General features: G+C 43.1%; 2 protein-coding genes across 4 annotated transcripts; both read right to left on the bottom strand.

The window, feature by feature from the left end:
* Positions 1-254: 254 nt before the first annotated feature.
* Positions 255-35,849, bottom strand: CHRNA3 (cholinergic receptor nicotinic alpha 3 subunit). 2 transcript variants are annotated; one of them, XM_073212241.1, is made up of 7 exons: positions 35,205-35,849; positions 34,879-34,989; positions 33,474-33,613; positions 33,315-33,359; positions 32,084-32,193; positions 14,038-15,049; positions 255-1,743 (listed from the first exon to the last, which is right to left on the bottom strand). In XM_073212241.1, exons 1-7 carry the CDS (start codon positions 35,290-35,292, stop codon positions 1,615-1,617), a joined length of 1,635 nt encoding a protein of 544 aa, XP_073068342.1. In that variant the 5' UTR covers positions 35,293-35,849; the 3' UTR covers positions 255-1,614. The 2 variants fall into 2 exon arrangements, with proteins under 2 accessions (XP_073068342.1, XP_036866111.1); XM_037010216.2 differs by lacking the exon at positions 34,879-34,989 and having other exon boundaries at positions 35,205-35,836.
* A 2,615-nt stretch (positions 35,850-38,464) lies between these two features.
* CHRNB4 (cholinergic receptor nicotinic beta 4 subunit) lies at positions 38,465-53,968 on the bottom strand. 2 transcript variants are annotated; one of them, XM_073212242.1, is made up of 6 exons: positions 53,216-53,968; positions 48,661-48,809; positions 43,953-43,997; positions 43,741-43,850; positions 41,944-42,931; positions 38,465-39,365 (listed from the first exon to the last, which is right to left on the bottom strand). In XM_073212242.1, the coding sequence occupies exons 2-6, from the start codon at positions 48,772-48,774 to the stop codon at positions 39,225-39,227; spliced, it is 1,398 nt and encodes a 465-aa protein (XP_073068343.1). In that variant the 5' UTR covers positions 48,775-48,809; positions 53,216-53,968; the 3' UTR covers positions 38,465-39,224. The 2 variants fall into 2 exon arrangements, with proteins under 2 accessions (XP_073068343.1, XP_017516844.1); XM_017661355.3 differs by lacking the exon at positions 53,216-53,968 and adding an exon at positions 52,897-53,208.
* Between the last annotated feature and the right edge of the window lie 6,980 nt (positions 53,969-60,948).

The following is a 60,948-nucleotide window of genomic DNA, read 5'->3' as shown; positions in this document are numbered from 1 at the left end:
AGATAGATAGTTGAGACCCTTCACCACAATGGAGGTATGGCCCTTAGACTCTTGAAAAACAGTACAGAACAAGAAGTGTGTGGTAAGAAATGGTAATAATGGGGTATTGTTGAAATTGTGCGAAATCTCAAGGAGATATGGAATAAATAAGAATAACCTTGGAAATCTATTGTTATTGATACTGAACCAATATCAGTTGGTTATAGTTTTCAAATTTAGCCCATTTTTACATGTTTCATAGCACAGCACACTACTTATCACTGTAGAAGAATTATATTTTGACATGTTTTCACCTTAACAAAAAGGCTGGCTAAATGTTCATTTATCCATAATAAATACTTCGACATTTTTCTTGCATCCATCTTTTTTTGACAAAAATCAGTGTTTTAAAAATTTCTGACAGACAACTGGATAATAAGTAAACCTTGAAATACCAAATACAGTAGCTTGATGACAGAAAGTATGTTACTATTAAGAAAGAGCCTAAATAAACATAAGACCTAAAACAATAAAATTCTTAGAACAGAACAAATGCTTATGATACTGGGTTTGGCAATGATTTGATGCAAAAGACACAAGCAACAACAGCAAAAGAGAATAATTGGACTTCATAAAAATTTTGTGCATCAAAAGATACTACCAATAGCAAAAAGGCAACCCATAGAATGGAATAAACTATTTTGAAAATCATATATCTAATAAATTTCAGGAGTTTTGATTAATCCCTCAGCAATGAAAAAAATTCCAAAAATGGAGCAAGGGACTTGAATAGACATTTCTCTAAGAAGATATGAATGGTAAATAATCACATGAAAAGAAACAAAACATCACTAATCATTAGAGAAATGCAAATCAAAATGAGATACCACTTAATACCTATTAGAATGGCTACTATTAAAAAAAACAGTAAACAAGTGTTGAGGATGTGGAGAATTGGAACCCTTGTGGGAGTAAAATGGTACAGTCATGGTGGAAAATAGTAAGGCAGTTCCTCAAAAACTTATAAGTAGAATTAACATATGATCCAACAATTCCACTTTGGGGTAAATACCCAAAGAAATTGAAAGCAGGGTCTCAAAGAGAGATTGGTACCTCCATGTTCATAGCAGCACTGACTACAATAGCTAATATGGAGCAGCCCAGTGTCCACTGACGGGTGAATGGATAAACAAAAGGTGGTATATACATACAATGGAATATTCAGCTTTAAAAAGGAAGAAAATTATGACATATGCTACATGGATGAAACTTCAGGACATTATGGTAGGTGAAATAAACCAATGACAAAAAAATTCTGCATGATTCCACTCATGAGATGCTTAAAGTAAAAAAAAAATATAGACAGGAAATGGTGGTTATTGGACTGGGGAAAGGACAGAATAGGGAGCTATAGTTTATTATGTAATAGAGCATCACAGTTTCAGTTTTATAAGATCAAAAGAGTTACGGAAATGGATGGTGGTGTTGCTTGTACAACTGAACGTATTTAATACCACTAAACTGTACACTTAAAAATGGTTAAGATGGTAAGTTTTAAGTGTACTTTACCACAATAAAAAAAGCACCCCCTCCACCCCCCCTCCAAAACCAAGCCTCAAACACACATTTTAGTGCTTAGGCATCATCTCTTGCCATCAAGGGTTGCAGAAATAATCCTGCTGTCCCTAAAATGCACACCAGAATGAAAACCCACAGAAAAATACGATCGATCACCATGGCAACATACTTCCAGTCATCTTGAATCTGAAAAACATCATGAAAGAATAATGAAACACGAAGGAAAGGGCAGAGTGAACACATTTTCAACATTGAATATTTAATACTATGTTGCAGTGGCAGAAGCAGCAATTCTGTCACCAACATGCAAGAAAACCTTTCCTATTCATACAGTCTGAGGAAATGCACCATTCTTGTTTCTCTTCATGCACTAGAGAATTAAGTCTAAAATATCTGTCATGTTAAATCTGTTTTGCATCAGACACTACTTAACGTATACATAACCTATTTTTTTCTCAGCAGAATTCCAATTTATAGTTACTAAAGCCAGTTACTTATGCCTCTTGTGGGAGAACTCTGGGACTTTGTTAGAATAAATAATAGAATCCAACATAATTTACCAGAGTTTCAAAGTACTAATTATCAAGTTTTAGATAAATTGACTGTAGGAGCTGGATGCTTCCCACCTTCCTCACATCAATGGTGAACAACTTCAGTGAAGCAAAAAGAACTTGGAAGAAGTCAGAGCTAGGTGGGAGGTACAGAGAAGTACCCTGAGGGACGAGGTCATCTGGGAGAAAGAAAGCACCCTTGAAGGGTGCTGTAGCCTGTACTGTAGGCTCTTGGCCTTGTAGAGCCTGGCTTTGGGTCCCTCCTTCAAACATAATTCAGCAAGGGTGGCTGACACCCCCAGAAAAAGTGAGTTTACAGGCTCCAAATACACAACCTTCCCTATGTGAAAGAAAACTAATTTCCTGTTAACATCTGTTCCAGAAATGAAGTAAGCACATCAGGACAAACCTATTACCACTCTTCCACTGCCCCCTCCACAATGCCCAACTAACCAAGTATGTTCAATTGTAAGGTCAAAATATCAAGGAATTCTATACAATATAGAACAGGTTGAAAATGAGAAATAACTGCTGACAATAAATTAAAAGAAGAAAGAGCAATACTAATTGTATATAATATAGCTTCAAATTAGACTTGAAATAGGAAGGACACTTGCACGTTAATTGTACTCCTAGACAACTCAGAAAGCAAGGAAACCACAATTGAGAAAGAATGCATGACTCAACTGATTTTGAAAAAGTAATCACGTAAAAAAGCAGCATGTGATTTAGTAATTCAGTGCACTGAAATAGGATTCTATTTCATCATGAGCTGGAGCAAATGTGTCCTCTTGATGACACAAGTCACAGGTAAAATAGAATTATAATCCCATATTTGCCACAAGGTACTTTATTTGAATTCCCAAGACTTTGGTTTATAAGTGCTTCAAATACACAGTAGCCTCTGTGAGTCCTACCCACTGCCTACCAGGGAAACATCCTAAAGATCTAGGACACAGGGGAACACAGAGATCTGGAGACAGTCTTTGATTATAATCCCAGCTTCGCTGATATGTGACTTCATTTAGCTTGTGTCCTCATCTGTAAAATGGGCATAAGAACAGTACTACCCCAGAGGGTTGTTAGAAGGATTAAGTGAAATGATGCACCTGGCATGGTGCTTAATAATACCTACTGATGTCAATGCTAACTGAACAAATCAGCGTTATCCACGCATGACTCCTTCTGGCGGCAATTCACATGGGTCAGCCTAGGGGAAAAACATGGGATTTGGGTCTTACATATGAGTACAAATACTACCTCAAAATTGGGAGAAATTGACTTCATGTCTAAGGCTTAGTCTGTAAGGCACAATGGTATTGGCAATTGTCTGGAAACCTTAGACCCAATGATCAGTAACAGGTAGATTTGTATTAGGCAAAGTGGTGAACTAGCCCGAGCTTCTGGCTCCCTCTCCCAGTCCAACCCTTAAGAATGTCCGGGAATCAGGAGGAAAATGTGCTTAAGGACAGAACCTGGGAAGGTGTGGCCTGGTGAGTGTGAGTGTGCCATTGGCTTTTGGTATAGGGCAAGGAACTGGGGAGAGCTTTGAGGTTGTGCTTTGCCCTCCCTTAACACCTTGTCTCTTTTCAGCCTGCCCACTCCAGCCCAGAAATTCAAGTGGGGGTAACTTGTGAGTGAAGGAGAATGGAAGGTGCCCATTGACTGTAGGAGCTGGACGCTTCCCACCTTCCTCACATCAATGGTGAACAACTTCAGTGAAGCAAAAAGAACTTGGAAGAAGTCAGAGCTAGGTGGGAGGTACAGAGAAGTACCCTGAGGGACAAGGTCATCTGGGAGAAAGAAAGCACCCTTGAAGGGTGCTGTAGCCTGTACTGTAGGCTCTTGGCCTTGTAGAGCCTGGCTTTGGGTCCCTCCTTCAAACATAATTCAGCAAGGGTGGCTGACACCCCCAGAAAAAGTGAGTTTACAGGCTCCAAATACACAACCTTCCCTATGTGAAAGAAAATTTTTGGATCGGAGAGATTAAGGATTTAAACTAAACATGGTATCTTCAGATAAGAGTGAGTATTAGAAACATGAAGAAGGAATAAGCAGCACTATAGAACCAAGTAGAATACAATTGTGAAAAACAAGTTGTAGTAAAGAACACAAGAGATAAGATAACTAGCAAGAGTGGAGACAGCATAGGAAAGCAGCAATGAAGTGGCAGGTAAGAGTGAGGAATTCATCCAGCAGACAGTAGAAAGGAATGAAAAGGTGGGAAAGTAAAAGGAAAGCTCAGAGATGTAGAGGCTGGAAGTAGATGTGTCCAGGTCTGTACAACAGGAGTTCAGGGAAAGGGAAGTGCAAAGGGCGAGGAGAAAAACCTTTACAGAAATAACCTTGACTTCCCCAGAACTAAAGAAAGATGGAAAACCTCAGAATGAAATGGCTTATAAGAATGACAGATTAGGAGAGACACACAGTGACACATTGTGTTTGATGTCATTAGATTTCTCTACAAATACAATATTCTAATAGCTCTCAGGCAGAACTGATGACTCACAAAGGAACAACACTCAACTTAAAATTTTTCAGAAGTGACACTGAAGCAAAAGGCCCATGGAATATTATTATTTTATTTCATTTATATTTTGGTATCACTAATGTACAATTACATCAGCAAAATTATGGTTACTAGACTCCCCCTATTATCAAGTCCCTACCACATACCCCATTAGTCACTGTACATCAGCATAGTAACATGCTATAGAGTCACTGCTTCTCTGTGCTATACTGCCTTCCCTGTGTCCTTCCCTACACTATGTGTGCTAAGTGTAATGCCCCCTTTTCCCCATTATCCCTCCCTTCCCACCCATTCTCTCCAGTCCCTTTCCCTTTGGTAATTCTTATTTCATTCTTGGGTTTTGTGAGTCTGCAGCTGTTTTGTTCCTTCAGTTTTTTCATTCTTATACTCCACAGATGAATGAAATAATTTGATACTTGTCTTTCTCTGCCTGGCTTATTTCACTGAGCATAAGTACCCTCTAGCTCCATCCATGTGTTGCAAATGGTATGATTTCCTTTCTTCTTATGGCTGAATAATATTCCAATGTGTATATGTACCACATCTTTTTTATCCATTCATCTACTGATGGACACTTAAGTTGCTTCCATTTCTTGGCTATTGTAAATAGTGCAGCAATAAACATGGGAGTGCATATGTCTTTTTCAAATGTCTCCTACATTCTTAGGGTAAATTCCTAGGAGTGGAATTCCTGGGTCAAATGGTATTTCTATTTTTAGTTTTTTGAGGAATCTCCATACTGCTTTCCACAATGGTTGAACTGCATTCCCACCAGCAGTGAAGAAGGGTTCCCCTTTCTTCCATCCTTGCCAACATTTGTTCTTGTTTGTCTTTTGGATGGTGGCGATCCTTACTGGTGTGAGGTGATATCTCATTGTGGTTTTAATTTGCATTTCTCTGATGATAAGCGATGTGAAGCATCTTTTCATGTGCCTGATGGCCATCTGAATTTCTTCTTTGTATAAGTATCTGTTCAGCTCCTCTTCCCATTTTTTAATTGGATTATTTGCTTTTCATTTGTTGAGGTGCATGAGCTCCTTATATAATTTGGATGTCAACCCCTTATCACATATGTCATTTATGGATATATTCTCCCATACTGTAGGATGCCTTCTTGTTCTGCTGATGGTGTCCTTTGCTGTACAGAAGCTTTTTAGTTTGATAGTCCCACTTGTTCATTTTTGCTTTTGTTTCTCTTGCCGAGGGAGATATGTTTATGAAGAAGTCGCTCATGTTTATGTCCAAGAGATTTTTGCCAATGTTTTTTTCTAAGAGTTTTATGGTTTCATGCCTTACATTCAGGTCTTTGATCCATTTTGAGTTTAATTTTGTGTATGGGGTTAGACAATAATTCAATTTCTTTCTCTTGCATGTAGCTGTCCAGTTTTGCCGACACCAGGTGTTGAAGAGGCTGTCATTTCCCCATTGTATATCCATTGGCTCCTTTATTGTATATTAATTGACCATATATACATGGGTTTATATCTGGGTTCTCTAGTCTGGTCCATTGGTCTGTGGGTCTGTTTTTGTGCCAGTACCAAATTGTCTTGATTACTGTGGCTTGTAGTAGAGCTTGAAGTCAGGGATTATAATTCCCCCTGCTTTATTCTTCCTTCTCAGGATTGTTTTGGATATTTGAGGTCTTTTGTGGTTCCATATGAATTTTAGAATGTTTTGCTCTAGTTCATTGAAGAATGCTGTTGATATTTTGATAGGAATTGCATTGAGTCTGTAGATTTTGTTTTAGGCAGGATGGCCATTTTGACAATATTAATTCTTCCTATCCATGAACATGGTATGTGTTTCCATTTCTTGGTATATTCTTCAATTTCTCTCATGGGTGTCTTGGAGTTTTCAGAGTATAGGTCTTTCACTTCCTTAGTTAGGTTTATTCCTAGGTATTTTATTCTTTTTGATGTAATTGTGAATGGAATTGTTTTCCTGATTTCTCTTTCTGCTATTCATTTGAGTGTATAGGAATGCAACTGATTTCTGTGTATTAATTTTGTATCCCGCAACTTTGCTGAATTTAGATATTAGAGCTAGTCGTTTTGGAATGGATTCATTAGGGATTTTTATGTACAAAGCATGTCATCTGCAAACAGGGACAGTTTGACTTCTTCCTTGGCAATCTGGATGCCTTCTATTTCTTTGTGTTGTCTGGTTGCTGTGGCTAGGACCTGCAGGACTATGTTGAGTAACAGTGGGGAGAGCAGGCTTCCTTGTCTTGTTCCTGATCTTAAAGGAAAAGCTTTCAGCTTCTATCTGTTAAGTATAATGTTGGCTGTGGGTTTTTCATATCTGGCCTTTATTATGTTGAGGTACTTGCCCTCTGTACCCATTTTGTTGAGAGTTTTTATCATGAATGGATGTTGGATTTTGTCAAATGCTTCAGCATATATGGAGATAATCATGTAGTTTTTGTTCTTTTTGTTGATGTGGTGGATGATGGTGGATTTTCGAATGTTGTACTGTTCTTGCATCCCTGGGATGAATCCCACTTGATCATGATGGATGATCTTTTTGATGTATTTTTGAATTTGGTTTACTAATATTTGAGTATCTTTGCATCTATGTTCATCAGGGATATTGGTCTGTAATTTTCCTTTTTTGTGGTGTCTTTGCCTGGTTTTGGTGTAAGAGTGATGCTGGCCTCATAGAATGCATTTGGAAGTATTTCCTCCTACTCTTTGGAAAACTTTAAGGTAGATGGGTATTAAGTCTTCCCTAAATGTTTGATAAAATTCAGCAGTGAAACCATCTGGTACATGCTTTTTGTTCTTAGGTAGTTTTATGAGTACTAATTCAATTTCCTTGCTGGTAATTGGTCTGTTCAGATTTTCTATTTTATCCTGGGTCAGCCTTGGAAAGTTGTATTTTTCTAGAAACTTGTCCATTTCTTCTAAGTTATCCAATTTGTTACCATATAATTTTTCATAGTATTCTCTTGTAATTCTCTGTATTTCTGTGGTGTCCGTAGTGATTTTTCCTTTCTCATTTCTGATTCTGTTTATGTGTATAGACTCTCTTTTTTTCTTGATAAGCCTGGATAGGGGTTTATCTATTTTGTTTATTTCCTCAAAGAACCAGTTCCTGCTTTCATTGATTTTTTTCTATTGTTTTATTCTTCTCTATTTTATTTGTTTATGCTTTAATCTTTATTATGTCCCTCCTTCTACTGACTTTGGGCCTCATTTGTTCTTCCTTTTCCAGTTTGGTTAATTGTGAGTTTAGACTGTTCATTTGGGATTGTTCTTCTTTCTGGGGCAGGCCTGTATTGCAATGTACTCCCCTCTTAGCATGACCTTTGCTGCGGTCCACAGATTTTGCAGTGTTGAATTATTGTTGTCATTTGTCTCCATATATTGCTTGATCTGTTTTTATTTGGTCATTGATCCATTGATTGTTTAGGAGCATGTTATTAAGCCTCCATGTGTTTGTGGGCTTTTTCATTTTCTTTGTGGAATTTGTCTCTACTTTCCTACGTTTGTGATCTGAGAAGCTGGTTGGTACAATTTCAATCATTTTGAATTTACTGAGGCTCTTTTTGTGACCTAGTATATGAACTATTCTTGAAAATGTTCCCTGTGCTCTTGAGAAGAATGTGTATCCTGTTGCTTTTGGATGGAGTGTTCTGTAGATGTTCGTTAGGTCCATCTCTTTTAATGTGTTGTTCAGTGCCTCTGTCTCTTTACTTATTTTCTGTCTGGTTGATCTGTCCTTTTGAGTGAGTGGTGTGTTGAAGTCTCCTAAAATGAATGCATTGCATTCTATTTCCCCCTTTAATTCTGTTAGTATTTGTTTCTCATATGTAGGTGATCCTGTGTTGGGTGCATAGATATTTATAATAGTTATATCCTCTTGTTGGACTGACCCCTTTATCACTACTAATTTCCTTCTTTGTCTCTTGTTACTTTCTTTGTTTTGAAGTCTATATTGTCTGATACAAGTACTGCAACTCCTGCTGTTTTCTCCCTACTAGTTGTATGAAATACCTTTTTCCATCCCTTTACTTTCAGTCTTTGTATGTCTTTGGATTTGAAGTGAGTCTCTTGTAGGCAGCATATATTTGGGTCTTGTTTTTTCATCCATTCAGCGACTCTATGTCTTTTGAATGGTGCATTCAGACCATTTACATTTAGGGTGATTATTGATAGGTATGTACTTATTGCCATTGCTGGCTTTAGATTCATGGTTACCAAAGGTTCAAGGGTAATTCCCTTACTATGTAACAGTATAATTTAACTCACTTATTATGCTATTACAAACACAACCTAAAGGTTCTTTTTTTTCCCTTCCTCCTCCATTCTTTAGATGTTAGGTATCATATTCTGTACTCTTTATCTATCCCTTGGGTGACATCTATTTAGCCTTAGGAATACTTCCATCTATAGAAGTCCCTCCAAAATGCACTGTAGAGGTGGTTTGTGGGAGGTAAATTCTCTCAGCTTTTGCTTATTTGAAAATTGTTTAATCCGTCCTTCAAATTTAAATGATAACCTTGCCAGGTGGAGTATTCTTGGTTTGAGGCCCTTCTGCTTCACTTCATTAAATATATCATGCCACTTTGTTCTGGCCTGTAAGGTTTCTGTTGAGAAATCTGATGAGAGCCTGATGGGTTTTCCTTTGTATTTGAAGTTTTTTTCTCTAGCTGCTTTTAAAAGTCTGTCTTTGTCCTTGATCTTTGCCATTTTAATTATTATATGTATTGATGTTGTCTTCCTTGTGTTGGGAGATTTGTGCACCTCCATGGCTTCAGAGACTATCTCCTTCCCCAGATTGGGGAAGTTTTCAGCAATTACCTCCTCAATGACAGTTTCTATCCCTTTTTCTGTCTCTTCTTTTTCTGGTACCCCTATAATGTGAATATTGTTCTGTTTGGATTGGTCATACAGTTCTCTCAATATTCTTTCATTCTTAGGCATCCTTTTTTCTCTCTGTGACTCAGCATCTTTGTATTCCTCTTCTCTAATGATGTCTATTCCATTTACCATCTGTTCTACATCTAATCTGCTTTTAAATCTCTCCATGGTATGTTTCATTTCAGATATGGAATGTCTTAATGATTGAATCTGTGTCTTAATTTCATTCCTGAGTTCTTGAATATTTTTCTGTACTTTCATGAGCATGTTTATGATTTTATTTTGAACTCTCTTTCAGGAAGATTGGTGAGTTCAGTTTCATTTGGCCCTGTTTCTGGGGTTTTGTGGGATTTTGGTCTGGACTAGGTTCCTTTGACATTTCATATTTCTATGTTTCATTCTCTAGTGCCCAGAAGCTCTAGTCTCTGGAGCTGCTCAGCCCATAGGGTGTGGTTGGGGGTCATAGGGGAGCAGCGCTGGTGCCTGGTGGGAGGAAAGAGCTGTTTCCTGATTCCCGTCTGCAGTGCCGTCTCCGGTATCAGAGCCAGTGGGCCGAGCACACAGATGTAACCCTGTGCTTTGTGTCTCTAGCTGTTGTAGGCGGGGCCTACCTCTGGCTGGCCTGATGCCAGCATAGTGACTGCCTGTTTCTGAGCCCGTGCTGGCAGCCCAGAGGAAGGTGTAGCAGGCATGTGTCACAGTCGGTGGCCTCAGAGCTGAGCAGCCATCCAGGGGGATGGAGCACCTGAAGCTCCTCAAAATTCCCAACCTGCTGGGCAGAGCACACCCTGACAACCTTTTCCACCTATCCCTTCTCCCTTTCAGAAGCTCCCTGCAAACCCTGCCCCTTCAGTAGCCCTCTCACTGCTAGGAAGCCTCTCAGACCGCCTGCCTTTCCTTTGTCCCAGAGAAGCCAGATGTGGATCCCCATTCTTCACAAATGGCCAGAATCTGTCTCTCAAGCACTCCGCCTGTTCCAGCTCTCCAAGCTCACCAACTGCCAGAGTACCACACAGTGTAGCTTTGTGTTCCTAAGCAGCCCTCCAGGGCTGGGTGTTCAGCCTTTCTAGGCTTCCACCCCCCTCCCTGCTCCATTTCCCTTCCTCCCACCAGTGAGCTGGGGTTCAGGAAGGGCTTAGGTCCCACCAGATAAAGGCTTTGGTACATTACCCTGTTTCGTGAGGTCTGCTCTGTTTGTGAGGTCTGTATTTAGTCTGTTGCAGCCTTCTTTCCTGTTGCTATTTTAGAGTTAGTTATATTAACTATATTTTTGTACTATATACAGTTTTGGGAGAAACTTTCCTCTGTCTCACCTCTCATGCTGCCATCTTGAAACCCCTCCATGGAGTATTATTTTTAAGTATTTAAGGCAAGAACGTCAACCCTAGAATTTTGCATCCAGCTAAACTCTCAAAAGTTGAGGGCACAATACATTTTTAAGCCTATAAAGTTCAGAAGGTTTGCCAACAAGGACTCCTGATGAGGCATAGTAATATGAAGAGAAATGAATTAACGTGGACACCGTAAAATACATGTGAGGGGTGAGTAAATAATTTAGTGAAGTTGATGGAAGACAAAAAAGGAATGGTAAGAAAATCATAAAGTATATTAATAAAAATTCAGAACTAAAGCTCTAATAACACCTGGTGTATCCAGGGCTGCGAGGAAGACCAGAGGGGAAGGACAATGGGGTAAAGAGCAGGTACAGATACTGAGGAACATAAGAGATTGATAGACATGGAAATAACATGACTTTCAACAAGCAGAAAATGCACATTCAGAAGTAAGGCAAAAAGAATAGTAAATGGAAAACATGAGATAAGATGGCAGAAACTTAGCCCTGATGAAACAGTAATTACAACAAATGTAAATTTATAAATCAGTGATCAAAAGTCAGGTTCTGGAATGAATGAAATATATAGAGATATATGTACACACATACAGATATATACAGATACATATAGATCTAGCTATATATATCTATCTCAACCAAATAGAAAATAAGCTGCCTTAGAATTACCAGCTGAAAACATCATGGCTGTGATCTTGCACACTTACAAGATCTAGAGACCAACTCATCCAGTGGAACCAAGCACAGAATAATCAGCTGTCAAAACCACCAACAAAGATGGGACCCATTTCTATGGGACCATAGGTTCCCTAACTAGTTCCTAGTAGTTAACCCAATCCTATTCCTGTGAACTTATTAATACCAATCAAACTCCTTATTAATAAGACCAAGTATGAGCAAGTGGGTGTTACCAACATGAACAATTTGTAAAAGAGAGCAGCCAGTGCAGGCCGAACACTACAACATTGCTGTGCCTTTAGGACTTGGTGTGTCCTGGGACGGTCATTCACAGGTTCTCAACACCCTGAGGAGATGGCTCTAGGAAAACTCACTCTATTCAGTCTAGGATCCTAGGCACCAGAGACATTTAAAAACAGCCAAGTTGGACCAGAAATTTAGGAAGTTAAAATATCTCTGGAGAACTGTGTAACTGTGCCAGTCACATAATAAGAGGGAAAGCAGGAATCCTTCAGAACAGCCCAACTCTCTCCTCAGAGCACTGAGTAGGCATCTCTGTGCTGACGCTTGCCACACTTTCATAAACAGGTTGTAATCTTTTGGCGTGTGGGCCAGACTTCTGCTTTCTCCGGAAAACCTGGAGGACCTAACAATACTGGGCCCACATTCCTCCATGGTAACAGATGGCTAGAGGTAAGCAGTGGCTGCCCCTTGAGATGAACCATGTTTCATAGTTGGCCACTATGAAATAGCCTGATTCAGGCTATTTCACTAATTTACCTTCCTAGCATTTCAGTTGTGACTTCCCTTTCAGTAACAATTTTTAAAATGTCCCTCCATCACATGTCTTAGACCCTTGTGAAACTCTTAACAACTTGTTAAGTACCTAGTAAATAATTTTTGGAACCAAGATAATTTCTAATAGTCTGACAAAGGCTTGAGCATGGATATGTAGATCTCAAGCTTTAGTAAAATGAGGCATGCCAATAGCTGCTCAGGTGGGTGGGGATGATGAGATAGGACAGCTGTTACTGACTCCCTCCTGTTCCATCTATTTTAATATGCCACTCACAGCTGAATAAAACAGGCCCCAGACACTCCCTATCAACATGAATTATTTATAGGGCATCAGGAGCTGAAATTATCTGTTAATTAGCTCTTTGCTAATAAGCAACAAACCAGAGCTAATTAATTTTGAAGCAGAGCTTCCTATAAGATTACTGAACATGATTCTGGTAACCTTAGTAAATAGAGGGTCAGCGAGAAGCCAGACACTAATTTCTAGTGTTAAAACTTCCCTATTCTTAATACCTACCACTAGTTCTAGCACAAGATTTTTTGAGGAAATAGAAATTCACCCAATTAAAAAAAATGAGCAAAAGAGATTGCACAGATACATCACAAAAGAAGATATCCAAGTAGCAAATAAGCATATGAAAAAGAGCCCTAAATCATTACTCACAGGGAAATGCTAATTAGAGTAGCAATTATATACCACTTCACACATATTTGGGAGCATGAGCAGTAACCAGAACTCAAACATTTCCAGGTGGAGTGTCAACTGGTCCAAACACTTTGGTAGCCTTACAGTATCTACTAAAGTTCTAATGATTCAGTGATTCCATTCTTAGGTATATATCAAAGAGAAATGGTGCATATGTTCACCAAAAGACATATATAAGAATATTTATAGCAGCTTTATTCAGAATAGTCACAAACTAGAAACAACCAAATGTCCAAAGTCTGTAGAGTAAGCAGAAAGCAGATAGTCACATTGTGAAATATTACACACCAAAAAATTAAAAGAATAAACCTCAAAGACATTTTGTTGAAGCCTGTAAATCGGACATGAGAGTTTATACTATGAGATTCCATTTACATGATATTCAAGAATAAGTAAAACCAATCAATGGAAAAGTCAGGATTAGTGGTTACTGAGGAGGGAGGGAGATGCTGGCTGGGAAAGGGCATGAAGGAACTTCCTGGGCACTAGAGACGCTGTATGCCTTTACTGGGATCATGGTTACCTGGGTGTACACCTAATGTAGAAATTCGCCCAGCTGTATACTTAAGAGGTGTATACTTTATATAAATTATACCTAACTGGGGAAAAAAACACAATTAGTAATATAAAAAATGTAAGCTCAGCTGATCAATACTAATTGGAGATAATCTGGCCTTATGCCCTTTGCCAGCCTATCTCCTGATCAACTCTGTCTTGGCATCAGGTGTTCTATTAGCCTAAACTGCTAGCAGCCCTGTGGCTAAAGGCAGGGAGGGCACCATTTACTCAGAAGCTCTATCGTCCCTTTTTACAGATGAGAAGACTGATTCAGAGAAGTGAAGCAGCAGCTCCAAGGACATATAACTGGTAAGTGGAGGAGCTGATCTGAACTAGGCCACTGACTGTACAGAGTCTAATTTCTTAATCCCACCCTATGTCTTTGCCCCACAAGGAACCAATATGTTTGTTAAATGAAAGAATGACCAATTCTTAAAATTCCTTACCTCTTTGGCTTCATTTTGTGCTTTCATATTTTCTGCAATATACTTGACACTGTGGAGAGCTTCTTTGATTTCTGGTGACAAAGCCGAGAGGGACAGCACAGCATTCACAGATTCAGAACTAGAGCTTCTGGTGAGGTTGGCAGTGAAATTTGAGATTTTTGTCCTGCGGTGGAGACAGTAGCCACACATCCCATCCTGGCAGGGATAGCCTTCCTTGCAACATTTGGACTCTGTGCGGCTGAAGCAATTCAGATTAGAGAGCTCAGCACCGTAGACGGATCTTGGCTTCTGAGTGTTGCCCTCATTGTTTGCTGGCCTGGTCATGAACATGACTCTAGGAAGCCAGTTCAAGAATATGGTCTTCACCCATGTAGGCATCGTGTGGGTGGTTGGGGTTCTGTAGTGCACATTAAGTACAAAGACAGTGATGACAATGGACAAGGTTACAAAAATCATGGTGAACAAGAGGTACTCACCAATCAGAGGAATCACCAGTGAGGTGGATGGGATTGTCTCAGTGATTACCAAGAGAAACACAGTCAAGGAGAGGAGGACTGAGATGCAAAGGGTCACCTTCTCGCCACAGTTAGAGGGCAAGTAGAAGACAAGGACAGTCAGGAAGGAGATGAGCAGGCAGGGAATGATGAGGTTGATTGTATAGAACAAGGGCAGGCGGCGGATGTACAGTGAGTATGTGATGTCCGGGTAGATCTCCTCACAGCAGTTGTATTTGATGTCATGTTTGTAGCCTGGGGCTTTGATGATGGCCCACTCACCGCTCTCCCAGTAGTCCTTGAGGTTCATGGAGGAGCCAATCAGGACCAGGTCAATTTTTGCCTTGTCATAGGACCAGGAACCGAACTTCATGGTGCAGTTTTGGTAATCAAATGGAAAGTAGGTCACATCGATTTTGCATGAGCTCTTAAAGATGGCTGGAGGTATCCAAGTGACCTCCCCTGTGTATTTGAGTAAAGCTTTGGTTTTGTCGTCCACCTGGAAATCCCCAACAGCACTGCCAAGATGAAGAGGAGGTGCGGTAATATGTGGCCATGTATTGCAGCTTCTCACACCGCAAGTAACACTTTGTAAAATTGCAGAATATGAGAGCTCAAAGCGCTGCAAAAAGTCACCTTGCTCACCACCCCACTTACAAATGGGGATACTGAGGTCCAAAACCAAACCACCTCCTCCCCCAAATCTGAATACTTATCATTCCTTAGGCATGCCACTGTTTCATTCCACAACATACAACTCCTGACTAGGCGGTATTTATTGAGATTCTCCCAAATACCAGAAAGGGAATTTTTCCCCTTTTATTTAAAGGAATGGGATGAAAGTCATCCTGGAGGTAGGTGTTTCGGTGACCTTTGGGGATATGTCCCACCCACTTTCCCGCTGGTTTAGACCTTGTGATTGTCTCCTCATTCAGTCTCCATTGGACACCTAATGTGTGTACTCATACGTCTGTGTGAAACCAGACTGGAGCTGGAAGGGGCTATGCCGACCACCATGGGATCCCCCATTGAACTGAACCCTGCTAGGTGGGTGTGTCACCAGAACCTGTCTTTGGATCCTGGTTCTGCTGTCCCCATTCCTAGCATTGTCCTAGAATAAAAATATCAAGTTTTCTGATTCCTTGCCTTTCAAATCTAGCCTAACAGTTTCCTTTGCCTTCTGTTTCTCTCTCTTTCCCTATTTTCTTCCCATGTTTCTTCTCCCTTCCTTGTAACTGTGTGCACCAATTGTACCAACTTTGATTTTACACAGTGATATATACTGAGTCTTGCATTTGAGGGTGAGGCCAGCTGGTTCTCACAACAGTGGCCTTGCCCAGTGAAGGCTCTTGACATTACCCCGGATCAGCCCTATTGATTTCTTAGAGTTCTGCATTTGAAGGTATTCAAGTCCTTCAAAAGGGAACAACCCATTTTCCAGAAGAGCTGAAAAGAATGACAAACCTAAGCACTTAGGGATGTTCCTGTGTTGCTGTTGTTATGGAATAAGAACACTTGAAAACAGAAGGGGAGCATGCCCAGGGCATGTCTTCTTGCTGGTCTCTGGCCCTCCCATCCTCACGTGCCTATGTTGAGCAGGACAGTTGTGTGGAGACTTGATGCCAAGGCCACTGCCTATCTTTACTCCAGTTGGCTGGTTTGTCCAAAGGTATCCTGCTGGGTTATACATACTTAGTTCAACTTTATTCTTACTGTGCCCTCAGTTCTCCACAAGAATGCTCCCAGCTCTGGCTCCAGGAAGAAAGAAGAGTTATGAGAAGTGGGGTTGGAGTAGGGCTCCACATCATCCCCCAGTGGACCTGACCCATGTTTGGCACCTGAGGAGCCCTTGGGAGGGCTGACCTATGCAATGGGTTGAAAAGAGCCATGAAAAGACAAAGACTTCCAAAAATATTTTCCTTTCAGCATCATGGATCAACAACACATCATGATAAAAAGGAAACTTCAGAGCCCAGGGTCTAGTCCAGGAGTGGGCAAATCATGGCCAATAAGCCCGCACCCTATTTCTGTAAATAAATTTTTATTAGGACATACAGCCATACACATTTGTTGTCTATTGTCCACAGCTACTTTTGAGCTGCAAGGGCAGAGTTGAGTAGCTGTCACAAAGACTATACAGCCCACAAAAGCTATTTACAATATGGCCCTTTAAAGAAAAAGTTTGCCAATTCCTGCTTTAGTCCAATCCCCTCATTTTACTGAAAAGGACACTGAAGGTCAGAGAGCAGGACTGACCTGTTCAGCATCCCACAGAGCTTGTGGAAGAACCTTAGCCAATCAGAACTTGGGTCCCCAAGTGACAAGTTGCAAAACCACCTGTATGCCCAGCAGCCGAGCACCACAGGTAAGTTTACCTAGGTTGCTGGTGCTCATTTCCATTTCCAGGGGTCTTGGTCACTGTGGCTGCTGCCAACAAAAGCCCCTGGCTGTGTCTGACCAGATGGCCTATTTGCTGACTAGGACAGTGTCAGCAGCCTGTGTCTGTCACCAGGAGACACAGAAGACAAAGACCTAACTGGGCACTGTGGTCTGGCATGGTGCCAGCCACATAGAGGACTCCTAGTGAATGTTGACTAAAAGAATGACCAGAAATAAACGAAGATTTCACCACCACGGGTGTCCGAGAGATGGCTGGCAGCAAAGGGCAGCAGAGGTGGGAAGAGTCTGAGCCAAGGTGTTGCTGAACCATATGAGTTGATTGAAAAAAAAAAAAGGCAGGATGGGTGTAAATGATTAGCTGAGGTACTGCTTTAATGGAAAGGAAGATTAAGAGCTTAAGTGAGGCAGGCTGGTGAGTGGTATGGAAAAGAAAAGATCATGATGGCAGTAGATTTTTTAATCTCTCCAAATTCCCTCAGAAAAATAGGGCAACTCAGGCAGCAAAAGAAAAACCTGCTGGCCGCATCACCATCAACATGAGATGACACAGACCCGCAGGAACTTCCCAGTGTGGGGCTGGACCAGCAACACTGTCAGGACCTGCATGGGAGCCATGTGAGATTTCTGGAAATAAATATTAGAACAAACAAAAAGAACAAGCACATATCATAGAAAGCATACTAATGGGAATAAAAGACAGAAAGGAAAACAAATTATTTAAATCAAACAGAAACAAAGAAGAATTCGAGAGAAAATAATATCTAGAAAATATAAGTGAAGAAGTTCCAAAATATGTAAAAACAGAGTTCCTGGAGAGAAAAATGAAAGCAATGGAACAGAATAAATCTTAAAAACTGTAATTAAAAAAAAGCTTCCCTGGTATAAATAAGACTCACTATGTACATGATACAAAGTGTAACAACTAGACTTTAAAGACAAAAGGAAAAATCACTTGGGTGCTCAGGCATTTGTTTATAAATAAAATGATTATACATCCAGATTGCCCAGGACAATCCTGGTTTACTTCGTGGTCCTGGCAAACTTATTAATAGTGTCCCATCATTTCCCAATGGTCACCTGATTTTGCAAGAAAAAGAAAATCAGACTGGCATCAGATTTTGACAGTAACACTTCATATCAGAACACAGTGATTCAACATTTTTAAGAGTTTCATGTAAGGTAAATTTGAGGCAATGAATTTATATCCAGCTAAGTGACCTAAAAATAAAGGCTACAATGAATTATGAACTTGTAACAACTTAGGGTATTTTGTGTCTATGAGCATTTTCTTGGGATTCTGCCAGAGAATGAACTTCAGAAAACAAAAAATCATAGGAGAAACTTTGGGCATAAGAATGTAAAAGGTGTTTCTAGTGTGTAAAGATGAAAAGAAACTTTCAATAGAGGACTAAATCCTGAGACTTGAAGTTCTAACTAGGAGAGTGAAGCAAGATGATTTTCTTTAAATGTTATTTTCAACTTCAGATTCCAGGGAAATTCCTTATGATATTTGCTCCTCTCCTGCTGTTCACTCAAGACTGCCATCAAGAAAACAGCTATAACATTCAAATCATAAGGTTAAAATTTTGCCCATTTTCTCAATTCTAGCTTAGCAAAATTTCTCAACATCCTGCCCATCTCCCCAAGAGCATTTAGACCAGGAGATTTCTAGGACAGCTTACAGTCTGCAAACCAGATGAGTTTGTCTTGTGTCCCTCCCACTTCTTGAAGGACCAATTTAAAAATACAAACTACGTGAAATGAATGCGTTTATGAATGCTGTATTTCCTTGGGAAAAAAAGTAAATAAAACATGGACCATATATGAAGTAAAGACCTTCTTCTTTTAGCAAGTAACCAGAAAGTGCGATTCAACCAAAAACATAGATCTCTATTCTTAATACAAATAGTAAAACATATTAGTTTTTACAAATGCTACATAACTAAACACAGAATGCTTTTATTCATTAAAATGAGATTAGATTAATTGTGACGTGTTTTACTGAAAAATACTTAATGGTTAAAACATTATAAGTAGAGATAAAGCACAGGTGCCAAATGATACTTTTCAATACCTGAGAACAAACTAGTACATACTATAAAATAGCAGTTAAAATTCATGTTTGCCTAGTAACATAGCTTAAATGTGGAGAGTGTCAGGTTGGTATGGGCTTAGGAAAGAGAGGCAAGTTTTGGAGGTGCCGCAGGGCAGATGTTCAGACTGGCAGAGGAAGAATCTTTGAAAAAAGAGGACAATAGAAAGTCTTCCTGAAAATGGTGGGAAGATGCACATGTGCAACATCCAGCAGAGACTTATTAATCATATAAGAATGAAGCTTTCGGGAACCTCCTGCACTGCTGGTGGGAATGTGAGCTGGTTCAACCATTGTGGAAAGCAGTATGGAGGCTCCTCAAAAAACTAAAAATAGAAATACCATTTGACCTAGGAATCCCACTCCTTGGAATTTACCCAAGGAATACCACTTCTCAGATTCAAAAAGACATGCACCCCTATGTTTATTGCAGCACTATTTACAATAGCCAAGATATGGAAGCAACCTACGTGTCCATCAGTAGATGAATGGATAAAGAAGATGTGGTACAGATACCAATGGAATATTATTCAGCCATAAGAAGAAAACAAATCCTACCATTTGCAGCAACATGGATGGAGCTAGAGGGTATTATGCTCAGTGAAAAAAGCCAGGTGGAGAAACATAAGTATCAAAGTAGTTCACTTATTTGTGAAGTATAACAACAATGGAAAACTGAAGAAACAAAACAGCAGCAGACTCATAGACTCCAAGAAGGGACTAGTGGTTACCAAAGGGGAGGGGCTGGGGAAGAGCGGGTAGGGAGGGAGAGAGAAGGGGGTTGAGGGGCATTATGATTAGTACACATAATGTAGGGGGGGGTGTCACAGGGAAGGCAATATAGCACAGAGAAGCCAAGTAGTGACTCCATAGCATCTTACTCTGCTGGTGGACAGTGACTGTAAGGGGGTATGTTGAGGGAAGTCCTTGATAATATGGGTGAATGTAGTAACCACAGTGTTGCTCATATGAAACCTTCCTAATATTGTATATTAATGATACCTTAATTTTTTAAAAAAATGAAGCTTTCCTGTGGTCTAACCTCATGTGTCCTGGCTGAGACTTGACTTATCAGGAAGGTCAAATTCTATTGAGGGCCGTGGGTACAGATGCTTCCCCACTCCCATGTATTTCCCCTCCTTTAATGTAATTGTATATTTGAATATTATAATTCATGTCTATCTCCCCTGCTATATGGTAAAACCCAAGAGGTAGGGGAAATATCTATTTTGTGCACGATTGTGTCTCTAATACTTGGTATATAGTGTATGCTCAATGAGTACCTGCAGAATGAACAAATGAATGAAGCTCTTTTGAAAAAGTGCTGAGGAGGAGGATTCAAGATGGAGGCATAGGAAGATCCTGAGCTCACCTTCCACAGACACATCAAATCTACAACTATTTGTGGAATAATTCCTTTTGAAGGTGATCTAGAGCCTCCACTACAAAGGAATAGCACTGAGATAACTAGAAGAGGCAGAGATGTGTTCTTGCTAAGGAAATAGCCACACCACAAGCATGGTGCTCCATAGTCAGTAAGGATCTCAAAGGTATGGAACTCTTCCCTGAGGAGAAAAAGATTAAAGCTCTACATCAGGCACCCCAAACTTTAGATCCTACATAGGATAAAAAAGACGTCATAACACCTGGCTTTGGAAACCAGCAGGAAACAGATCCAGGAAAATAACAGAACCATAGGAAAAGGAAAACCTGTTCTTAAAGGACTGGTAAACAGATTCACTTGACCCAGAATCCAGCTCAGAAACACCAGATCAAAAAGTGCATGGACTATAGGTGTAGGAAATCCATTTACTAATCTTGGAGCACCTGCTGGACAGGCAGAACGTAGCTGGGCCTCTCCCTGGAGATGAGACACTGGACATTCTGCCAAGCTGATCCTGGCACTGGTGGGAGGCATTTTGGAATCCTCCCTCTAGACTGCTAATGGCAGGGAGTGTGCCCTTTATAACCCGGTGTGTTGGCAGGGCCTTGAGGCTGACAGATAACTGCCCACAAGCATGCCTGCAGCAGTCATGGCTCTACCACAACAGGAGAAATGCACACAGCCGACAGAGGCTGAGTATTTAATAATGTATATAACTATTGAATCACTATGTTGTATACTTGAAATCAACATACTGTATGTGAACTATACTTCAATAAAAATGTCAACAAATATCTTTCATATAAAATAAACTTTTTAAAAAGAAGGGGAGATAGAGTTTCACAGACAAACAAAAGCTAAAGGAGTTCATCACCTAATTAAACCAGCCATACAAGAAATATTAAAGAGAATTCTAGAAATAAGAAAATATATGAAAGAGAAAAACTTACTAGTAAAGGCAAACATATCAGCAAAGGAGTGCACCAACTGTTTACAAAGCTAGTATAAAGGGTAAAAGAGAAAAGTAGTAAAACCAACTATTTGTACAATAATTAGGTAAGGTATACACAAAATTTTTTAAAATGAAAATAAGACATCAAAAACAAAGTTGGGAAAGGAAGGTAAAAATGTAGTGCCTTTAGAACTTAACCAACCAGCAACTAAAATAACTGCTATATACCTAGGATGCTACATATGAACTGCATGGTAATCACAAACCAAAAACCTAAATAGATTAAAATAAAAATTAAAGAAAGGAATGCAAACACAAACAAAAGAAAGTCATCAAATGATAAGATAGGAAGGGCAAACAAAGGAATAGAGAACTAAAAACACCAGAAAACTATTAACAAAGTGGCAATGAATATATACCTATCACTACCTATTACTGTAAGTAAATGGCCTAAATGCTGTAATCAAAAGATTTAATGGCTGAACAGATAAAAAAAAAAAACAAGACCCATCTATCTGCTTGGGATTCACTTCAAATCTAAAGGCACATACTGAGTGAAAGTGAAGAAATGGAAAAAGATATTCCATGCAAATGGAAATGCAAAGAAAGCTGGGGCAGCAATACTTACTGCCCCTTTATCAGACAAAACAGACTTTAAAGACTGTAACAAGAGATAAGGACATTACATAATGATAAAGGGATTGATCCAACAAGAAGATATAGCACTTAAATATTTATGCACCCACAAGAGGAGCAGATAAAGTATAAAACAAATATTAACAGACACAAAGGGATAAATTGATAGTAATACAATAATAGTAGGGGACTTTAACATCCCACTTACATCAATGGATAGATCATCTAGACAGAAAGTCAACAAGGGAACTTCAGCCTTAAGTGACATGTCAGACCAGATGGACTTAACAGTTATATACAGAACATTCCATTTAAAAGCAACAGAATACACATTATTTTTCAAATGTACATGGAATGTTTTCCAGGATAGACTATGACCACAAAATAAATCTTAATAAATTTAAGAGGATTGAAATCATATCAAGCACCTTTTCCAGACAACAATGTGAAACTAGAAATTAATTACAAGAACAAAAATGGAAAAGACAAAAATATGTGGAGACTAAACAACAATGGTATCAAACAACCAATGTGTCAATGAAAAAAATCAAAGAGGAAGTCAAAAAATACCTTGGCAGAAATGAACATGAAAATAGAGCATTCCTAAATATATGAGACTCAGCAAAAGTTATTTTAAGAGGGAAATTTATAGAAACATAGGCCAACCTCAAGCAACAAGAAAAATCTCGATCTAACCTGACACTTAAAGGAAAGAAAAAGAACAATCAAACCCAGAGTAAGTAGAAGGAAGGAAATAAAGAGTACAGCAGAAATAAATTAAATAACGACTAAACAAGTAGACCAATGAAACTAAGCTCACTTTTTGAAAAGACAAAATTGATAACCTTTAAGCAAATTTATCAAGATAAAAAGAGTCCCACACTCCAAAAAAAAATCAGAAATGATAAAAGTAATGTTACAACTGACACCATAGAAATACAACAGCTCATAAGAGACTACTATGAACAAGTGTACACCAACAAACTGGACAACCTAGAATGAATAAATTCCTAGAAATATACAATCTTCCAAGACTGAATTAGGAAGAAACATAAAATCGGAACATACTGATCACTAGTAATGATATTGAATCAGTAATCAAAACACTCCCAACAAAGAAAATTCCAGGACAGATGACTTCACAGGTGAATTCTACCAAACATTTAAAGAAGAGTTAATACTTACCCTTCTCAAACTATTCTCCACCCCCACCCCCCAAAAAAAACAGAAGGGAACTCTTCCAAACTCATTTTATGAGAACAGCATGACTCTGACACCAGCCCCACTAAGGACACCACAAGAAAATACAATTACAGGCCAATATCCCTGATGAACATAGATGCAAAAATCCTCAACAAAATATTAACAAATGAATTCCACAATATATTAAAAAGATCATACACCATGATCAAGTGGGATTTATTCCAGGGATGGAAGATAGTTCAACATCTGCAATCAATAAAAGTGATATACTACATTAATAAAATGAAGACTTAAAAACCAAATGATCATTTAAATAGATGCAGAAAAAGCATTTGACCAAATTCAACATCTATTTCTGATAAAAACTCTCAACAAAGTGGTGGGTATAGAAAGAACAAATTTCAACATAATAAAGGCCATATATGACAAGCCCACAGGTAATATACTAAATAGTGAAAAGCTGAAAGCCTTTCCTCTTTGATCAGGATACCCACTCTCACCACTTTCATTTATTTAACTTAATAGGGCAAGTCCTAGCCAGAGCAATAGGAAGAAAGGAAGAGGAAGGAAGGAAGAAAGCAGAAAGGAAGAAGTAAAACTGTTACAGATGATAATGATATTATATATTTAAAAACACCCTAAAGTCTCCACTAAAAAACTGTAAGTACTAATAAGTGAATTCATTATAGTTGCAAAATACAAAATCAGTATACAGAAATTTGTTGTGTTTCCATACACAAATAACAAACTATCAGAAAGCAATCACATTTAACAATTGCACCAAAAGAAATAAAATAACTAGGCATAAATTTAACCACTGAGGGTGAAAGACCTGTATTCTGAAAACATAAGACATTGATTAAAGAAAATGAAGATGATAGAAATAAATGGAAAAATATACCATGCTCATGGACTGGAAGAATCAATGTTATTAAAATATCCACGCTACTCAAAGCAATCTACAGATTCAGTGCAATCCCTATCAAAATTCAATAGCATATTTCACAGAACTAGAACAAATAATCCTAAAATGTCCATGGAACCACAAATGACCCCAAAAGGCCAACACAATCTTGAGAAAGAAAAGCAAAGTTGGACGTGTCATGTTCCCAGATTTCAAACTATACTCCAAAGCTACAGTAATCAAAACAATATGGTACTGGCACAATAACAGATACATAGATCAATGGAAGAGAACACAGTGTAGAAATAAACCATGCTTACTATAGTCAATCTACAAAAAGGAGGCAAGAATATACAATAGGGAGAAGATAGTCTTTTTAATAAATGGTGTTGGGAAAACTGGACAGCTACATGCAAAAAAATAAAACTAGAACACTTTCTTATACCAAATACAAAATAATGCAAAATGGGTGAAAACCTTAAGTGTAAGACCTGAAACCATAAAACTCCTAGAAGAAAACAAACAGTAATATTTTTGACATTGGTACTTGTATTTTTTTGGATCTGTCTCCCCAAGCAAGGACAACAAAAGAAAAAATAAACAAATAGAACTACATCAAACAAAAACTTTTGTGCAGCTTAGAACACCATCAACAACATTAATTAGCTACTACTGAGTGGGGGGAACATACTCAAAAATCATATGTCCTATAAGGGGTTAACATCCAAAATATATAAGGAACTTATAAAACAAAACCTAATATAAAAAACAAAAAAAAATGTGATTTTAAAATGGGCAGGAGGTCGTGGCCTGGCTGGGGACACCGAGCCTTAGCAGCAAGGTTGTGAAAATGAGAAAAAAAGTGAAGAGAATCTGAGTTTTTATCTGAAAACTTGTCAGGAGTGGAGCAGACTGGAGTCAAAAAAGGGCACTGAATATGCACTGTTAAAAAGCCAGAGATGAGCACGACGATTGCTTGAAGAAATCCCTGCCATGAAGCTCTGTTGAAAAAGATGGTGGCATAAGAGGAGAGACAGAGGCTTCCTCCTAAAATTGGATACAATTAGAAAATATAGTTGGCGCAACTAATCCTGAGAGAGCAACAGGAAAGAGGACGGCATCAGACTGCACACACCTGGAGAAAAGAGCAGACCTCAGCGAACGGGGTAACATCCCAGAGCTGTGGCCCAGTGGGACCCGAGCCCTTCCCCGACCCAGCTCACCGGCGGGAGGGAGAGAAACGGAGCAGGGAGGGAGTGGAGGCTTGGGACTGCTGAACACCTAGCTCTGGAGATCTGCGCTGGGGGCACAGACCTACACTTCATGGTGCTTTCATGAGACATGCATGACTACTGGGTCAGAAAGTTAACACAGGCAGAGTTCCTGGGGAGACTGGGATTCCAACCACTTGTGGAAAGCAGGGATCCACATCCGGCTGTTCTGGGACAAAAACTTACACCTGTGTGACCGGCCCACTGGCTCAGGCAGTGGAGACAGGCACAGCAGCCGGGAGGCAGGGAACAGCTCTTTCCTCCGCCCAGGCACCAATACCACTACCCTGCAACCCAAGACATTGCTTCAGAGGGGGAGCAGCTCCAGAATAGAGCTTCTGGACAGTAGAGGGCGCCATATACAAACATGAAAGGCCAAAGGAACCTTGTCCAGAGTAAAATTATTAATACAACTACCGAGAAAGATTTAAATGATATGGACCTCGTGACTCTTCCTGAAAGGGAGTTCAAAATAAAAATCATCAACATCCTAATGGAGGTACGGAAAGACATCCAAGAATTCAGGAATGAATTCAGGTCAGAGATCCAATCATTGAAGAGCACAATGGAGGGTATTAAAAGCAGGTTGGATACGGTGGAGGAGATGATAAATGAAATAGAAAATGAAATAGATAAATAAATGAAAGAGAAGAGGAATACAAAGAAGCTGAGGCACAGAGAGAAAAAGGATCTCTAAGAATCAAAGAATATTGAGAGAACTGTGTGACTTATCCAAGCAGAACAATATTTGCAGTATAGGGATATCAGAAGAAGAAGAAGAAGAGAGAGAAAGGGATAGAAAGTGTCTTTGAGGAGGTAGTTGCTGAAAACTTCCTCAATCTGGGGAAGAAGATAGTCTCCCAGGCCATGGAGATCGACAGATCTCCCAACACAAGCGACCCAAGGAAGACAACAACAACAAGACACATAGTAATTAAAATGGGAAAGATCAAGGATGAGGACAGACTGTCAAAAGCAGCCAGAGACAGAAATAAGATCACATACAAAGGAAAGCCCATCAGGCTAACATCAGACTTCTCAGCAGAAACCTTACAGGCCAGAAGAGAGTGGCATGATGTATTTAATGCCATGAAGCAGAAGGGCCTGGAACCAAGATTACTTTATCTGACAAGATTATCATTTAAATTTGAAGGAGGGATTAAACAATTCCCAGATAAGCAAAAGCTGAGAGAATTTACCTCAATTTTGGAGGGACTGCTAAAGGTGGAAGTGTTCCTAAGGTTAAATAGCTGTCACCAGAGGTAATAAAACCACAGTAAAGAAAGTAGAACAGCTAATTATGAAGCAAATGCAAAATTAAATTAACTATCCCGAAAGTCAATCAAGGGATAAACAAAAAGTATAGAATTTGATACCTAATATATAAAGAATGAAGGAGGAAGAAAAAGGAGGAGAAATAGAAAAGAACCTTTAGATTGTGTTTGTAATAGCATACTAAGTGAGTTAAGTTAGACTCTAAGATAGTAAGGAAAGTAACCTGGAACCTTTGGTAACCACGAATCTAAAGCGTGAAATGGCAATAAGTACATACCTATCGATAATCACCCTAAATGTAAATGAACTGAATGCATCAATCAAAAGACATAGAGTCACTGAATGGATAAAAAAACAAGACCCATCTATATGCTGCTTACAGAAGACTCACCTCAAACCCAAAGACATGCACAGACTAAAAGTCAAGGGATGGGAAAAGATATTTCATGCAAACAATAGGGAGAAAAAAGCAAGTGTTGCAGTACTAGTATCAGACAAAATAGACTTCAGAAAAAAGAAAGTAACAAGAGATAAAGTAGGACACTACATAATGATAAAGGGCTCAGTCCAACAAGAGGATATAACCATTATAAATACATATGCACCCAACACAGGAGCACCAGCATATGTGAAACAAATACTAACAGAACTAAAGGAGGAAATAGAATGCAATGCATTCATTTTAGGAGACTTCAACACACCACTCACCCCAAAGGATAGATCCACCGGGCAGAAAATAAGTAAGGACACAGAGGCACTGAACAAAACACTAGAACAGATGGACCTAACAGACATCTACAGAACCCTACACCCAAAAGCAGCAGGATACACATTCTTCTCAAGTGGACAGGGAAGATTCTCCAGAATAGACCACATACTAGGCCACAAAAAGAGCCTCAGTAAATTCCAAAAGATTGAAATTCTACCAACCAACTTTTCAGACCACAAAGTTATAAAACTAGAAATAAATTGTACAAAGAAAGCAAAAAGGCTCACAAATACGTGGAGGCTTAACAACATGTTCCTAAATAGTCAATGGATCAATGACAAAATTAAAATGGAGATCCAGCAATATATGGAAATAAATGACAACAACAACACAAAGCCCCAACTTCTGTGGGACGCAGCGAAAGCAGTCTTAAGAGGAAAGTTTATAACAATCCAGGCATATTTAAAGAAGGAAGAACAAACCCAAATGAATAGTCTAATGTCACAATTATCAAAATTGGAAAAAGAAGAACAAATGAGGCCTAAAGTCAGCAGAAGGAGGGACATAATAAAGATCAGAGAAGAAATAAATAAAATTGAGAAGAATAAAACAATAGAAAAAATCAATGAAACCAAGAGCCGGTTCTTTGACAAAATAAACAAAATAGATAAGCCTCTAGCTAGACTTATTAAGAGAAAAAGAGAATCAACATACATCAACAGAATCAGAAACGAGAAAGTAAACATCATGATGGACCCAACAGAAATACAAAGAATTATTAGAGACTACTACTATGAAAACCTATATGCTAAGAAGCTGGAAAACTAGGAGAAATGGACAACTTCCTAGAAAAATACAACCTTCCAAGACTGACCAAGGAAGAAACACAAAATCTAAACAAACCAATTACCAGCAAAGAAATTGAAGCAGTAATCAAAACACTACCCAAGAACAAAACCCGCAGGCCAGATGGATTTACCTCGGAATTTTATCAGACATACAGAGAAGATATAATACCCATTCTCCTTAAAGTTTTCCAAAAAATAGAAGAGGAGGGAATATTCCCAAACTCATTCTATGAAGCCATCATCACCCTAATACCAAAACCAGGCAAAGAGCCCACCAAAAAAGAAAATTACAGACCAATATCTCTGATGAGCGTAGATGCAAAAATACTCAACAAAATATTAGCAAACCGAATTCAAAAATACTTCAAAAGGATCATACAACATGACCAAGCGGGATTCATCCCAGGGATGTAAGGATGGTACAACATCTGAAAATCCATCAACATCATCCACCACATCAACAAAAAGAAGGACTAAAACCACATTATCATCTCCATAGATGCTGAAAAAGCATTTGACAAAATTCAACATCCATTCATAATAAAAACTCTCAACAAAATGGGCATAGAGGGCAAGTACCTCAACATAATAAAGGCCATATATGATAAACCCACAGCCAACATCATATTGAACAGTGAAAAGCTGAAAGCTTTTCCTCTGAGATCGGGAACAAGACAGGGATGCCCACTCTCCCCACTGTTATTCAACATAGTACTGGAGGTCCTAGCCACGGCAATTAGACAGAACAAAGAAATACAAGGAATTCACATTGGTAAAGAAGAAGTTAACCTGTCACTATTTGCAGATGACATGATATTGTACATAAAAATCCCTAAAGACTCCACTCCAAAACTACTAGAACTGATATTGGAATACAGCAAAGTTGCAGGATACAAAATTAATACACAGAAATCAGTGGCTTTCCTATACACTAACAATGAACTAGTAGAAGGAGAAATCAGGAAAACAATTCCATTCACAATTGCATCAAAAAGAATAAAATACTTAGGAATAAACCTTACCAAGGAGGTGAAAGACCTATACCCTGAAAACTATAAGACACTCTTAAGAGAAATTAAAGAGGACACTAACAAATGGAAACTCATCCATTGCTCCTGGCTAGGAAGAATTCATATCGTCAAAATGGCCATCCTGCCCAAAGAAATATATGGATTTGATGCAATCCCTATCAAATTACCAACGACATTCTTCAACGAACTGGAACAAATAGTTCAAAAATTCATATGGAAACACCAAAGACCCCAAATAGTCAAAGCAATCCTGAGAAGGAAGAATAAAGTGGGGGGGATCTCATTCCCCAAATTCAAGCTCTACTACAAAGCCATAGTAATCAAGACAATTTGGTACTGGCACAAGAACAGAGCCACAGACCAGTGGAACAGAATAGAGACCCCAGATATTAACCCAAACATATAATGTCAATTAATATATGATAAAGGAGCCATGGACATACAATGGGGAAATGACAGTCTCTTTAGCAGACAGTGCTGGCCAAACTGGACAGCTACATGTAGAAGAATGAAACTGGATCATTGTCTAACCCCATACACAAAAGTAAATTCGAAATGGATCAAAGACCTGAATGTAAGTCATGAAACCATAAAACTCTTAGAAAAAAACAAAGGCAAAAATCTCTTGGACATAAACATGAGCAACTTCTTCATGAACATATCTCCCCGGGCAAGGGAAACAAAAGCAAAAATGAACATGTGGGACTATATCAAGCTGAAAAGCTTCCGTACAGCAAAGTACACCATCAATAAAACAAAAAGGTACCCTACAGTATGGGAGAATATATTCATAAGTGACAGATCCGATAAAGGGTTGACATCCAAAATATATAAAGAGCTCATGCACCTCAACAAACAAAAAGCAAATAATCCAATTAAAAAATGTGCAGAGGAGCTGAATAGACAGTTCTCTAAAGAAGAAATTCAGATGGCCAACAGACACATGAAAAGATGCTCCACATCGCTTGTCATCAGAGAAATGTAAATTAAAACCACAATGAGATATCACCTCACACCAATAAGGAATCCCACCATCCAAAAGTCAAACAACAACAAATGTTGGTGAGGTTGTGGAGAAAGGGGAACCCTCCTACACTGCTGGTGGGAATGCAAATTAGTTCAACCATTGTGGAAAGCAGTATGGAGGTTCCTCAGAAAGTTCCAAATAGAAATACCATTTGACCCAGGAATTCCACTAACAGGAATTTACCCTAAGAATGCAGCACTCCAGTTTGAAAAAGACAGATGCACCCCTTTGTTTATCGCAGCACTATTTATAATAGCCAAGAAATGGAAGCAACCTAAGTGTCCATCAGTAGATGAATGGATAAAGAAGATGTGGTACAGATACCAATGGAATATTATTCAGCCATAAGAAGAAAACAAATCCTACCATTTGCAGCAACATGGATGGAGCTAGAGGGTATTATGCATAGTGAAATAAGCCAGGCTGAGAAAGACAAGTATCAAATGATTTCACTCATATTTGGAATATAAGAAAAAAGGAAAACTGAAGGAACAAAACAGCAGCAGAATCACAGAACCCAAGAATGGACTAACTGTTACCAAAGGGAAAGGGACTGGGCAGGAGGGATGGGAAGGGAGGGATAAGGGCAGGGGAAAAGAAAGGGGGCCTTATGATTAGTATGTATAATGTGTGTGTGGGGGGGCATAGGGAGGGCTGTGCAACACAGAGAAGTCAAGTAGTGAGTCTACAGCATCTTACTACGCTGATGGACAGTGACTGTAATGGGGTTTGTGGGGGGGCACTTGGTGAAGGGGGGAGTCTAGTAACCATAATGTTCTTCATGTAATTGTAGATTAATGATATAAAATGAATTAAAAAAATAAAAATAAAAAAATATTTTCAGCAAAGGCAATAATGAGCCAATAAGATAACATTTCCAAACCTAAAAAAAAAAAAACATGAGCAGGAGACCTAAATAGACATTTTTCCAAAGAAGATATCCATATGGCCAAAACCACAGAGATATCACTTCACACCTGTCAGAATGGCTATTACCAAAAATAAATAACAAGCATTGGTGAGAATGTGGATAAAAGGGAACCCTCCTACACTGTTGGAAATGTAAACTGGTACAGCCACTATGGAAAACATTGTGGAGGTTCCTCAAAGAATTTAAAATAGAAATAACATTCAATCTAGCTATTTACTGAAGAAAATGAAAACACTAATTCAAAAAAGACATGCATTCCTATGTTCATTGCAGCATTATTTACAATGTCCAAGATATGGAAGCAGCTTAAATGCCCAACAATAGGTGAATGGATAAAGAAGTTGTGGTATATCTATATAATAGAATATTAGCTGCAAAAAAGAATGAAATCTTGCCATTTATGACAACATGAATGGACTAACTGAAATTAGTCATTATGCTAAGCAAAGTCAGAAGGAAAAAGACAACTACCATATGATTTATACATAGAATCTAAAAAACAAAACAAATTAACAAGCAAAACAAAAGAGAAACAGACTCAGAGATACAGAGAACTGATGGTTGCCAGAAGGGAGGACATGGGGAAATAGACAAAATAGTTTTGTGAAAGGGATCAAGAGATGCAAACTTCTAGTTGTGAAAGACATGGGGATATGCAGCATAAGGAATATAGTTGATAACGTATTTGTATGGTGACAGATGGTAACTGCACTTACTGTGGTGAGCATTTCATAATTTACGTAAATGTCGAATCACTATGTTGTACACCTGAAGCTAATATTGTATATCAATTATTCTTCAATTAAAAAAAAAAGGTCTGAGGAAGGCTAGGCTGTAAGTGCACCAGACCCAGTATCCCTGGGAGGCTGCGGGCCACCAAGCACCTTACTTGTTATACAGCACAATGTCTGGCTTCCAGATCTTCTGTGCAGGGACGCGCATGAACTCTGCTCCATCATAGTCGGAGGGATTCCACTTCAGCTTGTAGTCATTCCAGATCTGGGGGGAGAGTAAGGAAGGAGAAGGACGAGCAAAAGAACCAGCATGGTTTTACTTCTCTTGACATCAGTCTTGAACTCCCTACTTCTGCTTCCTGTCACTGACCACACAGGCCCAGTTTATCATGTGGATGCGAGGAGGAAGACACACTGGGCTCTGTGTTCAGATTGCCTTCTGACTGCGTGGAAGCCACCGGCTCCATGACTGTGGGCAAACCCAGCCCCTCACCAATCAAATAAGGAGGACCAGTGCTTTCTCTTTTCCTTTCTAGTGCCAAGTCCAGGTTCATGCCTTAGCTTCTGCTGTGTATGTCCCTGAAATGGCTCTTCAGGATCTTTTTCAGATGCCCCAATAACAGGGTGCTAAGGACACACAGAACCCTCTTCCACCTCCAGTTTAAGCAGTTTAAGGGTTTGCCTCTAAAGGGTTCTGGGAATGGAACCATGGTTCCATCAGAGCTCAGGAATGTCCTGAGCGCCTGAGAGGCGAGGCTGTGGCCAGGAAGAAAACGTGCCTTAGAGTGCTAATTGGGCACCATGCCCATCTGCCTTTCCAGCCTCCTGGGGAGGAAGGCTGCATGAGCGGAGCACTCAGTTGGCTGGGCTGGCAGCAGGGTCACCACTAGACCAGTGGGTTATCTGTCCAGGTCTGAACAAACCCTGGGAGGATATGTAAGTCAATTTCTTTGGCCTCACTCTCAACAAAAATCCACAGCCTCTATTCCCACCCTAATAACAAGAACAACAGCACTTGTTTTTGACTTAAGGATGACTTTTTGGCAAGAGAAAGGGAAGGAGGTGGTCTCACGAACCACCCCAGAGTTCAGGGCCTGGGCTTCAGACGAAGGTCTGTCCTACTTTGTTGTGTGACTGTGGGAAAAATCTCTCTCTACAGGCTGCAGTCTGTCATCTGTAACTCGAGAGGCTGGGCCCTGCAGTCCTTCCAAAGGGACTGTAGACCAGGGCATGTGACCCCAAGCCCAGGAAGAGACGGATGAGCCAGTCAGTGGACCCCAATCTGTGTCCAAAGAAGTGAAGCCAGGTCTTGGGTCCCCTATTTATTTACAGACAGCAAATAAAGCAGTCACCACCAGGGGGCAGCAGTGCTCAGGGTCTACTCACTTGCTTAAGCCACAGGTTGGTCTCCATGATCTGGTTTACTTCATCCTAGACAGAGAGATTGAAGTTGACGTGTGAATTACAAAAACAAGGCTGGTTCTGGGAAAGGCTCTTCCAGAAACCCCATTCCCCATGGCCACAGCTTGTGACCCCAGCACTCACCACTTTCACCAGCTGAGACATAGACACCTCAAACTGGATAATGACAGGATCGGACACATTGAGCACAGGCCGGATGATCTCGTTGTAATCTTCAAAGAGCTGCTCAAACAGACGGTGCTCTGCCTCCGAGGCGCTGGCCGCTGAGGAGTTAGCCCTGTCAGACCCTGGGGAAACTGCCACTTTTCCCTTCACCAGAGACACCACCCACCTACAGCCCCCCCTCTCAGCTTGCTGGGGGTCCTCTGGAACTCCAGACTTTCAAATTAGTCTTACTGCTTAAATTGAGGCCCAAGAGAGACAAGGATTCCATCAGGTCACACATTCAGTGAGAAGCACAGTGGTTTATAAGTCTGGGCTCTGAATTTGGATAGATCTGGTACAAATCCTGACAAGCTATTTGTGAGCTGTGTGAGCTTAGGCAAGTGGCTTGACCTCTCTGAGTCTGTTTATTTGTGAAAATATCAATTATAAATGTGTCCACATCCTAGGGCTGTTATAAGCTTAGCTTAGTCCTGGCATATGGGAGCTCAAGAACTATCCTACCTTCATTGTTACTATAAGGCAGGGATGTGATGCGAACACAGTCTACCTAGGTGGAGCAGTTCACGGCTTCTATGATGGAGAGAAGACCAGTCGGCTCCCAGGTCACCCAGGGCCAGATGTTCTGCACTCCAGCCTGCAGGAGACTGTAGCCCAGGTCTGGGGCTCTCCATCCCACCCAGGACCCTCTAGGGGTGTGGCCACCAACCCTCTTAGAAGCAGGGTGTGTAAGTGGCTTCCATGATCTCAGAGTGTGACCCGTGGTTCTGCTGATGCTATCTTCACATCCTGATCAAAGACCCTTGTCTCTCTGAAACCCTGGGACCCCCTTTGTTCAAAGCCACACCCCATGCGTCTTGAACCTGGGGACCGTCTGGGAAAGGAATGTAGGGAATCCTTGGTGAAGTCCAACGCAACTTCTCCAGGTCTTGAGAATGGGTGCCGCCCTCAAATAAAGGAGAGGCCACAGGCAGCAACTGTGTAGGGAGGGCCAGGCACTCGAAGTAGTGGGTGTCTCAGCACCAAGGAGGCAGAAACAGCGCTCTGAGTACAGTCAACGCGTTCTCCCCACAGCCTACCGGCCGCAGGAACCCCTCGCAGCCCTACCAGATCCCTCGCCACTTGGCATCTCCCAGGCCCCCTGAAGAGCCTTCTGGCGGTGTGTCAGGACGGGCTTCTCCCTCTTGCTTTCCTCTTAGAGACCAGCGGAAAGCGGGGGCACGCGCTGCACCGCCAGGCGTCTCGGTTACACAGTCCGGAGCGCGGAGAGACAGGGAGGAAGGCTGGCGCGCCCGCTGCCGCCCCCGAGCCCCGAAACTACTCCCCTCTCCCCAGAAGGCCTTGGTCAACTCTTCAGCTCTCTGACCTGTTTTCCATCTATTGGTAAAACTGGGAGGGATGCAGGCACTGGAGCAGCCCGGGGCCCGGTGCGCCGAGTATGGGCGAGGGGCAGAGCCAGGACTCCGATCCGTAACCCCTGGAACGGGGACGGAAGCACCTCAGCCCGGGCCCTCCCCGCGCTTCCCTGCACCCTATCAGGCAGGGGGTGCCGAAGGGGAAACGGCCATCCGCGCGCAGCTCGCCACCAGCCGCAGGGGGTCCGGGTCCGCGGCAACCGCGCCCCTGCTCTCCGCCTCCCGGCGCTGCGCTCCGGACAGCAACCGTTCCCACCCCGCGGTCCCGAGTCCAAACCTGGGAGGACCAGCAAGAGCAGCAGCAGGGGCGGCGCTGGCAGCTGCGAAGGCCCCGTGACGCGGACTCCACGCGGGTGGGCGTCCATCGCTACTCTGCCTGCCGGCCCGAGACCCGCGCGCACGGGCGGCCAGCGTCGAGGGCTCGGCGGGCGGAGCGGATCTGAACCTCGGAGAGGCGGTACGCCAGACTCGTCCCGCCCACCGCCCAGGCCGGGCCGAGGCCTCCCGGACCCGCCGCGCCGCGCCCCGCCCCGCCCGCAGTGCAGCCCCGCCCACCTGTCCCGCCCACAGCCCCGCCCCGCCGGCAGGGCCCGGCCCCAGGCTCCGGGCCTGGGCTCTCCGGAGGCGCGCCCTGCCCAGGGCGGGCTCCTCTCGGCCTCCCTCCCAGTCCCGCGGCCGTGGGCCTTCTGAGTCTCCACGGGGGCAGCCGGGGGGGTGCGCTGCCGCGTGGGAGGCGCAGAGCGGCCCCTGGTCCCTGTGCTGGCGGGTCTCAACCTTCTGACTGTTCGCTGGTCCGCCTGAGAGGCTCTGACACCCTCAGTACGAGGTCTCGAGATTTGACTCTGTAAGAAAGTGTTACAAGAAAGTGTTAAATATTTTAGGTGTGATCGTGGTATTTGTGTTTTTAACAGCGTTTATGATTTCGGCCGGGAAGAGTCAGTCAATCGAAACAATATCCGCCATGAGTCCATTGAGGCTAGATGAGTATCTGGAGGTTACTTCGTTTGACATATTTTTTAAGAAGTAGAACAAAAAAAAGACAAAATAAATAAAAAATGAAGCTTCGAAATGTAGCCATCAGAAAGGGCACTTTGCTTCCACGCTGCTGCAGAACTTCTCATGCACTCCTCCCCATCCGCACCCCTGGGGGCGCGGGCAGTTTGCAGGGTCAGGCAGGCTTCCCCAGGCCCGCCTGGCCTCTCTGACTAGGCGCTAAGCGCGGGGTGGGGCGCCTATAGGCTTTCTTGCGGTTCTCTTATTACAGGAAAGGCGAGGCGCCTGCTTATTCACATTAAAACCAAACAAAAGGAGCCATTTTGTGGAACCCAGAAAATGTTTGTAAGAATTAGCGCCAAACTCTCAGGTCCCCGTTTAGAGCATTCTCATTCTCTTGGCTAAAAACCCTTTATTTGGAAAGTGAAATCACATATCCAACCAAGAGCTTATATATCCAGAAGATATAAAGAACCCTCAAAACTCAACTGTAGCAGTAGATAGGTATGAGGGATCTTACTGGGTAATGTAAATGTTTTAAAACTGGATTATGGTGATAAACTTACTAAAACTCATTGATTTTTACACTTAAGATGGGTGAATTTTATGATAAGTAAATTATACCTCAGTAAAGATGTTTCTAAAATGAGCAAAGAAGTCATAAACAGATACTTCACCAAAGAGGATATACAGAAGGCCAAAAATTTATTGAAAAGATGTTCAGTGTCACTAGCCACTAGGGAAAAGCAAATTAAAAGCAAGATGATATATCACTTCATAAATACTGGAATGACTAAAATGAAAAACAAAATACTGCTAATACCAAGTGCAGACAAGGATGTAGAACAACTGGATCTCTTATACTTTGCTGGAGGGAATGAAAAATGGTATGGCCACTCCAGAAAAGTCTTTGATAGTTTCATGTAAATTAAACATACACTCCTCATATAACCCAGCAATCACACTCCTGAGTATTTATCTAGAGAAATAAAAACTTTTGTTCACACAAAATCCTATACTTGAATGTTTATAGCAGCTCTATTCATAATTGCCAAAAACTGGCAACGACTTACAGGTGCTTCAACATCCACATGATAGAATGCTGCTCAGCCAAACAAGAGCGAGTCATTGGTACCCTTGACATTGCAGATGGACCTCAAAGGCATTATGCTAAATAAAAGAAGCGTCCCTCCAAAATTTAATACTAAATGATTCACTTAAATGGCATTCTTGTTCTTGAAAAGACTAAAGTGATAGAGAAAATATCAGTCGTTGCCAAGACTAGGGGTGGAGGGAGGCATGACCATAAAGGAGTAGCAGAAGAGCACTTTTAAGTGATGGGTCTTTTCTGTATCTTGAACACACAAATGTATCAAGGTGTTAAAATTCATAGAATTATACATAGAAAGTCAATTTTGTTGTATAATTCTGTGCAGGTTCCTGGACCCAAGTCCAGTGTGTGGGTGTGTGGGTGTGGGTGTGGGTGGTTTCCCATGCATGACACCAAGCAATTCTCAAACACCAGCAGAGTGTCTGAGAATTCTGACACAACTGACTTCCGACACTATTTGCCTGGAGACAGCACCAGATCCCCCAGGTTAGGGGTTCAGTCCTACAGGAGCACCCTCACTCCTCCAGATTCCAGTTGTTTTGGGTGATGGGTCTTTCCAGTGCTTACCTGTGCTTCTGACCCACAGGATACAGATTGGAGATTCCAAGGAACTACCTCTTAGGTTCCGTTAATTTGCTAGAGTCACTGACAAAACTCAGGAATAACACTTCTGTTTACTGATTTAACAAAGGATACTGCAAGTTATCAGCCAGATGAAGGCATACATAGGGCAAGGTCCCCAATAAAGGAGCTTCTGTCCTGGTGGGGCTTGAGGCCACGCTTGGTGGCACTTGGAAGGGTTCTGTTCCCCAAGCATGAAAACTCTCTCAGACAGGGAAGCAGGATGCAAAATGGAGCAAAATGTTCTTCTTGTGGATTTTTACAGCATAGTCATGAGTGAAGTCATTAGCCAGTGGCTGATCTAACCTCCAGCCCTTCTTCCCTCCCAGGAGGTTGGGGGCTGAAAGTTTCTACCCTCTAATCACATGGTTGAACCCTGGCAACCAGCCCCCGACTTTGGGTCAGGGTTTAAGAGTCTTCCTATTAACATAACAAGACACTCATTTCACCTTTATGGCTCTGAAGCATTTTCAGGAACTGTGGATGAAGACCATCTATACCTGAGAAATACATATTTTGGCCATCTGATAATAATTTTATTATAGAATTTTTTTAAAAGTCCACCTCCATGTCACATATATTTTGAAAGCCTACAACAGGCCAGGCACTAGGCAAAATATAGTATGTGGGGGGACCAATTAGAGCACCTGTGGGGGAGATGCCCCCAAACCCAGCTGTGACATAGAGCAGACTGTGACCAGGGATATGGAGTGTGGAGGAGAGAGCCATGCCTTTCAGGTGTGGAGCCAAGTATGGCTGCTCAGACGAGGGGCATCAGAGCTTGAAAGAGGAATAAGAGCGAGCCATTATTTGATTCAAAAAAAACATTTATTGAGCACCTACTATAAGCCAGGCTCTGTCTTAGGCCCTGGGAATACTGCAGGGAATACCAGGTCCCTACTCTCACAGAGCTCAGACTCTAGTGGGTAAGAGGAGGACAATGAACATGCCACTAAATAAGGGCATCAGGTACTGATGGGTGCTGCAGGGAGGTGGTCGAGACATGTGGCCATGGGAGGAGAACACTTTAGAATAAGTGACTGGAGGGGGTTACAGTGGAACACAGGAGGGATTGGAGTGGAGTACTGAGTGATGTGGCCTTGGGAAGAGTGTAGGAGGCTCTTGGGAAGGTTTGAGAAGGTACAGTGCATGCAAAGGCTATAAGCTGGGAAGGATTTGGGCATGTATGAGGGGCTGAAAGAGGCCTGTGAGCCTCAGGGACGAGGGGTGGTGGGAATGGGTGGGGAGATGGAAAAGAGGTAGGCCGGGGTGCAGGCAAGATGCATGGCACATGTGAGATGCTGCTTTGGTGCTCGTCCTCCCCAGCTGGGGAGGAAAACTAGCCAGAAACAAACTGTCCAAAGCCCCCTCCTGCTGGGGTTTCCTGGGGCTCCTCCAAGGCCTTCAGGGAGTTCAGTCTGGGACCCCCATCCTTGCCTCTGCCTCAGCCATGGCTGCTGGCCTCATTTATTTAGGGGCTCATCAGCCATAGGAAGGAAGCAGCAAACTGCCCACCTGACCACTCACATCATCTCACTTCACAAATCCAGGGGCCCCCGGACACAGGGCAGCTTAGGGCCCCTCAGAAGGTGTATGGGTCTGGAAGAGGGGAGGTAGGAAGAGCCCCACAGTGCCGAGCACACACACAACCACAAACACCCACAGGAACAGCCGATCCACCACCATAGCCATGTATTTCCAGTCTTCAACAACCTGTGGGCAGAAAGAGGGGCCAGTTACAGGCACTGAACGCTGGGATCCTCCTGTACTTTCCCCTGAACTGGGCCCCCTCTCTCTGGCCAGGGACCTTACAGGCCACTCAGAACTTGCTGGGGACCTCTGTGCCTCTCAGGTCCTCAATCTACCCCCTTGTGGCCACCACTGTGGCACTGCAGAGTCACTGGGAACACAGGCTATACAGCAAAGTTAGGAATGGAAGGAGTTACCAGTATCACACATTATGATTTGAAAAACACATCTTATAAATAAGGGGACAAGGCCCCTTCTCTTATTTTCCCCCTAGGCCTTCTGCTGGAGCTGGCTTCCCACAAAGGACGATTCGGGACCCACCTGGACGTGTTGCTGCTTAATTTGCTCATTTCCATAGCGGCACTGTCTGCTCGTTCCTATGATCGAGACCCAGCCCCTCCTGCTGCCTCACAGCTCTCTTTCTCTCCCTTTCATCTTCTCAGAGGTGGTTGTGGGGTGCGAGGTTCGTAGAAAGCTGGTTGCCCTTCACAGGTACCACCACAGATGTGCCCACCTTCTCTGTGCCCTGAGAGTGAGCCAGCACCTTGGTCTCCCCCCACCACACCCTGGACGGTCTGGATTCCCCTGCTGCCCTTTCCTGGTGCAAAGTGGCCAGATCAGAACTAAGCAGAGGCTCTGGAGTTGGAAATTTGGGCAGCAACAGGCCAGCTGATGTCAGTGACCCAATTTGTCAGGGCTCCATCGACGGCGTGTATCTATCTTCCAGGGTAATCCTGTGCCCGTCGGTCCCCTCACCCCCAGCCAAACAACTGCGGCCTGTCCCTGAGATGCAGCAGGCATGCCCAGCTCTGCGTGCTGAGCGCTCCTCGGCTGTCCTGGGTTTCTTTCCGACAGCCTGACAGCACTCATTTCAAATGACTTTTTTTGATGTGTGTGTGCCTTTTCTCTTTTTATATTTTTGTGATATGCTATTTATAGTGACCAGCTAATCACCAGGAGGGTGAAAGTGCTGTGGATGAGAAACCCAGCTTGGGCTGGTTTAGCAGACAAGATCTGGAAGGAAAGAAAGCCTCTTTTTCCAGCTAGATATGAGAAAGTTATCAGTCAAGAAGTCCACAGTTTTCTCAGCACAGGGCAAGAAAGTTTAGAGACATCAGAAAGATCCAAATATAAGGAGCTTGGTCCTGCTCTGGGCTAGCTACGTGACACTGGGCAAGCCAGCGGGCCTCTCTGAACCTACCTCTCCCTATTGTAAAATGCGGTTTGAGTAAGTGCCACTTCACAGAGGGTTCCTGGGAGGGTTAGCAATAATATGTCAGGTCCTGGCTGGGCAGCTGATGTATGGTTGCAGCTCAATTAACACTGGCAATTATAATAATGGTGGGTCCTGCCTAAGCTGCTTTCCACAAGAGGCTTTTAATTAATTGAGTCAGAAAGAGCAGGAGACCTGCGACTGCCAAGACATTTAGAAGAGAGAGCTCAGAGGGGGTGCCAGCTCATATGGGGGAGCAAGAGACCAGTGTTTCTCAGCCTGCATGTGCACACAAGCCCCTGGGGATCTGGTGCTGCTGGTCTGAGCACCACACCCCGAGGAGCCACGGTGTGGAGGAGCTTGTGTCCTAAATTCTATTTGTTAGCAATTCTCTTTTCTCTTTTCCACAGCATGATTTTGGAGCTTTTCTGCCCTGCTCTTTTCTCTCTGTGCTAACTAATGGAATCCCAGCATTTTCCCTGGAGAAGGCGGCTAGTGAAGAGTAACGGTGGAAGGACGGGAACAAGGAGACAGCACTCTTTTCCATTCAGCTGCATGCCATAAACACCTGTTCAAAGAATCTGATCTGATAAGGCGCTGGAATGAGAACACTTGCAAGACCATGAAGCTTGCTCTCCTGACCACTATGGGGATGTGTGTGGAAATTGCTGTTACCATCACATTCTGTTGAGCTAATTATGAAATTGTCCTTTGAAGTGCAGTTATTTCAGATACCTTAACTCTGGCACTCATTACTTTGTCCTGTGAAAGTAACTTAACCTTTAAAAAGAAATCTGTAATTATAGTCAGCCTACTTGATAATTTATTGCCTTGGTGGCAGTATTTTAATTGATGTTTCCAAATTCCTAAAAGCCATAAAGGTAACGTATGGCTTCCTTGGCAAGCCTATGGGGATGGAGCAGTTTGCCTTTGGCGCCTCAGCCCACACGTGTCCCTAAATTTTCCAGCCCTCTGACAGCCTCCCACTTCAGGTGCCTGCATTTCCTTTCTTCTCTGCCCCAGGGCTTTCTCCAGCATGCTCCAGTTGGCTGGCATAACCAGGAGTGCAGGGGCAACCAGGAGTGCAGGGGCGTTAATGCAGGAGGGATGGATGCATTCCAACCATGGGGGATGGGCGTTGACAGGTGAATACCCCTGCCTCACTCCCAGAGTGGGATTCTGAGGCTTGTTCCCCTGCGTCCTCAGAGGGCCATTTCAGTTTGGGATTCCTTATTCAAACCAAGAGTTTGAGAGCCTCTGTCTCATATGAATTAACTGTGGGAAACGGGAAGCTTGTGGGCAGGGGCAGCAGCTTGGCTATCAACTTACACTCTGCTCTTGGTCATCACTCTTCATGTGCTGGGCGATGAGGCTGACACCCTCTAGAGCCTCCTGCACATCCTGCTGGAACCTCCCAGAAGACCTCAGCCGAAAATCCCTGGGAATACCCGCCAAGTCGGAACCAACTGGAGACCTGAGAGCTGCAGTGGCAGGATTCACAAAGTACGTGGAGTTCCCATAGAGGTTGGAAGGGCTGGCAGGTCCCATGGCCACGGTAGTGGTGGTGGCTCTGGACTTAGTCAGGAGAGACTGGCTGGGCTGGGGGGCCCCAGAGGGGCAGCTGTCAGGACGCTTCATGAAGAGGAAGGTGGGCAGTTTGTGTAGGAAGCAGTGCTTGACCCAGGGAGCCATGGTGTGGGTGCTGGGTGAGCGGTGGTGCACGTTGAGCACACAGACAGTGGTGACAATAGAGAAGGTGACCAGCACCATGGTGAACATGAGGTACTTGCCGATGAGCGGCACATCAAGGGAAGTGGGCGGCACGATCTTGGAGATGAGCAGCAGGAAGACTGTAAGCGCCAGCAGCACGGAGATGCACAGCGTCATCTTCTCACCGCAGTCAGATGGCAGGTAGAAAACAAGGATAGCCAGCGAGGTGATGAGCACACAGGGGATGATGAGGTTGATGGTGTAGAAGAGTGGCTTGCGCTTGATAATGAAGTCGTAAGTCACATCCACGTAACTGGGGTCTTGTGGGTTCACTGTCCTTCGCCCTGGAAGGGCCACTATGTCCCATTCACCACTGGGGGTAAAGTCATCCATGCTGGCTGTCGGTGACTTGAGGACCATATCAATCTCTGTATGGTCATAGGTCCAAGAGCGGAACTTGAGGGTACAGTTCTGCTGGTCAAAGGGGAAGTGCTTTACCTCAATCTTGCAGGCACTCTTATAGATGGCAGGGGGCAGCCACAGGATGCTGCCATTGGAGCAGACCATCACATTGGTGTAGAGAGACACCTCGTAGGTCCCATCAGCGCTGGGAGTGGGGGCAGGGCATGGAGAGAGCATCATGAAATCCACAGACAAGGCCTGACCACCCACTCTCAGAACTCACCAAAAAGCCCTTCAGTATTATTTCTCACCCTTCCAAACTCTCCCTTCCCCATCCCATGCCCTCACTGCAAAGGCCTGCTTTACTTGGTAGAGCAAGCCTTCCAATGAAGCAGCCTAAAAGCTTCTCATGTTTGGTTCATTTAAGCCTCACAATAGTTCAATGAGGTAGGTTTTATTATTACCCTCATTTTACAGATGGGAAAACCAAGGCTCAGAGACATTAAATGACTTCTTCAAAATCAGAAAACTAGTAAACAATACAGCTGAAATTTGAACTCAGGTCTGTTGTCCCTAACATACTCATAATCATTTCATGCTGCTGTTGATATAACTACAACCCATGAAGAGTTTCTTTAGCTCCCTCCACCTACCTAAGATATTTATGCACAGTAACTCATTGCTACCAATACCCCAAACAGAAAAAGCAACTGAGGGTCCAAAAGACAGTATGGAGGACAAAAAGAGCACTGGACTCCGGGTCAGGATGCTGGCCCTGGTGCCAGCTGTGCTAGAGAGTAAGTTAGCAAAGGCCTCCCCATCTCTGGGTCCCTGATTCCCCAACTGCACCTGAGTGTGCTGACACTGCTCGTTTCTAATTCCTCTTTTAGCCTGATGGCCTGAAAGTCTAAGTGAAGCACAGATGAGGACTGAGGTTGAACTCACGACCTGAGGAGCCCAGAGGCTTGGCCCGCTGCCCTGGCCCTCACCACCTTAGCCAACCCTGCCACTCACTTGTTGTAAAGCACAATATCAGGCAGCCAGATGCGCTTTGCAGGGATCCTCAGGATGTTTACACCCTCATAACGGGAGCTGTTCCAGGCCAGACGGTAGTCAGTCCATTCCTGAGCAGATAGGTAATGCCGCTTCATTTGTAGGTCCCTCAGCACCAGGAGGCAACCCTAGAGGAAAGTCCTTCTGGGCCAGGGATCCATCAGGGCGCTTACCTGTTTCAGCCAGACGTTGGTGGTCATAATCTGTTCTCGCTCATTCTGAGGAGGAAAGTGGGGCTATCAGTTCAATGGGTAGGAGGAGCCCTCACACACAGATCTCACTTTGTCACACAAAAGGCTCTGAGCTCCAGGGACATGTGACCAACTGCTGGCCCAACATCTCTTGTGTGGCTCAATGGTGTTTTACACCCAGGGTGTCTGAGACAAAGCTCATGATTTTCACACAAACCTGGTCCTCCGTTGGCACCCCCAGCCATAGAATTCCACATGCCAGAAATCTGGGAGTTTTCTCTGACACCTCACTTTCTGATCCATTAGTAGGTCCTATGGATTGTATTTCTTACAAGTATCTCAAATTTGTCTGCTTTCCTTCATCTCCATGGCACCCTCACCTGTCCCCTGGCCTACTGGTCTTCCTGCTCCGCCCTAGCCTTTAGTCTATTCTCTGCAGAGTGGCCGGGGTGCTGAAAAACACAAAGCTCCTGTCACAGTGATCCAGCCCACCCTAATCCATTTCTCTCTAGACCATTGCAAGACCCTCCCATTGGTCTATGTCCATTGTGCACCACCCGCATCCCCAACACACACACATCTATTCTTCCTATGCAGCTGAATAAACTTCCCAAAATTCCTGCCACTTTCCCCCTCAGTTCTATCCCTCCATGGGTCACTTCTGTGGCTTTCTTTAGATATATAATAAAAATCTGACTCCTTCACAGGGTCTGCAAGGCCTTGCCAACTTTCCCAGCTTCATTTCACCACCCTCTTTCCCTTTATTCTGTGCTCTGTCCTTGCAGCCTCCATCCCCTCGCCACCTTCAGTTCTCTGCATCTTGTGTTCTCAGTCTGTACACTTTCCCTGCCTCCTCTTCAGCGAAATAACTTCCAGCATCTTGATCTCAGCTTTAGTCACTTCTTCAAGGAAACTTTCCTGAACCCTCAACTAAGTGAGCATATCAGTAGGATAAGGTTCAGCTGCCAGTAACAGTCAGCCAGAGTAACACTGGCTTAAATAAAGTTTGCAGTTCAGACATATACGGTGTTTTCTTCTACAAAGTCTTCAGAGACACACATTCCTTCCAGCTTTCTTCCCTACCACACCTAGAGTGCAGTCTTATTAGCACGGTCCAAGACGATTGTTGTAGCTCCAGCCATTATGTCCCCAGACTGTTGAGGGAAAGGTGGGAAGAAGAGAGAGAAGGATGTATGCCAATTGTCTTTTTTTTATTAGAGTATTTAAGCCATTTACATTTAATGTAGTTATGATATGTTTGCTTTAAACCTATCATCGGTTTTCTGTTTATTTCTTTTTCTCATTTTTCTTGCCTTACTTCAGATTATGTTATTCCATTTCTTCCAATATTAACCTGGAAACTACAATATGCATATTCTTAACTTTTTAGAATCTAATACCAATTAGTACTTTTACCATTTCTTGAACAAGGCAAGAACTTTAGAACATTTCAATTCCATCTATCCCCTCCTGACTTTTGGGTGATTGTTGTCATGTATTTAATTCTACATGTAATTAAAACCTTGCAAGATATTTTTATTGTTTTATACTGTCAATATCAATTTAAATTAATCTTTACACTTACTTTTTGTTTTGCTTCATTCTTTCCTACATTTCTGTGTTTCCATCTGGGATTATATTCCTTATGGTTAGATTTTATTTATTTTCTATTTCTTGTCTGAAAATATTTTATTAAACCTTCATTTCTGAGGTTTATTTTCACTGGTTATCTAATTCTAGGTTTGTGGGTTTTTTCTTACAGCAGTTTTAAAATGTCATTCAGTGTTCCGGCTTCCATTTTCAGCTGTTAGTTTTATCGTTGCTTCTGTCTTTCTTTTCCCTCTGACTACTTTGAAGATTTTCTCTTTGTCTTAGGTTGTTAAGAGTTTTAATATGAATTACCTGGGTATGATTTTCTCTGTACTTACCTCTCACAGTATTCACAGAACCTTGGAATCTGTAGTTTTATGTCTTTGGTCAGTGTTTGTTCTTTTGGTGGTGTCCTTTGCTCTACAGAAGCTTTTCAGCTTGATATAGTCCCACTTGTTCATTTTAGTTTTTGTTTCCCTTGCCCAGGGAGATATGTTCATGATGAGGTTGCTCATGTTTATGTCCAAGAGATTTTTGCCTTTGTTTTTTTCTAAGAGTTTTATGGTTTCATGACTTACATTCAGGTCTTTGATCCATTTTGAATTTACTTTTGTGTATGGGGTTAGACAATGATCCAGTTTCATTCTCTTACATGTAGCTGTCCAGTTTTGCCAACACCAGCTGTTGAAGAGGCTTTCATTTCATGGGTGGACATTTTTGTCCAGCTTTTCTAACTGTTCTTGTGAAAAGTTTAATCTGCAACATGCTACTTGGCCATTGCTGAAAGCTGAAAACCATCTGTCTCTAAAAAATTTTTTAAGTTGTAATTTACATAGTTGTAAATGCCTAGATATTAGTGTACAGTCTGATCAGCTTTAACAAATGTATTATTCATGAACCCCCTTCCTTTTAAGAGAAAGAACATTTCTATCACCCAGAAAGCTCTCTTTTGCCTTAGTCCTGTCCCTCACTCCCCTTCTGTCACTTAGCAGCTGATGTTTACATGCCTGAGGACATTGGTTCAAGTCACTGGCCTCCTCAAAGAGCTGCTTCTGAAGGCCTGCTTGACTTACCCAGCACAAACACCTTGTCTACTTCCTAGAAACTTCCATATTCAAAGTGGTTATACCCATAACTCTCCCTCCTTGAAAACCAAGCCCTGACATACAGAAGAGGGAAAAAAATCCTAAAACTTAGTATCTGTTCTAAATTCAGCTTTAAGGATAATAACAACTCATAGAGGCACACTCACATGCATGGGGGCTGGAGGCTGTACCCTATCCTCCTTCTGGTAACTTCTGCATGGGGCCCACAGTGCAGATCTGGCACTGGCAGCCTTAGCCTAGAATCTTGGCCAGAGTGCCTGGCTGTTCACCCTCACCAGGACAGCAGCTGGGCTCACCCCATTAAGCAAAAACCCCTTGGCTAGACAGTAATTCTCAGTAACCAGCCTGGGCATAGCCTGGCCAGAAGCCCTTATTTCTTCCAGTCGACCTACAGAGGGGAGAGGGACAGGAGCACAAGCTCTTCATTCCTTGAGAGGTCTTGGTTGGAGGGGCTGGGTTTATGGGGGCCAGTTGTGCTAGGGAGAGGGGCAGTGGGTAAGAAGGCAGCCACCTGACTAGAAGAGGCTCAGTCAGCTCATTTACCTCCTTCTGCATGGCTGGACAGAAAACCCTACATGCTCCTCATATAAACTCCCCTCAGTGCTGCTGCCGAGGGCAGGGCTCCAGCCCAATGCATAGGGGTGTGGGAAGGGCCACATGGGGAAAGTCAACAATGGGCCATGGCTCCTCAGACATCCATACCTCAGAGAAACCAAAGGGAAGAAGGGGAACTCCCTGGCACCTCAGCTTTCCTCAGCACCCCCACCCCTGCCCCACATCCACACACTGAGACCTGACAACCCTGCTGTGAACTCTGCAGTCCATTCCTCCCTTCCGTACCTTCAGCAACTGCCCTTATTTGTCCAGACCCTCACCCACATGGCTCTACTGGGGCAGCAGTTGCCTCTGGTCCTGCCCCTATTCCTGGACATCTGGATCCATTAGTTTACTGCAACCTAGCTCCTCTCTCCTCCAACAAGTAGGGTGTATGTGAGGCCATCTGTTGAGTAGGCTGGGGAAGATAATAGGATAGAGCTGTGAAGACAGGGAGAAGTTAATGGCCATGTTGGGAGCCTACCTGTGTATGGCAGGCTAATTGGTTGCCTACCCAGTGACCATTCCCCCTCACATCTTTACTAACAAAATCATGACTTTGTTAGATACTGGATACTCATGAACCTCACGGACCCTTCCCCACCCCCCTTGACATGTAATGATGAGTCTCAGCCAACCATGGGAATTCCATTCCTCCAGCCAATGACTGCTTAAGGCTTAGGCATGAGCTGCAGCCCTGGCATCTGAGATGTGGGGATTATCTAGAGGGCAGGCCTCTGGGAAAGTTTTCCTTGTACTTGAAAAGGGGTCCAAGAAGGGATTTGCCATTTCCTGCTGCAGACATTATTATGTGAAGATTTTATGTTTGGAGCTGTGTCTGCCATCTTAGGATGAAGGCAGAAAAAACAAGAGAATCACAGAGTCCCGACACCGACAACGACCTAGACTCCTGACGCCAGCGAACTACTGCATTAACCCGCACTGAAACGACTGGGCTGTTCTCTCGTTATGTGAATACATAATACTCTCCTTACTTGCTTTAACCTCTTGTAGTTGGATGTTCTGGTAGTTGAAGCCAAAGCATTTTAATCAATATTGAGATCATGGATTTGTAGGTGGCTCCAAACTGTGGCGCTAGTGTGCACAGAGTGGGGCAGGACAAAGAGAAGTAAATGAGCAAAGGCACAGACAGCATTTTTGGAATGAAAGAATCAAAGCCTATTAGAGGCAATCAAAACCCTTAAGGATTTGGCAAATTCCTTAATTTATGTATATGGAAAAAGATGAGACGAGCAATCTGGGATCTTGTCTAAGCAATGCCAGAAGTAAAACCCAAACCACCCAACTCCCAGCCCTACACACTGAATGACCACTGCCTGTCCCCAGACCTGGCTGGGGCACTGGAAACCTGCCTTTAGCACAACTGCCCCTGCACCTACCACGCTGATGAGCTGGGCTAGGGAGAGCTGCAGCTGGATGGAGATGAGCGGGGAGGAGCCGGTGGCTGGACGGATCAAGTTGTTGTAGCGGGTTTTGTTCAGAAGGTCGTCCATGAGCTTCTCCTCAGCATTGGCCACGTGACAGTCCCCTGGGAAAACATAGATGTGCTGGGCCCTCGCTCAGCTGACCCTTACTGATGGCAGTGAAGGGGAGCGCAGTAAGGATGCCCTCAGGGCCAGTGGGAGCAGCTGAAGTGCTGGCAGGGCTGCTTCTCCCTGCGGATTTCAAGTTAAATAAATCCAAGGCAGAGCTTGGCTCTCTCCTCCCATGTCCTACCTCTTTCTCCTGTTCCCTCTAGCAATGAACGGCACACCACACTCTAGACATCCTCCAGAAACTGGAGTGGCCAACCAGTCCTATTCTGCTTTCCAAGTCTCCCAGGCTGTCCTCCCTCCCGTGCCCCTAGCCCTGCTCCCAGCTTACTAACCTGCCCTCTCCTCCAGCGGCCTCCTTGCTGGTCTCTCCACCCCCACTCTACCCCGACATCATGCACCATGCAATGCCAGAGTAGTCTTCCTCCAGCAAGCTAGACCAGAGCCCACAACCTCTCAGAGCTGTAGGCAAAGTGCAAACCCAAATGATCTGCATGGCATCCAAAGCCCTTTACCCCTGGTACCAGCTTATCTTCCTTAACCTGATCTTTCCTCCCTCTCTACCTCTACACCCAGACACTATACATTCTGTCCATATCCAGCTGTTTTCCTGACCCCATGTAGCCTTCACTATCTTACTTCTAAGTCTTTGAACACACTCCTGCCAGGATTGTCCCAAGGCCACCAGCCATCAAATATCTGAGTGACTGTGTTTTGCAAAAAAACAGAAATGGCCTCAGAAAGCTTCCAGTATAGAGGAGAAGAGGTATTACTCTAATGTGGATTTTGTGTGCAGAGCAGGTGGTGCTTTCACTTAGAAGAGAACAGGAGTAGGCTAGGGGGAACTGACTGGGTTCAGACTCAGACCTACCGAGAATACCCAATGCCAGTTGGCTCCTGGTCTAGAGCTTAAAGGAGTGGTCTTGGCTCAGAGCCTCATTCAAGACCCAACAAATGCAGCCTTCTTCGGGGAACCTGACCTAGCCAGGGGCCCCCTGAGTTCAAAGCCCCAGATCTCTTGCCAAGTGGTGTTTGGGTCCATATCGCATTTGCCTCACACATCTGGGAGTGAAGGTGAGGTTCAGGGACTCAATCTTATTTACTCTGGTGTCTTCAGGAAGAATGTGTGTGTCTTGAAAAGAGGTAGACTCAGAGGAAGGTCAAGGACAGCTAAGCAGGAAGGCCCAGCAGCAAGGAGAGAGATGAGGATGCACAGAGGAAACAGTGTAGGGGCAGGAGAACAGGAGGGAGGAGAATGAGGGAGTAAGGAAGGCTGAAGGGTGGGGGTTGGGTGGCAGAGAGGGGCTGCTAGCTCACCAGGCCTAGGACTCAGACTACAACCTCCTCTGAAGAGGACTTCCCGGTGTCTTAGCTAACCCCTCCCTGTGGGTGGGGTCAGAGAGCCCAGATTGTGAATTGCCCAACCAACGAGTCTGAAGTGGACTCCTGGGTGGGTGCTGGGATAGACAAATGGCCATAGGGAGCAGTGCCACCCTGCCTGCTTTATGCACTTTCCAAGTCGCTGCCTATCTGGAGCAGATGAAATATTTAGTGCCTTGTGAAAGATGCTGCAGGCGCACCTACTGCCTGCTGTCCCTCCCCCAGACTGCCCATGCTGTCCAGAAGGGGTCCTTTGGATGCTTGGCCTAGATTCTGAGCCCTGCCTCTCACACCTTGGACCTCCTTGAATACTCTGGCTGCCAGTCTGTAGCCCCAGGTTATAGATGGGTCCCTCCCACAGGCCCTCTTCAGTGTGTATATTTTGATTGACTCATTATTTCAGAAGGAAAGGTATGACTTGCCCAAGGCCATCTGGCATGTCTGTGGCAGCTCTGGGGTTAGAATCTGCAGCTCCTGGCCTCCAGCTGTGCCATTCTAGGGGAGGCTGGATCTCCCATTTCTGTAGCCCCAGGGGGCTGGTTGATCTGGGTTCCTGAGAAGTCAGGGCTGCTCTGCAGGCTGTGGGGGCTTGTGTTCCGGCTCTGAGCCCAGCTGCGATGCTCAGGCTGCTCACCTTTGCAACAGTCTTGCCTCTCTGGCATTCAGCTGACCCCGAAGGACATAATCCCATCTTAGTACCAGCTATGGGCTCCAGAGTTAGGGGTTCCCAAAACCTTAAACCATTTAGCTTAATTCCCCATTTTCAGCTGGGGAAACTGAAACCAAGGAGGGGAAGGAATTTACTCAAAGAGCTTCAGCAAGTCAGAGACAGAGCCAGGTCTAGGGGCTTCTTGCAGACAGAGGCCCTCCCCCAACCCCCGTGCCTTCTTTGGTACTTCTTGCTGACTTACTCTAAGGAGGCTGCCGCTACAGAGGCTGAGTCGGTGTCCAGAGGAGACAAGTATGTGCTCACGACTATGCCTGTGTTTGTACTTGTATGTGTGACTGTGTGGGCTAGGGGTGGGGATGACCAGGAGGGCTGCTATAGGCTGGAATGCACTCCTACTTCCCCAAAAAGGTGGTGGGGAAAAGCCCGGACAACACACATTGAGGGTTTTCATCTGCTGCTTTACGCCTGCAAGGTCTGCTAGGTTCAAAAGACAAGGGACATGCCCTGACAAGGATGGTCCAGAATGGGTGGAAGCTTCTGGGGTGCAAATGAGGGGTCACATCTCAGGTAAACAGAGAGGCTACCACTAGGGGTCAGTCATGATCCAATGAATCTGATGAGGAGTGGGCTCCACCTGCCTTTTGTCCGGGGCCTTGCCTTCCTAAGCCTTCTCTGGAAAAACTGCTCCCCAGCAGAAAGGGGTTATCCAAGAGGAACCCATAACTGGAATTCTAAACTATGTGAGTGTCTGTACAGTTTCAAAAAGCATAGTGACCTTAAAATCTATATTGGAGAAATGGAAAGATAATACCTATTGGTTTAGGTTACAAACTACAGAAGGTAAAGGTCAACAGAATCTTCCTGGCAAGTGGGCATCCAAAAGGTAAACTGATTTTCAGTTAGGGTTTGTGAATCTTTTAACTGAGGAAGGGAACAGAAGATTTGTGTTTATTAAAAGGCAGCTATGAGTTAAAAAAAAAAAAAAGTTAAGGTTTTCACAGTTTACAGAAAGCTTACCATATATTTTCTGTAGCTTCTCCAGTCATTTGTAAGTATCACCTGGATGCTTGTATAAATGCATATTCCCAGGCTCTGTTTCCAGAGCCAGGACACACACACACAGTGCAGACACCACCTCTGGTGAGAGCTCCACTTCCCTGTAGGAACTTCTATGTCCCCACCACTCCTACTTCCAGCAGCCCCTGTGGTGTGTCTCTGTCCAAGGAAGATGTAGCCTGGTCCTCTAGGTTGACTAGGGCTCAGAGGACAAGCTTGGGCCAGAGGGTAGGAGCTGAAAGAGTCCTTGGAATTCAGGTGGGGAAACTGAGGCACAGAGAAGGCAACCCTCACCATACCTGGCCTCTGCCTGGGAAGGACTGATTGGGTTTCATTTCCAGGTGTCAGGGACTGGCAGGCTGCACTTCACGAGCCCCGCCCTCGGCCAAGCTGGCTGTCCCGCCCCTGCAGCCCCCAAGGGTGGATGACCAGAAGCAGTGGTACATTAAGGGTGTGTTTTCTTAGGAGACCCGGTCTCACACTACAGAACATTCCAGGCTGGCGATTTGGGCAAGCCGCATCCCCGCAAGGCTGTTGCCCGATTTCAACAAAAGCGATGTGTCCTTTCTCCAAGACAGAGCAGCGTGTTTGCTCCCTGGTGTCCAGACCTCTCGGGGGAAGAACCTGTCACTACCCGGAGTCGGGGCCTCTCGGCGTCCCTTCGCGCTGGGGCTGAGCAGTGCTGCCTGCAGAGGCGAGTCCATCGAGCCCCACCGCCCAGCCCAAAGGCGCGCGCCACGGAGGGAGGCCCTGGCACCCGTGCAGAGAGGTGGTCCACACCCCAAACCTCGCAGACCCACTTATCCGGGCCCGCCCCTCGCACGTAGGCTCGTCTCGCCCACACCCTCTTCCGGCCGGGCAACCTCGGGCCACTCCCCCGAGCGCAGGGCACCCTCCCTTCCTTCCCACCTGTGGCCAGTCCCGTCGGGCGCTGCCTTACCCAGGCGCCCCTCCCTCCTGCCCCGAAAAGAACTCACCGCGCCTGCAAACGGCAATCAAGGAGAAAAGGACCAGGGAGCGCGCGCTGCTCATGGCTAGCGGGGGCCGGGGAGGCAACCGCGGCGAGCTCAGCTGTGGGGCCACCCGGGCGTCGGCGAGCCGGGCACAGGAGAGTGGGAGCTGGTGGCGCCCTCGGAGGTCTGAAGGAGACTCTGGCAGCGGACACTAGGACCGGGCGGGAGCCCCGCCAAGCACCGCAGGGGCGGCAGCTGCACCCTCCGCCCACTCGGGACGGACGGGGCTGACTGTTCGGGACCAAGCAAGCGCCGTCGCCGGGTGGCTGGCCTCAGTACTTACCCACCTCCTCGGGCCTCCCCGTTTTCCTCCAAGGGAGGCGAGCCTGACCGCTCCTGAACCGGTTCCGTTGGGGAGGTTGAGGCAGACGCAGTGCTCGACTGTTCCGAAAGTGCTGAACTCCGGCGGGGAGGTTCCTGGGCTTTGCCTGACATGTGAATTCACGACTCAGAATGTCTTTCAGAAAATGATCTCAAGTCCATACCCATGGGGTTTGCTGAAAAAAAGGAGCACTGCAGGGAATGGGGAGCAGGCCAGCTGGAGCGGATCACAGCCATCTGCAGACACTGGGGGAGGAGACATTCAGGGAAAGTGTGTGGAACGGGGGAGGGTGAAATAGCTCAGGATCTCTTTACCTGGCTTGGAGGACTGTAAAAGGGAGCAAAGTTCAAGTGAGAGGATAGGGCCGGAGTGGGCTGTCTGTGTCCTTCCCTTTGTGCCTTCCAACCTGTGCTGACCAGAGGCATCTCAGATGCCTCAAGGGAACAAGCAATCTGAAAGAAGACCACCTGGAATCAGTGCCGTTGGTTACAATCAATACTATTCTCGTGGGGATTGGGGACCTCACAGGACAGGTATGAGCACCGGGGCAGCTCTATTTCTGGCCCTGGCCAGAGCTGGTGCCCCAGTGTGGGATCTAAAGGGTCTCTGGCAGATTCCTGTAGCCCATGGCATTCTGTCACCCTCTCCCACAGTCCCTACTTCCCTGTTTGGGCCCCAACAGCAAATCTAACAACTGGAAGAAGTGGAAGGTAAGGATCTTGGGGAGTGATTACCTAAAATAGACAGTTTTGTCACCTTTTCTCCAGGATGCTCAGTATTGTTTTTTTTTTTTTTTTTTTGAGAGGGCATCTCTCATATTTATTGATCAAATGGTTGTTAAAAACAATGAAATTCTGTACTGGAGACTCAATGCACAATCATTAATCAACCCCAAGCCTAATTCTCAACAGTCTCCAATCTTCTGAAGCATAACGAACAAGTTCTTACATGGTGAACAAGGTCTTACATAGTGAATAAGTTCTTACATGGTGAACAGTGCAAGGGCAGTCATCACAGAAATTTTCGGTTTTGATGACGCATCATGAACTATAATCAATCAAGTCAGATATGATTATTGATTTGATTTTTATACTTGATTTATATGTGAATCCCACATTTCTCCCTTATTTGATTTTATTTTTTTTTAAATAAAATGCTGAAGTGGTAGGTAGATGTGACATAAAGGTAGAAAACATAATTTAGTGCTGTAAGAGGGCAAATGTAGATGATCAGGTGTGTGCCTATGGACTAAGTATTAATCCAAGCTAGACAAGGGCAACAAAACATCCACGGATGCAGAAGATTTCTCTCAAAACAGGGGTGGGGTGGGGGTGGCGGTGAGGTTCTAAGCCTCACCTCTATTGATTCCCAATTTCTCACCTGATGGCCCCCCTGCGACTGTGCCTGTCTTAGGTTGTTCCTCCCTTGAGGAATCTTACCCGTCTCTGGCTAACCAGCCGTCTTCCGGGACCATACAGGGAAATGTAAAGTTGGTAAGTGACAGAGAAGCAATATTCTTTGAAAAGGTTAGCTTTTTACTTCTTTGCATATTTATGCCCTGTGGCTTCTATGCCCAGCATTTGTCTTGAGGCATCTTTACCACTTGGAAGAATTATGATACTCGGTAATTTTCGATATTAGGCACGAATTCTACTAAAGGGCTGTAATTAGGAAGGAAGAAGAAAAGCTTTAGGAGTAGCAGACGGAAGAAAACATGGGAAGATTATTTCTTTGACATAACTTCTTGTAGAGTAACATAAGCATGTATAGGTTTTAACAAACTACTAATTAAATTGTGTACACACATTAACAGAATAGGAATACAGATACATAACAAAAGCAGACCTACAATTACCAGCCATATCCAGTGAAACCAAGAAAACCAGTTAGGTACCTAGGCATTTCTGAAAACTTATCAATAATATGATGGATATTGTCTAACTGAATTTGAATAGTTTGAGAAAAATCAGACAAATTAAAACAACACATTCCTGGGAACTGTTCACATCCCATATGTTCTTTTAACAGTAGATAGTCTATAGTCGCACGATTTTGGAGCACTGCAACTTACACTTCTCCTAATTCTTGGTTGAGTTCCGACAATATAGATCCAGTCAAATTTGTTGTTTTACTGCATGCACAGGCCAGCTTAGATATCTCCTTCTTCATTCCAGTGGCAAGTCTAGGAACCGGCAGGCTGAATGCAGATACAACTGCAACAGCGCCAGGATCTTTGTTGAAGATTTTTGATGATCATCTTCTGGAATTACTCTTCCAGAGGATGTTGATGTTGTAAGTTCTTCTTCATATCATATTTTAGTTCATTTTCTGGGTAGCCAAATTAGGCTTTGATCCTCTGTATAAACACAAACAAACTCTTTGCCCACACTTTGATATGACCTTTATACCATTGTGAAGAACCTATTGGAGATCACCACACAGGAACTGCTTTTTTTTTTAAGAGAAAGAAATATTATCAGAAAAATGTACTTCCATAGCTGATCATCTGACACCCTTTAAAAGATCAAAATTAAGGATATGTAAAGCATGCATTAATTGTTGATTTGCAGTTAATTTTATCCTATCAGGGAGTAATCCCCCCTTTTTTGTTATCATTAATCTACAATTACATGAAGATTATTATGTTTACTAGGCTCTCCCATACACCAAGTACCCCCCACAAACCCCATTATAGTCACTGTTCATTAGCATAGCAAAGTGTTGTAGAATCACTACTTGTCTTCTCTGTGTTGCACAGCCCTCCCCTTTCCCCCACCCCCACATTATACATGCAAATCATAATACCCCCTTTCTTCTTCCCCGCCCTTATCCCTCCCGACCCTCCCATTCTCCTCTGTCTCTTTCCCTTTGGTAACTGTTAGTCCATTCTTGGGTTCTGTGATTCTGCTGCTGTTTTGTTCCTTCAGTTTTTTTCATTGTTCTTACACTCCACAGATGAGTGAAATCATTTGATACTTGTCTTTCTCTGCTTGGCTTATTTCACTGAGCATAATACCCTCTAGCTCCATCCATGTTTGTTGCAAATGGTAGGATTTGTTTTCTTCTTATGGCTGAATAATATTCCATTGTGTATATGTACCAAATCTTCTTTATCCATTCATCTACTGATGGACACTTAGGTTGCTTCCACTTCTTGCCTATTGTAATAGTGCTGCGATAAACATAGTGGTGCATCTGTCTTTTTCAAACTGGAGTGCTGCATTCTTAGGGTAAATTCCTAGAAGTGGAATTCCTGGGTCAAATGGTAAGTCTATTTTGAGCATTTTGAGGAACCTCCATACTGTTTTCCACAATGGTTGAACTAATTTACATTCCCACCAGCAGTGTAGCAGGGTTCCCCTTTCTCTGCAACCTCACCAACATTTGTTGCTGTTTGTCTTTTGGATGGTAGCCATCCTTACTAATGTAAGGTGATTTCTCATTGTGGCTTTAATTTGCATTTCTCTGATAGCTAGCAATGTGGAGCATCTTTTCATGTGTCTGTTGGCCATCTGAATTTTTTTTTGGAGAACTGTCTGTTCAGTTCCTCTGCCCATTTTTTAATTGGATTATTTGCTTTTTGTTTATTGAGGTGCGTGAGCTCTTTATATATTTTGGATGTCAACCCTTTGTCAGATCTGTCACTTATGAATATATTCTCCCATACTGTAGGGTACCTTTTTGTTCTATTGATGGTGTCCTTTGCTGTACAGAAGCTTTTCAGCTTCATATAGTCCCACTTGTTCATTTTTGCTTTTGTTTTTTGTGCCTGGAGAGATATGTTCATGAAGAAGTTGCTAATGTTTATGTCCAAGAGATTTTTGCCTATGTTTTATCTAAGAGTTTTATGGTTTCATGACTTACATTCAGATCTTTGATCCATTTTGAATTTACTTTTGTGTATGGGGTTAGACAATGGTCCAGTTTCATTCTCTTACATGTAGCTGTCCAGTTTTGCCAGCACCATCTGTTGAAGAGACTGTCATTTCCCCACTGTATGTCTATGGCTCCTTTATCAAATTTTACTTGACCATATATCTTTGGGTTAATGCCTGGAGTCTCTAATCTGTTCCACTGGTCTGTAGGTCTGTTCTTGTGCCAGTCCCAAACTGTCTTGATTACTATGGCTTTGTACCGGAGCTTGAAGTTGGGGAGTGAGAAACCCCCCTACTTTATTCTTCTTTCTCAGGATTGCTTTGGCTATTCAGAGTCTTTGGTGTTTACATATGAATTTTTGAACTATTTGTTCCAGTTCATTGAAGAATGCTGTTGGTAATTTGATAGGGATTGCATCAAATCTGTATATTGCTTTGGGCAGGATGGCCATTTTGACTATATTAATTCTTCCTAGCCAAGAGCATGGAATGAGTTTCCATTTGTTAGTGTCCTCTTTAATTTCTCTTAAGAGTGTCTTGTAGTTTTCAGGGTATAGGTCTTTCACTTCCTTGGTTAGGTTTATTTCTAGGTATTTTATTCTTTTTGATGCTATTGTGAATGGAATTGTTTCCTGATTTCTCTTTCCATTAGCTCATTGTTAGTGTATAGGAAAACCACAGATTTCTGTGTGTTAATTTTGTATCCTGCAACTTTGCTGAATTCTGATATTAGTTCTAGTAGTTTTGGAGTGGATTCTTTAGGGTTTTGTTATGTACAATATCATGTCATCTGCAAATAGTGACAGTTCCACTTCTTCTTTACCAATCTGGATTCCTTGTATTTCTTTGTTTTGTCTAATTGCTGTGGCTAGGGCCTCTGGTACTATGTTGAATAACAGTGGGGAGAGTGGGCATCCCTGTCTTGTTCCCAATCTCACAGGAAAAGGTTTCAGCCTCTCGCCGTTCAGTATAATGTTAGTGGTGGGTTTATCATGTATGGCCTTTATTATGTTGAGGTACTTGCCCTCTATACCCATTTTGTTGAGAGTTTTTATCATGAATGGATGTTGAACTTTGTCAAATGCTTTTTCAGCACCTATGTCCCTCTTTTTGTTGATGTGGTGGATGGTGTTGATGGATTTTCGAATGTTGTACCATCCTTGCATCCCTGGGATGAATCACACTTGGTCATGGTGTATGATCCTCTTGATATAGTTTTGAATTCCGTTTGCTAATACTTTGTTGAATATTTTTGCATCTATGTTGATCAGGGATATTGGTCTGTAGTTTTCTCTTTTGGTAGGGTCTTTGCCTGGTTTTGGTATTAGGGTGATGTTGGCTTCATACAATGAGTTTGGGAGTATTCTGTCCTCTTCTCTTTTTTGGAAAACTTTAAGGAGAATGGGTATTATGTCTTCTCTGTATATCTGATAAAATTCCGAGGTAAATCCATCTGGCCTGGGGATTTTGTTCTTGGGTACTTTTTTGATTATCGCTTCAATTTTGTTGCTGGTAATTGGTCTGTTTAGATTTTCTGTTTCTTTCTGGGTCAGTCTTGGAAGGTTGTATTTTTCCAGGAAGTTATCCATTTCTCCTAGATTTTCCAGCTTGTTAGGATGTAGGTTTTCATAGTATTCTCTAAGAATTCTTTTCTTTTCTGTGGGTCCATAGTGATTTTTCCATTCTCGTTTCTGATTCTGTTGATGTGTGTTGCCTCTCTTTATCTCTTAATAAGTCTGGCTAGGGGCTTATCTATTTTGTTTATTCTCTCGAAGAACCAGCTCTTGGTTTCATTGATTTTTTTCTATAGTTTTATTTTTCTCAATTTTATTTATTTCTTCTCTGATCTTTATTTTGTCCCTCCATCTGCTGACCTTAGGCCTCATTTGTTATTCTTTCTCCCATTTCGATAATTGTGACATTCGACTATTCATTTGAAATTGTTCTTCCTTCTTTAAATATGCCTGGATTGTTCTATACTTTCCTCTTAAGACTGCTTTTGCTGCATCCCACAGAAGTTGGGGCTTTGTGTTGTTGTTGTCATTTGTTTCCATATATTGCTGGTCTCCATTTTAATTTGGCCATTGATCCCTTGATTATTTAGGAGCATGTTGTTAAGCCTCCATGTGTTTGTGAGCCTTTTTGCTTTCTTTGTACAATTTATTTCTAGTTTTATACCTTTGTGGTCTGAAAAGTTGGTTGGTAGGATTTCAATCTTTTGGAATTTACTGAACCTCTTTTTGTGGCCTAGTATGTGGTCTATTCTGGAGAATGTTCCATGTGCACTTGAGAAGAATGTGTATCCTGTTGCTTTTGGATGTAGAGTTCTATAGATGTCTATTAGGTCCATCTGTTCTAGTGTGTTGTTCAGTGCCTCTGTGTCCTTACTTATTTTCTGTCTGGTTTATCTATCCTTTGGGGTGAGTGGTGTGTTAAAGTCTCCCAAAATGAATGCATTGCATTCTATTTCCTCCTTTAATTATGTTAGTATTTGTTTCACATATGTTGGTGCTCCTGTATTGGGTGCATATATATTTATAATGGTTATATCCTCTTGTTGGACTGAGCCGTTTATCATTATGTAGTGTCCTTCTTTATCTCTTGTTATTTTCTTTGTTTTGAAGTCTGTTTTGTCTGATACTAGTACTGCAACACCTGCTTTTTTCTCCCTGTTGTTTGCATGAAATATCTTTTTCCATCCTTTGACTTTTAATCTCTGCATGTCTTTGGGTTTGAGGTGAGTTTCTTGTAAGCAGCATATAGATGGGTCTTGCTTTTTTATCCATTCTATTACTCTGTGTCTTTTGACTGGTGCATTCAGTCCATTTACATTTAGGGTGATTATTGAAAGATATGTACTTACTGCTATTGCAGTCTTTAAGTTTGTGGTTACCAAAGGTTCAGATGGGGGAACAACTGGCAGGCTGCTTAGTACTGTGAGGGTCTTCAGAGCTACACTGCCACCCAGGGGGTTATGGCACCTAAAGTTCCCCAGGATTCCCAGCTGCTGGCTAAGTGTGCCGGGATGACTTTGACCTGCTGTGGGGTCCCTGTCTCTTTAAGACTTGCAAAAAGCACTCATTTTTCTTTTGTCTCATGGGCGCCAGGTGCAGAGACCTGCCCACATGTTTTGCTTTTCCGTTTCTCTAATCTCCAGCACCCCGTGCACCATGTGTCTGTGCTCCTGGTGTGGATTTCTAGAGCTGGTTGTTTAGCAGTCCTGGGCTTTCACTCCTTCCCCATTCCGACTCCTTTCTTCCTGCCAGGTTCTGGGGTGGGGGAGCGTTTGGGTTCCGCTGGGCCATGGCTTGTATCTTACCCACTTCATGTGATGTTGAGTTCTCGCAGATGTAGATGTAGCCTGGCTGTTGTACTGTATCCACTGGTGTCTCTTTTAGGAATAGTTGTATTTATTGTATTTTCATAAATATATATGTTTTTGGGAGGAGATTTCCACTGAACTACTCATGCCACCATCTTGGCTCTGCCTCGCATATGTCTTTTTGAATCTGGAATCTTGTTTTCTTCAGGTAAATTCCGAATAGTGGAATTTCTGGGTCAAATGGTATTTCTATTTTTAGTTTCTTGAGGAACCTCCATACTGCTTTCAACAATGGTTGAACTAATTTACATTCCCACCAGCAGTGTAGGAGGGTTCCCCTTTCTCCACATTCTTGCCAACATTTGTTTTTGTTTGTCTTGCATGGTGGCCATCCTTACTGGTGTGAGGTGGTATCTCATTGTGGTTTTAATTTGCATTTCTCTGATGATTAGCAATGTGGAGCATCTTTCCATGTGCCTGTTGGCCATCTGAATTTC

This window comes from Manis javanica, chromosome 8, assembly GCF_040802235.1.
Source record: "Manis javanica isolate MJ-LG chromosome 8, MJ_LKY, whole genome shotgun sequence".
Taxonomy (NCBI): Eukaryota; Metazoa; Chordata; class Mammalia; order Pholidota; family Manidae; genus Manis; species Manis javanica.
Note: the sequence above shows the minus strand (reverse complement) of the source record. Positions and strands in the feature narration are given on the sequence as shown.

What these genes read in the sequence shown, in the direction of transcription:
- CHRNA3 (XM_073212241.1), bottom strand. Translation starts at nt 35,292, where the DNA reads ATGGACGCCCACCCGCGTGGAGTCCGCGTCACGGGGCCTTCGCAGCTG. An exon ending in TGTCTCAGCTGGTGAAAGTG is followed by an intron (nt 33,360 to 33,473) that starts GTGAGTGCTGGG and finishes CTCTCTGTCTAG; the next exon opens with GATGAAGTAAACCAGATCAT. An exon ending in CCAACCTGTGGCTTAAGCAA is followed by an intron (nt 32,194 to 33,314) that starts GTGAGTAGACCC and finishes CTCTCCCCCCAG; the next exon opens with ATCTGGAATGACTACAAGCT.
- CHRNB4 (XM_017661355.3), bottom strand. Translation starts at nt 52,951, where the DNA reads ATGAGCAGCGCGCGCTCCCTGGTCCTTTTCTCCTTGATTGCCGTTTGC. An exon ending in CCAACGTCTGGCTGAAACAG is followed by an intron (nt 43,851 to 43,952) that starts GTAAGCGCCCTG and finishes CTATCTGCTCAG; the next exon opens with GAATGGACTGACTACCGTCT. An exon ending in GATATTGTGCTTTACAACAA is followed by an intron (nt 42,932 to 43,740) that starts GTGAGTGGCAGG and finishes CCCCACTCCCAG; the next exon opens with CGCTGATGGGACCTACGAGG.